Genomic DNA, 61,903 nt, shown 5'->3' on the forward strand with positions numbered 1-61,903 from the left:
GTGGCACTTCCCACTTATGATAAAAAGTTGTATATCAGTAGTCACGTAATCAATAACTACCAAAATCGATAGACGTATTGTTTCTTTTAAATGGCAATACTCATATAAAACTCAAATTTACGTGTTTGGTGCCACAATAACAACGTGCTTCAAAATTCATCGTAAATTTTTACATGTTTTTTTTTAATTAACCAAATATATATTTTATTAATAACTAAAAGTTATTGAAAGTGGTTCAATGAAATATTATTTGAGCTCAAGATTAAACAGCCAACGAATTTTGGAAAAGGGGAGTGGCACTACCCATTTATGATAAAAAGTTTGATCTTAGTAACCGCTTTACCAATTTGTACCAAACTCGATAGACGTATTGATTTCTATAAAAATTTAATACTCGTTTGAAAGCGAAATGCCTAAGCTTTAAAATAAATTTGGTAAACTTTAGAGAAATGCAATAACGAAAAGTATATATTTATAAATTACTAAATTAATTAATTCTTTTATTTGAAATAAAAAATTAACTTGTACATAGATATCTTATTTTTCAATAAAGTAACAAAATTGATTAGTAAATCTGTTTTTCATTGTTGTGATAAGAAATGAGAAACTTATTTAATCTTAACATAGTCATCGTCACTGGAACATATATCTAACAAAGCAACCATTTCTGAGCTATACGCATCTGTAAGATATTTTTGTGTTCTTACATACCTCATAGATGATATGACTGGATCAGAAGAGATAGCTAACATGTTGAAAAAGTCTTCATTTTGTCTAACTCGTGATACTTTGCAGGTGTTCATACATCTATATCTTTTGAAGTCCTTGTTCTTAGATTCTTGAGCTTCTTCAGACAATTCTCCTAATGATGAGCACTGGTACTCTTTTAAATCTTTTCCATGTGCTAAAATTTTATGTACCGTTGGTATAGCTTTTGATGCAGCATCTCTGTAGTTTTAGATGCATATTTTCCAAATTTGGGTTCATTAACTGGTTCATGGTAGTTTAAAATATTTAAAATTACTCCCAATCTTTTCACAATATCTCTATCAACCCCTGTAATGCGAGCAGACACTTCATCGTTTTCAAAAAATCTTCTTGAGGAGTTACCATCATTTGTATTTCCGTATCCGTACTTTGTACAGTCAACTCTAAGGCCAATCTCTTTATAGAATGCATCCTGAATTATCTTTTTTCTCCTTACATGTTGTATTGTCGTCGAAAATGTCTCCTTGTTACGGTAGTGTATAAGCCAGCTTCAGAACAAATTCTATACGTCTTATCCTAGCATGCAAAGGAGATATTCCATACTCATAATTTAGTTCGTCAGTTATAGAATCATCAAGATTTTCAAAGTCCTTTGGCTCTTCTTACAAATTGGACATTTCATTGTAGATGTCGTATTTGTTATTAAGTTCAAAACTTTTCCATCGACCATTGTTATAAGAAAATCATGCTTTATTGTAATAACATTCCCCTCTTCAATTTCAATTATTGTTGGTTCTAATTTGACAATTTGATTTTTTATATCACTCACTGTAGCTTTTATGAGTTCCGAAGACTCCTTCTCGTATTTAAATAATATCGGGCGGCACAATATAGTTGATGACGGACGTGAATTTTTCCAATAATCTGAAGCTTCATCTTTTAGTTGTAATGGAACAATAGAAGCCATATAAATATTACTATCTGTAATTGGGTCGTCGTCTACATTTATTCTTTGTTTATTTGCGCTTTGTCCCGATTATCCATCACAGCCCCACTTAGTTATCAAGGCTAGCTCCTTTGGCAGTGATTTCCACTTTTCTTCAGTAAAACTTTGAAGGAGTCATGTAGACGTATGATCCATTAGGTTTTGTAGCTCAATTTCAGCTGATACTTCGGTTATTTTGGGACTTAGAGGAACTGCTTCTTTCTTGGCTTGAGTAATTTTTTTGTATCCAGGTAAAATATCGGCATTACGTTGCAGTAATGACTTACGCAATATAATGTATTTTTTCTTCGTTAAACCGAGATCTATAAAGAGCGCCAAAGCTTCTTCGGGAGTGTATTTCCTAGGTAGCGCATTTGGTGGTGTGGGAATGCTGTTTTTGATCCTCATCAGTCGCACTGGACTTGCTACCGCAACTGCTTCTGTTATATGAAACTTCACGTTTTCTTGGTCTTTTTTATATTTAATAGCCAGTGCTTCTGAAAGGTGAGTCGTGGTCATAGCTTTTGTGGTATCAAACAGCTTCATTTTCCTTGCGTAGGCAGAACACTCTTCTATGGGTTTTGTTGGTATCCCTCTAGTTGGATATGTTGACGTGCTAGGCGTTTCTTCGTCCAAAAGAGTTTTGTCAGCAAGCCACTTTTCATGCTTACTTAGAAATTTTGAATTGTTACGATAGACGTCCTTCCATTTTCTTTCTATCATAATGTATTGTAAACCAATTTTTTCTTCCAGGCCTTCATTTTCTTTAATGCTTGTTTCACTCGCTAATTCTCTCATAATAGCCTCAACGAAGTCCCGTCTTGACTTTGTAGATTTAAACACCGCAAATAGTTTCGAGTTTTCTAGATACATATTAGAATTGGCTTCGAGTGTATCTGACTAAATATTAAACTGTGAACTATATTTAAAAATACTATTCACTTTATTTAAGTAAACAGAATACTTAGTTCCTTTATCTCCAAAAGACGAATGATAATGGGCATTGTATGATGGATAGCTTTATATACCTACTCAAATTATTAAAATTAATTTCAGGTATACAATTCGTAACTAAAAAAACGTATGATGTTAACAAGTTCCAATACCAAAAAGGACCTTACGGCCGTACTGAATTATATATACCTGCTCAGGCGCGTATTTATGCCCAAGGTTGTTCAACTTTATTTGATGTAAAAAGTGAAGTTGCAGCTGGATGCAGGTAGACTTTATGAATTTAGGTAACCAAATATTTCACAAATAACTACTGTTAATTTGACGGAGCACATATTTTAACATTTTTTTATTTTTTCCATCAAAATTTTAAAGAGGGCCGCCAACTTTTACCAAAAAAAAAACATTTTTTTTTTTTGTTTCAATCCTAAATTAAATTATCTTTAATAGATTTACAAGAAAACGACAATCGGCCGCCCTATTTACTCAAAAAACCATTTTAAACACAACGAAAAAGAAGAAAAATTTCAAATTTTTCCCAATGTTGAAAATTGGTCAACTATGAGCGGCTCTACCTGGTAAACTATAATTTTCTGTGAAAAAAAAGTTGTATATTCTTGGTTCCAGGAAAATTCTCTATTAGAAACATGTATTAGATTTAGCGAACGCTTTCATGATTTTTTTGATTTTTGCCATGCTTTAACGGCAGAGGCGCCACTGTGCGTCGGTGATACTTTTACACTTTTCAAGCAGCCGATGTGACTAAGCTGAAGAAACTGAAGTCATATCTTTGTTGGTCGGTAGATTTCCCTTCGCCTTCTTTAGTGTTTGTTCAGTCCAAAAGACATATTTCCTTGGTTTCTGATGTGGTGTTATAGATCCCTCTTCCGCATACACATCACGAAGATTTCTCATAGTATTTATTAAACAGTCACTGGTTCTTCTGATCTGCATAACAGCCATAAGATTCAGAAGGCCTTGCTGCTGGAAGGAGAATCAATATGGGTACGGTAATATCCTAGGCATGCGGCACGGTGTGGAGTGAGTGGCCTATTAATACCCCAGCAGTTTGATGGGCTTAGAATATGCCCCATGCACTCATGCAGGTATGCCTGACGAGTAAAATACTTAAATGATTCAAGGGGTGTAACACATCCCTTTCGCGAGGTTGGGCTATTTTTTTTTTTTTTTACCGGTTCAAATAATTTTGAAGAATGTAAGCAAAATAACTTTAAAACTGAGGGTGTTGTTGAGAAGTACATATATCAAAATGTCAGCTTCTTTTGAAGTACCTTTATCACAAATGGGGATGTTATTTAGAACGCTCGAAGCCTTAGAAAGCTTGCTAATATTTTCATCTTGCATAGTTTAATCGATTTTAATGGAAATGGTTAAGTATTTTGTTATTTTGTTTATTGCTAAGTTAAGATTGCCTCCAGCTTAATGTGGTGTATATGTAAAACCTATTTCCAACATAGCTTAACCGGCGCTATTTCTCCCATAGACAATGAATAACAGAGTAGCAAAATAAATAAGAGCAAATAATAATTTATATAGAGAAGAGAGCGCAGCAGGCAAACGATCTCGTTGGGTGAAGTTGGGTTGTGGGAGAGATCGCTTTTCAAACACAATGCGATCTTGCCGACGGCAGCAGCAATCAGTGCCGCTGCCAGCGCATATTATTGTTGCGTTAGCTGCTGCCTCTATTTATTTGGTATACGAAAGTTCTATCGCCGGTGTCGTTTAAGTTCTGCTATTATTTCCATTTTTAAAGCGGTACTTGCAGTTGGAAAATTTATTCGTGTAACACATGTTGAGCGGTGCTGAAGGCTGTGTTCCATCAGAGAACTACGCTTGTAAATAACAAAAAAAATATATTGATATAAAAGTATTAATATAACAAAAATTGTGTTTGTTTTCTAAACAAAACGTTATAAAGCTTTTTGTTATTGTTTTGAAAGTGGTGACCTTTAAGAAATATTTATCTTAATGTGCTGTGAACGCAGATTTTATAAATAAGATTGTTATATTTTTATAAATATTTTTTAACCTTAAAAAAAATAATTTAATTTTAACGCAAAAACTTGTTTTGATTTTATACGCGCGAAAGTGGTATTTTTTTTGTAAATGCGTTTCATAACATTTGGATTTACAACAAAAAAGTAAACTGTGCTAGACAAAGTTACGTGTTTACTGTAATTTTTGTTTTTGTTTTTGTGCGTATAATTTGCTGTTGTGTTAACGACTATACAAAGCAACGATGGTTAGCAGCGTTTTAAAAATTACAGAAAAAGCGGTAAGAAATAACTTAAATAGCATGTTATACAAATATCGTTACTTTAATGTGAAAATGTGCTAAGTCACTTTTTACAAATTTTGTAGGAGATGAAAAAAATTAATAATTTTTTAAATAACCTTTTTTTTCAAAACTGTGAATGAGAATACTTTAGATGCAATACTTTTGAGTGTGGAAGCTTTGAAAAGATAAATAAAAATCATGTATGCTAACCCAGCAGCTATTTTATGACTTAGCACAATTTCCGCACTCAAAACAAATTTTTTCTCCTGACTTAGCACTTTTTATTCAATATGTCTGCCCATCATTCTTCCCCTTTAATGATTGAAATATAACACTGAAACTATATATTTCACAAAAAATACTATTTATTTCTCAAACTATTTCTAACGGTTCTGATCTGTACTATTTTGCCGGATTGTGCGCAGACAATAATTTATTTTTAAATTCAAACAAATGCTGTGTTGTGTCTTATTCCATAAAGACAACTGCCGCATAATTTATCTACAAACTAAATGCTAAATTTTTTTTACCTTTTTATTCTTAAATTTCGGAGAGCTCTTTTTCGTTTAAGTATTCATGGAAATGTTTCAAATAAACCGTTGATTTAGAATATTCGAAAGACGGTCGTTTGATACTGCCTGACGAGGTCCGAGTATTAAAAATAAGTATATATGTACATAATATTCCAAATATAAAACCACTCACAAATTCTTAAATGCAGACGACTGTTCCGAACATACGGAATGAATAAGTTAACATGCTCAATGAGTAAATTTAGTTATGGCATCTCCATTATTTACTAATGACATTTATACGTGAATCGCTTTACTATTCGAGTTTTTGACGTTGATCTTGGTTATTCACACGTTTACGGAAGTGTACGATTCCTTGGTGTCTGTACTTTTCGTAAAACTACCTATATCAGCCACACTAGTAAATCATGGCATAATTAATAAATTCACCATAAAATTTAAAAAATATTCTTAGAAATTATGCAGTTCAGTACTTATCGGGTATTTGTAAAATGATTGCTTCCTATTTCCAAAAATCACAAAGAAACAAAACATTTAACTTATGTCAATTCGATTTGGGAGCAAAATGGCTGCAATTGTCAAAAATTTGTCAGCGGAGCAAACACCTTGTGATTGAATCATGGAGGTTGATTTTTAAATTTTATGTCATTTTTCGCTGCTACCCTAAGTTGAAAATCAAAATATTTGAGAGCTAAAGTTAATGATCGTCAGTAACTTCTACGCATATCAGGGGCGTAGCCAGAAAATTGCCTTAGGGAAGGGGGGGGAGAGGACGTTCAAAAAAAACTTTTTTTTTTTCAGTTAAATAAATAAAAAAAAAAAATGTTATCTTTAGCTTTAACATTAAAGTACGTGTATTTAGAATATGATATGAAAAAATTACATTAAAAACTCAAGCGCATGCGTCGGCTTTTCTTTGCCATTTCATCTAAAACTTCATCAACGGTAAGAATTTGATCACGGCGGATGCTTAGTGATGCACAGCCATTCACTCGATTTTCACTCATCGTGTTTCTCAAATAGTTTTTAATCAGCCTAAGAGTTGAAAAAGGTCTCTCGTTTGTTGCCGTTGTTACTGAAAGCGTACACAAGATTTTCAACAACATGTGAGCATTAGGAAAAGCCACAGAGTCGCATTCCTGTAATATTAATCATAGATAAATTGATAAAAAAAAACGAAGTACCTCCTCCAGGCATAAGTAGAATTCATGCTTTTTGAGCCTATGCATGAGATCTAACATATACATATATAAAATCCAAAGAAAGAAACTGATCGAATAGAAAAAAAATTAATTCAAAAAAGTTATATCTACACGGAAAAAACACTAATGTGTTTCTTACATTTTAAAATGTGAAAAACATATTATTTTTTCATTTATCAAATAATTTAATTTTTACACTTTAGAAATGTGTTTTTGATATGAATAAAATGTAGTTATTACATTATAATAATGCGTTTTCCACATGGAAAATAATGTCAAATTTGCAATATATTTCAGAATAGGAAATGTGTACTTCGAAAAATGCTGTAAATTTAACATTATTTAAATGTGGAGAATAAAATCAAAGCACGAGAATTAGAATCGTTTAGTTCGGCACACAAACAGAACCGTAACAATGTTTATATGTATGTTTATATGTAGCTTGTCGCCGTGACGTAAGGGCAAAAGAATCATGCAAATATTCAGATGCATGGAGTTTTCATATTTACCTTTTCATTCCGATGAATGTAATCGCGGTTTAGGCAAACGAGCAAACGCCTGAATTGATTATATTCACGTATGCAATAAGTTGGTTGATTTTAAATCAATGTCGATTATGTTCGTTTAAGCAAGTTGGATCATTGAACACTATCATGTTGCCGAATGTAATCGAACGTTGTTGTGTTCGATTTTTGCTGTTCTCTGATATGTATGTAGATGGTCGTTAGGTAAATTTACAAGGAAACGTCTTTATGAAATTATAGTAAAAGTTAACATGTACATTTGTATATTTAATAAATTGCAGAATTATTATGAAACAGAATATGATTAAAATATAAGTGTTCACTTCGTACATACATATGCTTGCATATTAAAAATATAATATCACCAACAAAGTAAATACGTAGCAGAATTATAAAGAAATTTATTAACATAGACATAAAAACATCAAATATTTGAATTGTAACGACCTAAAAAATCAAATTATCCTGTGGCAAGGGGGCGAAGGCGGGTTTAAACCCACAAAACCCCCCGTCGATACGCCCCTGACGCACATTAATGTGCATGCTAGGCACGTGACGAAGCCTCGTGCATCCATGGCCAGCTAGTAAAATATAAAGAAAAAAATCAACACCGCTGTTTAGCCATTCAAAATTCCCACTTTAGTTTGTTAAACTTTCGTGGGCTACACAACTGCATAGCAAATACCATACGGGAGATATTCTATAGAAGGCATTTTCATAAATGTTGCATACATTTTGTTCACGCTTACTTTAAAAATATTTTATTACAAAATTAAGATAATTACATAGTTACACATATTTGTGCCTATTAATACATATCTTTATCGTTTTAACTTAGTTTTTTAAATTTAAAAAAAATCACGTATATTCAAGCACTTGCCATACGACCAGCTCTGTAAAAATAGAGCAAGCAAAAACGCACGCAATAAAAGTTGCATTGTGTAAATGATAAAACCAATAGTGGAACTCAAGTTTTCTTACATACTTTTTGTAAAACAGTACATTACCGATTGTAGTGTACTTTAAAAAACAAGATTAACACAAATTTTATAAAACTAAATTTAAATAATTGGAACAAAAAAACCAAGAATGATTTAACAAAGACATAGTCTAGATAGATGGAAATTGACTGATGCTAAAATCCATTCCATTTTATCTGTAAGTTCAACGCTTTAAAACTATGTTCATTCGAGACCTAAGAATATAAACTAGCTGGTTTATTATTAATCTTTCATGAGTCATTTCACACGCGCGAGTAAACTTAAAAATAGATGAATAAAAAAGTTTTAGAATTTGAAATGAAATGTCATATACTCAGCTGTAAATCTCGGCAAATTGCGCAATACAACAAAATTTAGAACTTTTTCTTGCATTGGAGCAACCACAGGTCTTCTCACAGACTTCGCACAAATCTTTTTCGCTGAATATAGCTATAAGTCAGTAAGTCTATGTTGTTGTTTATTTTCACTTAAAGTCGTTAAAGTTACAACTTTCTTATCTTAGAAAATATTTATTTTTGTACGAGGTTTATCATTTTATACTAACGCTATACATAAGTCCTTCCATAGTTTTTCTATCCCCAAAGTAAAAACGCCCATTTAATCTTTTGCAAAATGTTACATAAACACGTAGTCACTTTATCCTCATAGCCACATGCGTCCGGAAAAAATCTGAAAAAAGGCGGAATCTCCAAATGTTAGTATTTGATAAACACCAACATTCTTTAGAAACCAAATTTTAAACTCTTCAGAATTCTGCCGAAAGATACCGTATTCCAATAAAAAATAAATTAGACAAGCAGGACTACAACTTTGCTCAATCAAATTTATTCATTTGTGAGATACTACGTTTCACAAAAATACTATGGTTACCTTGTTGTGAAGTTGCTGTAGTACAGTGTTATTCTAGTAAACACTATTTCGGGACCAATTTGGAATAATTTCAGTATTATATAGGTATAATTTTTGATTATTTCGCGACTATTTCGAAACGATTTTTGGGCTGTTATCATTTTAGTACCATTATCGGAATGGAGATTTTAAGTCCGAGACCAACTCCCGTAAAAATGAAAACGGCGATAAAGTAACAGGTGTCTAGAGAGTGTGTAGATTATGGAGGGTAAACTTCTCGGTATAATGAATCCGATCCCGCAATCGATGATAATTGCCTGCGGGGTTATTCAAATACGTGTGGATTGTCTGATTGGATCTTGTCAGTGCAGCTAAAGGCCTGGTAAATCTACTATCAATCAGATTTTGACTATACGCCACTATTTGCAGCCATAATTTTGAAATAGTGAAATACTTCATTTATTTCTGAACCAGCAGACTAAATAGGCAATTGAATAGTAAAGTCCTCTCTCAGCAAACGAAAATCATGCTCTACAAATCACTTATAGTACCCATCTTAATATATGGCGCGCAGAAGCATTGACCATGAAAACATCAGATGAGGCGGCTGTGGGAGTGGTCGAGAGAAAATTTCTTCGTAAGAGTTACGGACCAGTACGTATTGGTGACGGTGAGTACGGAAGAAGATTTCAACATAGTCCAGCGAATTAAAATACAACGGCTTCGCTGGCTAGGCAATGTTATGCGTATGAAAGATGCTGCTCCGACCAAGAGTTAAACACTCCGCTCAAGATCAGGTGGTAAATGATTTAAATTCCCTTGGTGTTACCAATTGATGCCAGTTAGCTCAACGAAGAAGCGAGTTGTTGTCCGGCCGAAACCGTTAAGTGGTTAAGCGCCAATTAAGTAAATAATTAGTATTTCGGGACAAATTTGGAATAATTTGAGTATCCCTTCAGGAATAATTTGGTTATCATTGCGAGGCAACTTCTGAATCATTGCAAGACTATTTTGGAACCAATTTGGAACAATCATAGGATCTTTTGAAAATTATTTACGGTATCATTTCGGGACAGCTTCGAAATGGTCACGAAATTATCCAGAAACTTGCTAACACAATCACGAAGTGATTCTGTAACAGCCCTAAAATTGTTTGCCCACATAAAATAGTGTAAGTATATAAACTGTTTGACTTCCTAACTAGGAAAACGGATAAAACTATACAACTATTCTTTATTCTATAATATTCCACATTGCGTCATAGACTCAAGTTTATGGAGCATTTTGATGTAGAGGTTGGAACTATTTGAAGTGATTTTTTTTATCAGCAATGCAATTTAAATGTATAAGTTTGTTAGAGTTTAAAAGAAAAATAAAGATTTACTTTGCTTGCTCCTCTCTGAGACTGATAAAAAATGGCGCATGTACTTATGTATGCACGCTCGAAGTTATACTTCCTTGTCATCATTACAAAATAGTTTTTAATTGCATGCAAATAATTTATTACAATTAAATAATAAGAAGACTTTCAAAATGTTGTCAACAAGTCACTTCAAAGTTGAAAAATTAAGTAAAAAAATATTTATTTTCTCATATTATGTGTAGCATAAATTCTACAGTTAATCGAATGTTACTTTTAAATTATGTCTACCGCCATAGCATCTCCCAGTACTGACTGAATCGGAACTTCAGTTATCAGTGGCTTATGATAAAAAGGGCTACCTTTATACCAAATTTCAGGCTAATCGAAGAGTGAATAGAGTTTGATCGAATAGATCGGTCCCTAGTCCACTTTCCGGAAAAAAACTTAACAAGAACACTCTCCGGATTCGCACAATTATTACGACTTATTACAGTCGACCAAACCCTGTTCTCCTTTCCGAAAAGAAAGAGTACCCCTATACTAAATTTGTAGCCAATCGCACTATTCACTGTTTAATTTAGAAAAGGTTCGCACCTGGTTCACTTCCTGTAAGGAAAAGTTTCTCAAATAATGATCTAGTCACGGAAGTACCCACCCCTATTCTAAATTTTAGGCAGATCGCACCACATACTATTTTATTAAGAATATGTCGGTCCCTAGTCCACTTCCTGGAATGAAAAATTTCTTAAATATTATCTTTTTCAAAGAGGTACCCCTATGAGCCAATTCACGTTCTGTGAATTGATACAATTGGAATCATACATTTGAACAAAATTTTGCACTATAAAATATTTCATGTAGAAAAGGCCCTATTCGCTAACTGTGAGTTTTAAAGTGTCTAAAAGAAATTGTGTAAACTTTGAAATCCTGCTCCTGTAAAGCAAAACTGTTAACAAAAAAACTGACTGATAAAAACTTCGTTAGTTTTTTGGCAGCCAGTGTACACTATTGTGACATTCAAAACTGTTGCAGAATGTCTTTTCTGTTTTCATGGCGTTTGATGAATATTTCCTCACTGACATAAGACTTTTACATTCAGCGCTCATTCAGCAAGAAAATGTGCATAATAATTTACAGAATTGCCTGAAAATTTAAAGTGTAAATTATGTGTGCAAATAAGTTTTCAATGAGTGTAAACTTTTCAGTTTTTCACAGGTAGGGAATTGACCCCCTGGTACACTTTCCGGAATGAAATATTATCTTAGTCAAACAGGTACCTCCGAACCGAATTTCAAGCTATTCGCGCCATAAATAAGATTTTTTTTAAATAGGTCGGTCCCTGATCATTTTCCAGAATGAAAAGTTTTTCAAATACTATCCTTGTCAAATAGGTACCCCTATACCGGGTTTCAAGCGAGTCGCAACATAGATAAGACTATTTGAAATATGTCGGCTTTGGCCCACTTGTAGGACCAAATTATGAATCTAAAGCATCCTCAAACAAAATTTTAACAAAATTGGTCCAGTCGCTTATGAGGAGTTCAGTAGCAAACAACACGTACAAAAAAATAAACATATAAGATTAATACACGGTTTTTCAGTGCGAGTTTAAACTCCAGGTATAGTTGACTAGAGTTTATCCACTTCGGCCACTTAAGCTCAGATGAGCAGCAAGATTTTATGTTATCGAACAAAGTGGCAAGGTTAGACTCGATTCAACTTTAACTGGAGTTAAAACTCGCACTGAAAAGCCCTGAGAACCCGGCATAAATCTTAGCGCACAAAATTAGTATATACATAAGTGCATAGTTAACATCATACATACAAATATACCAATAATAGAGGCGCTCTTTCTATTTTGCTGGTAGCCTCTTTTCGATTACATACATATGTACATCCATATATATTAGAACACCCACAGAATGTATGGGATTTGCAAAAGTATCAAATTATTTCACTCCCCACGCATTTTCTGAAAGAATGGGGATAAAAAATAAGATCTGTAAAAAAATCTGGCCATCTGTTGTGAAAAAATTCCATGGAAATTTTATCTAAAGGCTAAAAATGCACTAAAAAATTGTATATGTTTTTATTGGCTAATATCTCGTAAACCAGTAATTTTAGGAGAAATAATGACATAAGGACTTTTATTTAGATTGGAGTCGGGAGTAAATTGCCCATATAAATGTTGTACCTGCGAGTGTCCTTTCAAGGACTTTTAATAAGTCAAATAAAATACATGCAAAATAATGGATTAGATAAGCTATACACCGTTTGGTAGGATATTAACCACAGTTTCATTTTAACATTGTCTTTGAATTTTATTAACATTTTTGCAAGGGTGGGATGGCGTAAAACTAAGAAAAAACGGTTTATAAATTTCTAAAAATATACAGAATGAGATAATTCAGTGGTAAAGCATAAAGACATATACAATTTTTTTGTACACTTTTAGCCTTTAGGTCAAATTTCCATGGAATTTTTTCACTACAGATGGCCAGATTCTTTTACAGATCTTATTTTTTATCCCCTTCTTTCAGAAAATGTATGGGGATCGAAGAAAATTAGCACTTTATTTCTGTGGGTGTTCTAAAATATATGTATATGATATCCCACTCAAAGCAAGTTTGGGCTTACAATTCACAGCGAACATACACACGAACTGCATTTTCAACCTGCGACTTTTGTGTCACATTAAAATATAAATAAAACAAGTAAGGACGGGACTGTTTTCGGCTGTGCCGAAGACTTCATACCTTTCATGAATGGGGCTGAACAATAATCTTATCCCATTCGTAATCTCCGAATAATCAGATGTATAAGATAAGAAATATATAGTGAACAGATCTACATACCTAAACGATTTCTAAGATAAATATAAAATAAAAAATAGGTAGGTACTTTGTGTGAGGATGCAAAGTTTCAGGTTTTTTGTGGTCTGCGTGTAAAAACTATGGCTACGAATTACGTATTTCAACAATATGTGACGTAAACGTAACTATTTGATGAAATTTTATGAATTTTGAAGCTTCTAGCCGTAAAAAAGGGGCAAAATAATATATGTACCACCGATCTCTATGATTTTTTCAGACAACAATATATGCTATATACGTAAGCGTTTGGTGAACTTTGAAGCTTCTAGCTGTTAAAATGGGGAAGAAATTGCGCAAAGTTTCTTATCTGAACAATCGGTTGTATGAGATTGTATATACCACCGGACCCTATGATTTTTTCAGAAAAAAATATATGCTATAAACGTAAACATTTGGTGAAATTTGAACATATCTAAACGATTTTTAAGATAAATATAAAATAAAAAATAGGTAGGTACTTTGTGTGAGGATGCAAAGTTTCAGGTTTTTTGTGGTCTGCGTGTAAAAGCTATGACTACGAATCACGTATTTCAAAAATATATGACATAAACGTAACTATTTGATGAAATTTGATGAATTTTGAAGCTACTATCCGTAAAAAAGGGGCAAAAATGAGAGTTTATATGAAGTATATAATGTATATACCACCGATCTCTATGATTTTTTCAGACAAAAATATATGCTACATACGTAAGCATTTGGTGAAATTTGAAGCTTCTAGCTGTTAAAATGGTGAAGAAATTGCGCAAAGTTTCTTATCTGAACAATCGGTTGTATGAGATATATACTATGTTTACCACCGATCTCAATGATTTTTTCAGACATCAATATATGCTATACACGTAAGCATTTGGTGAAAATGAAGCTTCTAGCTGTTAAAATGCGGCCGAAATCGCAAAAAAAAATATATATATACTATATATATATACTATATATACCATCATATATATATTATATATATCACCGATCTCTATGATTTTTTGACACAACAATATATACTATATACGTAAGCAATCGGTGAAATTTGAAGCTTATAGCTGTTAAAATGGGGTAGAAATTGCGAAAAGTTTCTTATCTGAACAATCGGTTGTGTGAGATATATACTATATATACAACCGATCTCTATGATTTTTTCAGACAACAATATATGCCATATACGTAAGCAATCGGTGAAATTTGAAGCTTCTAGCTGTTAAAATGGGGCTAAAATTGCGAATATATATATATATATATATACTATATATACCACCATATATATACTATATATACCACCGATCTGTATGATTTTTTCAGACAATATATTCTATATACGTAAGCATTCGTTGAAATTTGAAGCCTCTAGCTCTTAAAATAGGGCAGTAATTACGAAAAGTTTCTTATCTGAACAATCGGTTGTGGGGGATATATACTATATATACGACCGATCTCATCAATTTTTTCAGGCAACAATATGTGCAATATACGAAATTATATGGTGAAGTTTGAAGCTTCAGTCTGTTAAATTGAGTAAGATATTACAAAAATCCTCTTTTTCTGAAAAATCGGTTGTATGGAGAATATATGCTATAGTGGTCCGATCCGGCCGGTTCCGACAAATGTCTAATCGGACACCCAAATACATCCGCTCACCAAATTTTATCAAGATATCTCAAAAATTGAGGGACTAGTTTGCATACAAACAGACAGACGGACAGACGGACATGGCTAAATCAACTCAGCTCTTCAACCTGATTATTTCGGTATACTTAATGGTGGGTCTATCTATTTTCCTTTAAGGTCTTACAATTTTCGGTTTCGTGACGAAATTAATATACCATTTCATTTTCATGAAAGGTATAAAAATATCACTCTCATAAATTTTTGATAACGCTCTTAAAGAATTATAACTTCAAAAAGAAAGTAATTAGTATAATAAGGCATCAATTTGTCGTCATTAAATTATCAACGGAATACTATTTAAAAATCGTACAAATAAGCCACATGTCTCCCAGTAGAGAAATTATAGCTAATAAAAGGTGTTACAAATAATTCAGCGAATATAAATAATTAATCAATGTTCATATAATCAAAATTCTAAGCAGAACTGAGTATAACTATTAATATATTTGGGATTTTCATGCAAGCGTAACACTCACATGGCAAATTCGTTCACAGTTTATGACATTATTAGTACTAGTATTTTTTGTTTTATTTATTTGTTATTGTTGGCAAATAACGATAATAATTTATTTAATGTCATTATAGTACCAATTTTATGTAGGCAAACATATGTAGACCTACATTTTACAATTATTATCAATGGTAATATACGTAGCTGGTAATGTGATTACGAGCCACCTTATATAGGTGAAAATTCTAGTGCTGGCAATACCGAAAATAATTAGATTTGCATCTCATATAACGCACTAAAATAAATACAAATTTTAATATTACTTAGATATATCAGTTTAATTTTATATTTAATATGTCAGCAGCTGACCTCATTTCTGCGACTCCGGTGCTCTTTTACAGTTTCTTTGTTTATAAATTTAGCACTGAATATTGTCCGGAAATTAAATAACAAAATTTTAATTTATTTGCATTGTTTGTACACTTGAAGTCGTCGTCGATATCAATTTTGATTTAACGATAAAAATTATTTGCTATTTAATTATTCTATATGTTGCGGGTATGTGTTGTACTCACTTGATTTGACTATTGTGTCGTATTTCAATTAATTGTCATCACAAAATGCTATGATAGCAGCAACATCATAAACGGCAACAACAAGATTCATTTGCTATGTAGTAGATAGGGGAAGTAAACATTTTTTCACATTCATTTCCGGGCCAATGTCTGTGGCATCACGTTCACAATTCAAGAAAATTCTATGGTTATATAAAAAAAATTGAGAAGTTTAAGCTCCGATTAAGTTGTAGCTAATATATAACCGGCTGCGCATTTTGTGCACATCCTTGATAATACAGCGTGAGAGTAAAAATATATACACTTTTTGCAACCTCTACTCAGGCATACAAAAACTGTACTCAAAATTTACTTACTTACTCTCTCTGCCAACTGGCGCGAATTGGTCACACCTAGAGAGTTTAAATCGTTTTCGACCTGGTCCTTCTAGCGGAGTGGGGGCCGCCCTCTTCCTCTGCTTCCTGCTTCCAAACGCGGGTTCCGTTAGAAACACTTTCTTAGCCGAAGCGTCATCTTTCATTTGCTTAACATGGCGTATCCAGCGCAGCCGCTGCGTTTAATTCGCTGGACTATGTTGATGTCTGCGTAAAGCTCATCGTTAAATCTTCTTCGGTACTCGCCATCGCCAACGCGTAGAGGTTTACTCTCCAAAGTCTGGCAGTGGTGGCATAAAACCCCGTTTTCATGCATTGTGATATACAAGTTTTTTTTTATTAGACCACGTTTACATATTCACTAATCTGCAATAAATACTCACCCAGGAACTAGATTACTATCTGTGAAATTTTCTCCCTTCCAATTAGAGATAACACTCTGGAGGTAATAATTTTCCTATGACAAAAAAAAATTATAATCACTAAAACTTGTTCATAATTACCGATTATCAAAGGGAAAAATTCATATGGGAAATATAGTTATTTAATTAGCGCTTAGGAGTTAAGTACGAAAATGATGATAATCCCTTTATATGTAAAATAGGTCTTACGAGAAGAAGATATTTTGGTATATCTAATATATAAAATTCTTCTGTCACGATTTTAGAGGCTGAACTCCTCCGAAACGGCTGAACCGATTCTCATGAAATTTTGTGAGCATATTGGGTAGGTCTGAGAATCGGCCAACGTCTACCCTTTTTTTCGCTACGTGTCTAGGGTCTTGAGATCAAAACGTGGACCAGGGTACCCCTAGAATGTGTTTATACAATATGGATATCAAATGAAAGCTGTTGATGAGTGCTATATTACATGATAATTTTCATATCCCTGGATGACTAGGGTCTCGAGATGTAGGCCAAAACGTGGACCCGGATACCCCTAGAATGTGTTTATACAATATGGATGTCAAATGAAAGCTGTTGATGAGTGCTATAGTACACGATAATTTTCATACAACTGGGTGTCTAGGGTCTCGAGATATAGGCCAAAACGTGGACCCGGATACTCCTAGAATGTGTTCATACAATATGGATGTCAAATGAAAGCTGTTGATGAGTGCTATAGTACAGGATAATTTTCATACAACTGGGAGGCTAGGATCTCGAGATATAGCCCAAAACGTGGACCCGGGTACCCCTAGAATGTGTTTATACAATATGGATATCAAATGAAAGCGGTTGATGAGTGCTGTAGTACAGGATAATTTTCATACAACTGGGAGGCTAGGGTCTCGAGATATAACCCAAAACGTGGACCCGGGTACCCCTAGAATATGTTTATACAATATCGATATCAAATGTAAGCTGTTGATGAGTGCTATAGTACAGGTTAATTTTCATACAACTGGTAGGCTACGGTCTCGAGATATAGCCCAAAACGTGGACCCGGGTACCCCTAGAATGTGTTTGCACAATATGGATATCAAATGAAAGCTGTTGATGAGTGCTATAGTACAGGATAATTTTCATACAACTGGGAGGCTAGGGTCTCGAGATATAGCCCAAAACGCGGACCCGGGTACCCCTAGAATGTGTTATACAATATGGATATCAAATGAAACCTGTTGTTGAGTGCTATAGTACAGGATAATTTTCATACAACTGGGATGCTAGGGTGTCGAGATATAGCCCAAAACGTGGACCCGGGTACCCCTAGAATGTGTTTATATAATATGGATATCAAATGAAAGTTGTTGATTAGTGCTATAGTACGGGATAATTTTCATACAACTGGGAGGCTAGGGTCTCGAGATATACCCCAAAACGTGGACCCGGGTACCCCTAGAATGTGTTTGCACAATATGGATATCAAATGTAAGCTGTTGATGAGTGCTATAGTACAGGATAATTTTCATACAACTGGGAGGCTAGGGTCTCGAGATATAGCCCAAAAAGTGGACCCGGGTACCCCTAGAATGTGTTTTACAATACGGATATCAAATGAAAACTGTGTATGAGTGCTATAGTACAGGAACATTTTCATACAACTGGGATGCTAGGGTCTCGAGATATATCACAAAACGTGGACCCGGGTACCCCTAGAATGTGTTTATACAATATGGATATCAAATGAAAACTGTTGATGAGTGCTATAGTACAGGATACTTTTCATACAACTGGGAGCTAGGGTCTCGAGATATAGCCCAAAACGTGGACCTGGGTACCCCTAGAATGTGTTTATACAATATAGATATCAAATGAAAACTGTTGTGAGTGCTATAGTACAGGATAATTTTCATAAAACTGGGAGGCTAAGGTCTCGAGATATAACCCAAAGCATGGACCCGTATACACGTAGAATGTGTTTTTACATTATGGGTATCAAATTGAAGCTGTTTATGTGTGCTATAATAGAGAGTAAGTTTTACACCTCTGAGTGACTAGGGCCTCGAGATATAGGCCAAAACATGGACCGGGATACCCCTAAAATGTGTGTGTATTATGGATATCAAATGAAAGCTGTTGCTGAGAGCTCTAAAGTTCATTGTGATATTCGATTTAGTCGCATCAGCCTGGCAAAACTGATAAATATGCATGCGGAGCCGAAATAAAGACAAGAATTAATAATACCCACATACCTATTTACATACGTCCTATTCGATTTGCTGAAATTTCGTATATAAATTTGCCTATATTAGTATTTACGATGCTTTTTTACGGGAAGTATGCCAGAGACGGACTGGGACTGGGATTAGGAATAGGACTGGGACTGAGACTGAGACTCGGTGTGGAAATGGGACTGAGACTCGGAATGGGACTGGAACAAAATACATACCACCCTCTGGGACTGGCAATAAGGGATGAAGAAGAAGGAGAAAAACTTGAGAGAAGAGAGAAGGATACTGAGAAAGAGATAGAATGGGATGAAGATGGAGATGAAGCGAAAAAGACGGAGGGTGGAGTGAATAAAAAGATTGGGAAAAAGTGTAGAGGAGTAGGGCAGACTTTGAAGGAAAAAGCTTATTAAAATATATGCAGATAATCCAAATTTAGGGCAGAACAACGTCTGCCGGGTCTGCTAGTATGTATATATATTTCCCAGCCAGCATTTTTTGAAATTTTTGATCAAAAAATATTTAAATATCATACCCCAAGATGATTACAAACGTTCAAATTTAAAAGCATTTTCTGTTCGAAAATTAACGTATCGTTGGTATAATAATGTACCATAAATGTGATTATTCTTGAATAATCATTTATGATTCCTATTTCGAAACGCTTTTTATTCATATTTGATATCATTGTAAAATTGAGCTTTAATAGTTGTAGAGCATAGATGTTAAGTAATGATTAAAAAATAAATAAATGCAAGGCGCGATAACCTCCGAAGAGATCTAAGGCCGAGCTTCTCTTCCAATTTGCGTCGTGCTCCTCTTGATTTTTCCCTACAAATTGGCCGGACGGGATCTGCATGTTTAATACCGACTCCGAACGGCATCTGCAAGGCAGATGAGTTTTCACTGAGAGCTTTTCATGGCAGAAATACAATCGGAGCGCTTGCCAGACACTGCCGAGGGGCGACCCCGCTTAGAAAAATTTTCTTCTAATTGAAAAATCTTATTTCTAAAATTTTGATGTTGCTTTGCCCGGGAGTTGAACCCAGGGCATACGGTGTGATAGGCGGAGCACGCTACCATCACACCACGGTGGCCGCCATGATTAGCTAATGCTAATAATGATTGCTAATTAACCTTCATTTGCGAAATTCTCGAATTCATTAAACAATTAGAAAGGTTCACCTAATTCCCATTAGATAATTGAAATTTTTATTCTAATGGTAAATCTAATTGCAATTAGTTGCTATTAGCTATTAGCCTTTACAATTAGAAATCTAATTGACTTCTGCTAATGCAATTAGATATTCAAATAGCTTGAATTAGAATCAATTATTTTGATAAAAATAAATTTATTTCAAAGAATTATTGAAGTGAACGAATAATGATGTAAATAAATATAAATAATTGATTCTAATTGCATCAATTGCTAATTCTAATTGAAATTTAACATGTATGTTTTAGAGTAATATTTGACTGCTTTTCACAGTCATTTTCTGATCATATTCGTGAATATATTTCAATCGTTTTGGTTGAGATTTTTGAATCATTTTTGAATGCCATTATAATGCATTTATTCTTTATATCTCATTCAAAATAGGATACTACCTAATAATCTCATTTCACCAGGGGAAGAAAGCATGCGAAAGTGAGCTATTCGAACCACAGCTAACTCGCAAACAAACTTGACCGATATACACCTGCGACTACAACATACAATATCAGCATTATCGTCAGCATCTTAAAATACGGATACGATACGGGATGTTGAAGCCGTATCCAGGTATGTCAAGATAGTTTCACTTACCTGGGGTTCAAATAGCTCACAACCTATATATTGTCCAATCATTATGTATTTTTTTCTGGGAAGCTGAAGGGGAGAAATGGTTGGGGAAATCCTCGTTCACGAGCTGCATTACATTATTTTTGTCTTGAAGAATATCTTTTGCATAAATAATAAAATTTTATATATTTTTTCTTAGCTTCATGATTGAAAAAAATATGTGTATGTGAAAAAATAAGATTTTTAATGATAAGTAAAATTTCAACAAGTATAAAACTCATTATTCAGTCAACAAATATATTCATAAAAGATTCAGAAAGCTGAATGAAAAATGATTATAAATTTTTGATCACCTAAACTAAACACATTTGATTCAAATATGATTCCAAAATGTGATTGAAAAATTATATTTAGTTTTTGATCATCAAAGGTAAGCATATTTGATTATTCTTTTTGTTGGTTTTTATGAAATATTAAAATTTAGTCATTAAAGGACTTCAAAAATGATTCCAAAAGGTGATCGAAAATGATTTTTAGTTTTTCATCAGCGAAAGTATTCACATTTGATTATTTCTTTTGTTCAGTTGTATGATAACTCATTATTTAGTCAGAAAGAGTAATCAAATTGTATTGATATGTAGGGAAATTCAAAATTGAATCACCTAAATGCTGAGTGGGTATGCTTTAAGGGCGTGTTCCTGAAATGTCTAGAACCTTTCAACCTTACCTGGTTGGTTAATGCGTTCGCGAATGCAAAGGGAAGGCGAATAAGGCTTTGAGAACATCTACCACAGTAGGCAGTGGAAAAGATATTTTATTCTCAATCCCAACCTTCACATTTGAGAAACTAGTCGTGTAAATGAATTTTGTATCCCTGAAGACCGTTACCGTAGAGAAAACCTGTGTTCTATTTTGATTGACCTCCAGCCGGCAAATGGAAAATCAATATATTTATTGTCATCCCAGTGCACGGGGAAAAGTGTCAATAAATATGACACTGTGACACCATTGCCATAAAAAAAAGCCCAATATTCACCTCGTTTCTTCGAAAGATGTCGCAGCACTGCGAAAATCCATAAGAAGCAGAATAGAAGTAATAGAATAACAATAATAAAGACAAAAAGTTCTTGTTAAGGCCTTGAACTCGATTCGAATCTTCAATCTGAAAAACAATGTATTTAATATAAAAAGTGGTCAGACAGTTCATAAAACAACTACTGTATTTCGCAGCTATTCTTAAACGAGCGTTTCGCTGTCATCGCAGCAGAGCCAGGAGAGGATGCTGATGACGTATAATCAAAGTTTAAAGTATATATTTTGCCCTAAAGTACATATATTTTAAAATATACTAGAAAAAGCATACAAAACTGAATTACTGCAAAAATGCCCGAAATAGTTCCGATACGATCCTTAAAACAATTCCAAAATTACTTAATACTTCCGAAATTATGCCGAAAATAGTTTCAAAACTATCCGAGATAGTCAAAACAATTTGTTCCTAAAACATTCTCGAAATTATACCAAAACAACCACGAAATAGTAACCAATATAATCCGGAAATTATCTGTAGAGAGCCTTGAAATCGTTCCGAAGCTTCAGAGAAAGTCCCGAAGTGAGCGGGAGATAGTCACGAAATGATGCCGAAATACGGAGGGCGTATTGACCAAATTCGAACTTTTTTAAATTTTAAGAAGGGTTAAGGCGTAGGCAGTGGTGTGGTGGTTGCGGAATCTGTCTACCATACCGAAGGTCCTGGTTTTGCTTCCCGGGCAAAACTACATCCAAAATTTATAAAAATGTTTCTCAGTTAGAAAAAAATTTTCTAAGCGCGGTCTGCCCTTGGTAGTATTTTGATAAACACTCCGAGGGAAAATTCATCTGCTTGCAGATGTCGTTCAGAGTCGGCATAAAATATTTAGGTGCCAATTTGTAGGAAAAATTAGAAAAAAAGCATGATGGATATTGAATGATAAGCTCGGCCAAAATCTCTTCGGAGGTATATCACGCCTTGTATGTATTTATTTTTATTAACTTCAAAAAATTATACCGAAAATAATTTCAAAACACGATAGGTGATTGTCTCAAAATGATTCTGAAATAGTTTCAAAGCGATCGCGAAACTCCCTCAAAAAATTTCGAAATTATACCAAAATATCCCGAAAAAAGTCACCGAAATGATCTGCAGAGAGTCTCGAAATTAGCCCGATGACTCAGAGAAATTCCCGAAGCGGTCAGGAGATTGTCGATGAAACGATGCCAAAATAATTCCTTCCTGGACCAAATGCGGGTGTTTTTTAAATTTTAAGGAGAGTCACTGTCGATTTTTCCGAAATTTTTAAACCGCGATACCTATGTCATTGGTCAAGGTCAATATGCTTAACGTTATTATGACCAAAAATAACTGCTCCCAGTGACGTGAGACTTCATTTCTTTCCAGGCTGTTGTCTACCTACATATGTATGTGTCGAAGTTCGCTTAGCCGTTTTGGGGTGGTTGAGGAATAAATACGATTAAAAAAATAAATAAAAATTGGCCGTTCCCAGAAGCGTGATACTCCTTCTTTTTTACACAAACTAATCAGCTTCGCTATCCTGGCGCCTTTAAGTCACAAAGCCGATCATTTGGATATCTAGGCATAAAATATTTCTGATTTATAAGATTAATAAAAAATATAAATTTTCTTTGACTTTACAATAACGCCAAAGAGTATTAGCAGTAAAAACAAGTAAGCAAGGTTAAGTTCGGGTGTAACCGAACATTACATACTCAGTTGGGAGCTATGGTGAAAACATAAGGGAAAATAACCATGTAGGGAAATGAACCGAGGGTAACCCTGGAATGTGACATGTTTATCAAATGAAAGGTATTAAAGAGTATTTTATGAGGGAGTGGGCCATAGTTCTATAGGTGGACGCCATTTAGGGATATCGCTATAAAGGTGGATCAGGGTTGACTCTAGAATTTGTTTGTACGATATTAACATCAAATGAAAGGTATTAATGAGGCTTTTAATAGGGAGTGGTGGTAGTTGTACATGTGAAGGCGTTTTCCAGATATCGACCAAAATGTGGACCAGGGTGACCCAGAACATCATCTGTTGGATACCGATAATTTATTTATATATATAATACCACGCACAGTATTCTTGCCAAGATTTCAAGGGTTTTTTTATTTCGCCCTCAGAATTTTTTCATTTTATTCTACTTAATATGGTAGGTGTCACACCCATTTTACAAAGTTTTTTTCTAAAGTTATATTTTGCGTCAATAAACCAATCCAATTACCATGTTTCATCCCTTTTTTCGTATTTGGTATAGAATTATGGCATTTTTTCATTTTTCGTAATTTTCGATATCGAAAATGTGGGCTTGGTCATAGTCGGATTTCGGCCATTTTGTATACCAATACAAAGTGAGTTCAGGTAAGTACGTGAACTGAGTTTAGTAAAGATATATGTATCGGTTTTTGCACAAGTTATCGTGTGAACGGCCGAGCGGAAGGACAGACGGTCGACTGTGTATAAAAACTGTGCGTGGCTTCAGCCGATTTCGCCCTTTTTCACAGAAATAAGTTACCTTCCCAGAATCTAAGCCCCTACCAAATTTCACAAGGATAGGTAAATGTTTGTTCGACTTATGGCATTAAAAGTATCCTAGACAAATTAAATGAAAAAGGTCGGAGCCACGCACATTTTCAAATTTTCTTTGATTTTTGCATTTTGTTGCACCATATCATTACTGGAGTTGAATGTTGATATAATTTACTTATATACTGTAAATATATTAAATTTTTTGTTAAAATTTGACTTAAAAAATTTTTTTTTTTAAAAGTGGGCGTGGTCGTTCTCCGATTTTGCAAATTTTTATTAAGCATACATATAGTAATAGGAGTAACGTTCCTGCCAAATTTTATCATGATATCTTCAACAACTGCCAAATTACAGCTTGCAAAATTTTAAATTACCTTCTTTTAAAAGTGGGCGGTGCCACGCCCATTGTCCAAAATTTTACTAATTTTCTATTCTGCGTCATAAGTTCAACTCACCTACCAAATTTCATCGCTTTATTTTTTCGATCCTGATGATTTTGATATATGGAAGTCTATATCTATCTCGATTCCTTTATACCTGTACAACCAACCGTTATCCAATCAAAGTTAATATACTCTGTGAGCTCTGCTCTACTGAGTATAAAGCGAAGCAAAACATAAAAATGAGAAATAAATAACAAAACAAAGTATAAATCAAGAAAAAGTATCACTAATGTGGTTTTTATTGATTTTCTCATTTTTAATGTCGAGAGCGAGCTTTGATGTAGTCAATCATGCGCAGTGGCGATTTAGTCATTGCTGGGCTGTAAAGTGTATAAGTGATCGGTTCGCTTTCAGCGCATATCACATTTTCAAATATATTAAAAAAATACATTTATATGTTATCACATACATAATATTGCACACTTGGATCTAAAACAAATTTTATGATAATCGCGAAAACTGGTTGCTTAATGGAATTTTTAGATTGCGCCAAATATTTTCATGATCAATGAACTAAGAAAGCCGATGATATGCATAAATTCGAAATTCTGGTTTTTTGAGTTAGATGTCGTTAGATCTAGGTGTGTGATATAATTCATGAAACCAGTTTAAAATTGATATAATTAAAAAAACAAACTTAGTATATATTTTATAGTTAAAATTTGTATCGATTTTTTTCTGAAATAAAAGTTCGCTTAGTGATTAATTTATTGCATACTTACTTATAACGTAGACAAATATAAACATCGTTATACATATTAATTAGTAAATTGACAAGTCTTGCGCTTAACAAAAAAATGTCTAATGCCATAGAGAGTATTAGTACAGCTGAGTGTGATGAGATTGCTGAGCACGGGCAGTCAACTCAAAAAAGCACATCTTTCAAACGGGTAAGTTATTCGAGCGTGCGAAGTAAAGCTGCCGCTAAGCTTAAGCTTCCATTACTCATACCTAGCATAGACTTGATTTGGTTTGACTTAGCAAGTTAGCCCTAATTATACTTCACTTAGCACATAAGGCATCGTTTACTCTAAATCTATACACGCTGCACCACAGGTTAAATTTAAGAGGGGACCTAAAAGCATGAACCCAGTTCACTAGTGAATCGATGTCAGATTATGCAATTCAAACTTGACACTACTGGTTGTTTATTTAAAGGGTGTGCGAATATTTCAAATTTCGAATTATTCGAGGGCAATCGAAAAGAATTATTCAATTCGAGATTCGATCCGGATACTGAAATTATTCGAATTGGTCGAATTATTCGACTAGTTATAATTATTCGAATAGTTCATATTAATTTAAAAAGAATCGACACATGATGTGTAGCCCTCTTAAATACATAATTTATTCAAAACAATCCGTTGCGCCTTGATAACAGGTTAGGAAAAACCATTTCCCACTGATATACCGAAAATCTCCACATACAAAACCCCACATGTCGTTAAAACCCTCCAAAAATGTGTTTAACCTAAATTTAAACAAGTAAGGAAGGTTAAGTTCGGGTGTAACCGAACATTACATACTCAGTTGAGAGCTATGGTGACAACATAAGGGAAAATAACCATGTAGGAAAATGAACCGAGGGAAACCCTGGAATGTGTTTGTATGACATGTGTATCAAATGAAAGGCATTAAAGAGTATTTTATGAGGGAGTGGGCCATAGTTCTATAGGTGGACGCCATTTAGGGATATAGCCATAAAGGTGGATCAGGGTTGACTCTAGAATGCGTTTGTACGATATGGGTATCAAATTAAAAAAATGAAAGGTGTTAATGAGTATTTTAAAAGGTAGTAATCCTTAGTTCCATAGGTGGACGCCGTTTCGAAATATCGCCATAAAGGTGGACCAGGGGTGACCCTAGAATTTGTTTGTACAATATGGGTATCAAAAGAAAGGTGTTAATGAGTATTTTAAAAGGGAGTGATGATTAGTCCCACAGGTGGACGCCGTTTCGAGATATCGCCATAAAGGTGGACTAGGTGTGACCCTAGAATTTGTTTGTACGATATGGGTATCAAATTATATTAATGAGGGTTTTAAAAGGGAGTAGTGGTAGTTGTATAGGTGATCGCCTTTTTGAGATATCGCCATAAAGGTGGACCACGGGTGACTCTAGAATGCGTTTGTACGATATGAGTATCAAATGAAAGGTGTTAATGAGTATTTTAAAAGGGAGTAATCCTTAGTTCCATAGGTGGACGCCGTTTCGAGATATCGCCACAAAGGTGGACCAGGGGTGACCCTAGAATTTGCTTGTGCATCAAACGAATGGTGTTAATGAGTATTTTAAAAGGGAGTGGGCCTTAGTTCTATAGGTGGATGCCGTTTCGAAATATCGCCATAAAGGTGGAACAGGGTTGACTCTAGAATGTGTTTGTACGATATGGGTATCAAATTAAAGGTATTAATGAGGGTTTTAAAAGGGAGTGGTGGTTGTTGTATAGGTGGTCGCCTTTTCGAGATATCGCCATAAAGGTGGACCAGGGGTGACTCTAGAATGCGTTTGTAGGATATGGGTATCAAATGAAAGGTGTTAATGAGTATTTTAAAAGCGAGTAATCCTTAGTTCCATAGGTGGACGCCGTTTCGAGATATCGCCATAAAGGTGGACCAGGGGTGACCCTAGAATTTGTTTGCACAATATGGGTATCAAAAGAAAGGTGTTAATGAATATTTTAAAAGGGAGTAATCCTTAGTTCCATAGGTGGACGCCGTTTCGAGATATCGCCATAAAGGTGGACCAAGGGTGACCCTAGAATTTGTTTGTATAATATGGGCATCAAACGAAAGGTGTTAATGAGTATTTTAAAAGTGAGTGGGCCTTAGTTCTATAGGTGAACGCCGTTTTGAAATATCGCCATAAAGGTGGACCAGGGGTGACTCTAGAATGTGTTTGTATGATATGGGTATCAAATTAAAGGTATTAATTAGGGTTTTAAAAGGGAGTGGTGGTTGTTGTATAGGTGGTCGCCTTTTCGAGATATCGCCATAAAGGTGGACCAGGGGTGACCCTAGAATTTGTTTGTACAATATGGGTATCAAAAGAAACGTGTTAATGAGTATTTTAAAAGGGAGTAATCCTTAGTTCCATAGGTGGACGCCGTTTCGAGATACCGCCATAAAGGTGGACCAGGGGTGACTCTACAATTCTTTTGTGCAATATGGGTATCAAAAGAAAGGTGTTAATGAGTATTTTAAAGGGGAGGGGACCTTAGTTCTATAGGTGAACGCCTTTTCGAGGTATCGCAATAAAGGTGGACCAGGGGTGACTCCAGAATGTGTTTGTACGATATGGGTATCAAATTAAAGGTATTAATGAGAGTTTTAAAAGGGAGTGGTGTGAAGGCGTTTTCCAGATATCGACCAAAATGTGGACCAGGGTGACCCAGAACATCATCTGTTGGATACCGCTACTTTATTTATATATGTAATACCTGCCAAGATTTTAAGGGTTTTTTATTTGGCCTGCAGAACTTTTTCATTTTCTTCTACTTAATATGGTAGGTGTCACAACCATTTTATAAAGTTTTTTCTAAAGTTATATTTCGCGTCAATAAAACAATCCAATTACCTTACCATGTTTCATCCTTTTTTTCGTATATGGTATAGAATTATGGCATTTTTTCATTTTTCGTAATTTTCGATATCGAAAAAGTGGCCGTGGTCATAGTCGGATTTCGTTCATTTTTCATACCAAGATAAAGTGAGTTCAAGTAAGCACGTGAACTAAGTTCAGTAAAAATATGTCGATTTTTGATCAAGTTATCGTGTTAAAGGCCATGCGGAAGGACAGACGGACGACTGTGTATAAAAACTGGGCGTGGCATTACCCGATTTCGTCCATTTTCACAGAAAACAGTTAACGTCATAAAATCTATGCCCCTACCAAATTTCAAGAGGATTGGTTAATTTTTGTTCGACTTATGGCGTTAAAAGTATCCTAGACAAATTAAATGAAAAAGGGCGGAGCCACGCCCATTTTGAAATTTTCTGTTATTTTTGTATTTTGTTGCACCATATCATTACTGGAGTTGAATGTTGACATAATTTACTTATATACTGTAAAGATATTAAATTTTTTGTTAAAATTTTACTTTAAAAAAAAATTTTTTTTAAAAGTGGGCGTGGTCCTTCTCCGATTTTGCTAATTTTTACTAAGCGTAAATATAGTAATAGGAGTAACATTTCTGCCAAATTTCATCATGATATCTTCAACGATTGCCAAATTACAGCTTGCAAAAGTTTTAAATTACCTTCTTTTAAAAGTGGGCGGTGCCACGCCCATTGTCCAAAATTTTACTAATTTTCTATTCTGCGTCATAAGTTCAACTCACCTACCAAGTTTCGTAGCTTTAGCTGTCTTTTGTAATGAATTATCGCACTTTTTCGGTTTTTCGAAATTTTCGATATCGAAAAAGTGGGCGTGGTTATAGTCCGATATCGTTAATTTTAAATAGCGATCTGAGATGAGTCCTCAGGAACCTACATACCAAATTTCATCAAGATACCTCAAAATTTACTCAAGTTATCGTGTTAACGGACGGACGGACGGACATGGCTCAATCAAATTTTTTTTCGATCCTGATTATTTTGATATATGGAAGTATATATCTATCTCGATTCCTTTATATATGTACAACCAACCGTTATCCAATCAAACTTAATATACTCTGTGAGCTCTGCTCAACTGAGTATAAAAAAGAGTTTCACTGCTAAGCTAACCACTTATAGAACGGAACTAAAGTCTGTTCTAGCTTTTGGTCATACAAATTATTTAATCATGCAAAAATTAATGATCAAAATCCCTTTTTAATTGCGTTTTATTTTGGAAAATTTTACGTTGCTGATATTGGGCGGCATATCATTTTGCTGAGACTAACAAGGCTTGCTGGGCAAATCATTTATTTCGTTAAGGTTTGTGAAAAGATGTCCTCAGTTCTCAGCAGTGTGTTTCTTACTAGTAATCAAAGAGTCGGCAAAATACCACAAAGCTGCAAACTAGAGTGCTTGCAGAGGAAATGTTTGCCTTTTTTAGATATTGTGGGTCAACCGCAATATGTTGGACAATATTAAAACTAACATCATGACAGCTGTACAAGAAGTCCAAATGTGTTCATTATACCTTTCATGAAAATGAAATGGTATATTAATTTCGTCACGAAACCGAAAATTGTAAGTCCTTAAAGGAAAATAGATAGACCCACCATTAAGTATACCGAAATAATCAGGTTGAAGAGCTGAGTTGATTTAGCCATGTCCGTCTGTCCGTCTGTCCGTCTGACTGTTTGTATGCAAACTAGTCCCTCAATTTTTGAGATATCTTGATAAAATTTGGTGAGCGGGTGTATTTGGGTGTCCGATTAGACATTTGTCGGAACCGACCGGATCGGACCACTATAGCATATATCCTCCATACAACCGATTTTTCAGAAAAAGAGGATTTTTGTAATATCTTACCCAATTTAACAGATTGTAGCTTCAAACTTCACCATATACTTTCGTATATTGCACGTATTGTTGCCTGAAAAAATTGATGAGATCGGTCGTATATATTGTATATATCCCATACAACCGATTGTTCAGATAAGGAACTTTTCGTAATTACTGCCCTATTTTAAGAGCTAGAGGCTTCAAGTTTCAACAAATGCTTACGTATATAGCATATATTGTTGTCTGAAAAATCATAAAGATCGGTGGTATATATAGTTTATATATGGTGGTATATATAGTATATATATATATAGTATATATATATATATATATTTTCGCAAATTTTAGCCCCATTTTAACAGCTAGAAGCTTCAAATTTCACCGATTGCTTACGTATATAGCATATATTGTTGACTGAAAAATCATAAAGATCGGTGGTATATATAGTTTATATATGGTGGTATATATAGTATTGTTACGAATATTAGCGAAACTGAGGAGTGCTGCCATCTCCAGGCCGATGCTAAGCAGTGACGTGAATTCACATCAATAATTCAATTATTATGTATCTACATAAACGAATCAATAATTGCGTCTACACATATGTACACATTCCGACGAGCAACATTTACATACAAGGCAGCGAGAGATGAGATGTCACACACCGATGAATTTACTTATACGCTTATGTGTGTGCGGGAGACTGTAAACTACAAACACATGCATATATCTTATCTGAGTTGTCACAAGAGAGAGCAATAATTTGTGCACGTAGTTGTGGCTGGCGATTTTGTAGCCGAAACAACTAGTAACTTCTGGAAATCGAAAAGCCTAGAAGTATGCAGCGTAAACTATAAAAGCGGTGCAGGCGAGTAAGAAGTAATTCAGTTTGATTTGAATTGTCAAGCAGTTACGAGTAAGACGATATCTAGCGAGCAATCGCATTTTGAAAGTCAGTTTCCTTTAAGATATCAGTTTGGTTATTAAGCTATTCGTTGCACAGTTTGAGTGTTATTGTGAAGTATTTTAATAAAGGCCATCTTTTTTTTTTTCCATTATCCAATATTGGAGTTATTTATTCAACAGTTTAGCGATACGAACCTAGCAAAAGGCAAATAAGAAGATTTGCAGCAAATTCGTTACAATTGGTGTCAGAAGTCGGATTGTTGAAAAAATTTCAGAGGACAACAAGGACATGGCAATGTTCGGTGAATTGAAGATCCAGCAACTGAAAAAGGAGTTGGAGAACCGTGGATTAAATACAACCGGCAATAAGATCGAACTTCAAGCACGGCTACGAGAGGTAATGGAGTCGCAAGGAATTGATGTGGACGAGTTTGTCTTTTATCCTGATGGGGACGAAACAACAACAAAAATTGAAGAGAAAAACGAAACATCGCAGACAGTTACGAGCACAGACTTGAACATGATATTGGCTGCAATATCTGCACAAACATCGACAGTAGCATCAATGTCGTCGCAATTGGCATCCCAACTGGAAGCGCAAGAGACACGAATAACATCGAAGATGGAAGAACAGAAGACGTATATGATATCCCAACTGGAATCGCAGGAAACTCGTATAACATCACAATTGGAAGAGCAGAAGACATATATGGCATCCCAGCTGGAATCACATGAGACACGTATTTCAGAAATGTCGACACAGATTACATCAAAGATGGAAACACAACTGAAAGAACAAGAGGCGCGTATATCATCAAAACTCGAAGCGCGTATGGACGAGAAAATAACACAGTTTGAAGAAAAATTCGAGGCAGAGGTGGATGCGTTGAGAGGTCGTATACAGGAATTGCAACTTAATCGGCCGGCTGCTTCAGCGAGTAATCCAAAGGTAAAGACACCATCCTTTGACGGTTCTGTTCCTTTTCAGGTCTTTAAGCTACAGTTTGAGAAGACCGCAGCAGTGAACCAATGGAATGCTGAAGATAAAGTTGCAGCTCTGTTCGTGGCACTGAAAGGTCCTGCTGCCGAAATCTTACAGACTATTCCAGAGTACGAACGGAACAGTTATGACGCATTGATGGCTGCTGTAGAACGGCGATACGGAAGCGAACACAGGAAACAGATGTTTCAAATAGAATTGCAAAACCGCTACCAAAAAGCTAACGAGACTTTGCAGGAGTTTGCTTCGGACATTGAAAGATTGGCTCATCTTGCAAATGCGGATGCACCCGTGGAATACACGGAAAGAGTGAAGATTCAGAGCTTTATAAATGGCATAAGGGACGTCAAAACGAAGCGAGCCACATATGCGAATCCCAAACTAACATTTGCTGAAACGGTATCGCATGCTCTGATACAGGAAACAGCGTCGTTTCTGTGTAAGCCAGTTTTCAAAGCACGCCGTGTGGAAGTAGAAAGGCCAGAGTGGGTAGAAACAATTTTGGAAGCACTGAAGGGATCTCAACAGAAGAATGCCGGAGTTATTAAATGTTTCAAGTGCGGCAACCCAGGTCACATTGCACGTCATTGCGATCTTGGTCCTAATAGTTCCAACAATGTGGGTGGCCATAAACGCAACGCTGGAGGAGATGAGCAAGAGCGAGTAAGAGGTAGAGAGCTAGATCCAGCTATTGAATGCCCTGTGATATCTGCGTCGCAAATTGGTAGAAAATCGAGCAGTCTTACCGTCAGAGGGAATGTGGATGGCAAAGAACGAGTACTGACTGTAGATACGGGCGCATCTCATTCCTTGATCCGATCTGACTTGGTCAACAGGAGAGTAAAGCCGTTACCTGGAGCAAAGTTGCGTACGGTCACTGGTGAGTATAACCAAGTTCAGGGAGAAGTGATATGTGAAGTATTGATTGGGAAGGTCATGGTTCTACACAAATTTGTTGTGGCGGAGATTGTTGATGAAGTTATATTGGGAGTGGATTTCTTGGTTGACCATGACATCAAGATCGATATGCAGAGAAGGGTGATGCGTTATGAGAACCAAGATGTGCCACTTAACTTTAATTTGGAAAAAGGGTTCAGCAGTAATCGGGTACTGGTGGAGAAGGCTCGACGAAGGCCACGAAATTCAAAGGTAAAAGTTGATGGAACAAATGGGCCAAACAAATCAAAACCGAAGGTACCTGTGAGAGAAACACTGGCATTGAAAAGCCCTAACGGACGTACTAAAACCAAGAAAGAATGCAATGGTGGTTTCAAGCCAAGGCACACTACTGTTGTGAAGCGTCGGAACGATACTGATTATGCAAAGGAAATCCGTATATCGCAAGCTCTGCGAAGTAATTATTCATTGGCCAAGAAACAGATTGCGAGGGAACGATCCAGAATAATGAGTAGTAAGATGGAACACAGGTACGACAGGGAAAATAATTCGGAAGGTTTCCGGAATGGAGATTTGGTACTGTTAAACAACCCTCACCGGCGGAAAGGTGTTCCAGCCCAATTTCGGTGCAGTTGGGAAGGCCCGTACAAAGTTGTGAAGAAGATCAGTGATACCATATACCGCATACAAACCACTGGGAAACCACGGATTAGAAGGGTGGTACATTTGGAGATGCTAGCGGCGTTTAGATTGGGAGATTTGTCTGATCGGGACGATGAGACTTAGGTGGAGGGCAGTGTTACGAATATTAGCGAAACTGAGGAGTGCTGCCATCTCCAGGCCGATGCTAAGCAGTGACGTGAATTCACATCAATAATTCAATTATTATGTATCTACATAAACGAATCAATAATTGCGTCTACACATATGTACACATTCCGACGAGCAACATTTACATACAAGGCAGCGAGAGATGAGATGTCACACACCGATGAATTTACTTATACGCTTATGTGTGTGCGGGAGACTGTAAACTACAAACACATGCATATATCTTATCTGAGTTGTCACAAGAGAGAGCATTAATTTGTGCACGTAGTTGTGGCTGGCGATTTTGTAGCCGAAACAACTAGTAACTTCTGGAAATCGAAAAGCCTAGAAGTATGCAGCGTAAACTATAAAAGCGGTGCAGGCGAGTAAGAAGTAATTCAGTTTGATTTGAATTGTCAAGCAGTTACGAGTAAGACGATATCTAGCGAGCAATAGCATTTTGAAAGTCAGTTTCCTTTAAGATATCAGTTTGGTTATTAAGCTATTCGTTGCACAGTTTGAGTGTTATTGTGAAGTATTTTAATAAAGGCCATCTTTTTTTTTCCATTATCCAATATTGGAGTTATTTATTCAACAGTTTAGCGATACGAACCTAGCATAAGGCAAATAAGAAGATTTGCAGCAAATTCGTTACAGTATATATATATATAGTATATATATATATATATTTTCGAAAATTTTAGCCCCATTTTAACAGCTAGAAGCTTCAAATTTCACCGATTGCTTACGTATATAGCATATATTGTTGTCTGAAAAAATCATAGAGATCGGTGGTATAAATATTATATACTTCATATAAACTGTCTTTTTTGCCCCTTTTTTACGGCTAGAAGCTTCAAAATTCATCAAATTTCATCAAATAGTTACGTTTACGTCATATATTTTTGAAACACGTGATTCGTAGTCATAGTTTTTACATGCAGACCACAAAAAACGTGAAGCTTTGCATCCTCACACAGATTACCTACCTATTTTTTATTTTATATTATCTTAAAAATCGTTTAGATATGATCAAATTTCACCAAATGCTTACGTGTATAGCATATACTGTTGTCTGAGAAAATCATAGATACCGGTGGTATATATAGTATATATCTCATACAACCGATTGATCAGATAAGAAACTTTGCGCAATTTCTACCCCTTTTTAACAGCTATACGCTTCAAATTTCACCATATTGTTACGAATATTAGCAAAACTAAGGAGTGCTGCCAGCTCTAAGCCGATCTAAGCAGTGACGTGAATGCACATCAATAATTCAATCATTATGTATCTACATAAACGAATCAATAATTGCGTCTACACATATGTACACATTCCGACGAGCAACATTTACATACAAGGCAGCGAGAGATGAGATGTCACACACCGATGAATTTACTTATACGCTTATGTGTGTGCGGGAGACTGTAAACTACAAACACATGCATATACCTTATCTGAGTTGTCACAAGGGAGAGCAATAATTTGTGCACGTAGTTGTGGCTGGCGATTTTGTAGCCGAAACAACTAGTAACTTCTGGAAATCGAAGAGCCTAGAAGTATGCAGCGTAAACTATAAAAGCGATGCAGGTGAGTAAGAAGTAATTCAGTTTGATTTGAATTGTCAAGCAGTTACGAGTAAGACGATATCTAGCGAGCAATAGCACTATTATTTTGAAAGTCAGTTTCCTTTAAGATATCAGTTTGGTTATTAAGCTATTCGTTGCACAGTTTGAGTGTTATTGTGAAGTATTTTAATAAAGGCCATCTTTTTTTTCCATTATCCAATATTGGAGTTATTTATTCAACAGTTTAGCGATACGAACCTAGCAAAAGGCAAATAAGAAGATTTGCAGCAAATTCGTTACAATTGGTGTCAGAAGTCGGATTGTTGAATAAATTCCAGAGGACAACAAGGACATGGCAAAGTTCGGTGAATTGAAGATCCAGCAACTGAAAAAGGAGTTGGAGAACCGTGGATTAAATACAACCGGCAATAAGATCGAACTTCAAGCACGGCTACGAGAGGTAATGGAGTCGCAAGGAATTGATGTGGACGAGTTTGTCTTTTATCCTGATGGGGACGAAACAACAACAAAAATTGAAGAGAAAAACGAAACATCGCAGACAGTTACGAGCACAGACTTGAACATGATATTGGCTGCAATATCTGCACAAACATCGACAGTAGCATCAATGTCGTCGCAATTGGCATCCCAACTGGAAGCGCAAGAGACACGAATAACATCGAAGATGGAAGAACAGAAGACGTATATGATATCCCAACTGGAATCGCAGGAAACTCGTATAACATCACAATTGGAAGAGCAGAAGACATATATGGCATCCCAGCTGGAATCACATGAGACACGTATTTCAGAAATGTCGACACAGATTACATCAAAGATGGAAACACAACTGAAAGAACAAGAGGCGCGTATATCATCAAAACTCGAAGCGCGTATGGACGAGAAAATAACGCAGTTTGAAGAAAAATTCGAGGCAGAGGTGGATGCGTTGAGAGGTCGTATACAGGAATTGCAACTTAATCGGCCGGCTGCTTCAGCGAGTAATCCAAAGGTAAAGACACCATCCTTTGACGGTTCTGTTCCTTTTCAGGTCTTTAAGCTGCAGTTTGAGAAGACCGCAGCAGTGAACCAATGGATTGCTGAAGATAAAGTTGCAGCTCTGTTCGTGGCACTGAAAGGTCCTGCTGCCGAAATCTTACAGACTATTCCAGAGTACGAACGGAACAGTTATGACGCATTGATGGCTGCTGTAGAACGGCGATACGGAAGCGAACACAGGAAACAGATATTTCAAATAGAATTGCAAAACCGCTACCAAAAAGCTAACGAGACTTTGCAGGAGTTTGCTTCGGACATTGAAAGATTGGCTCATCTTGCAAACGCGGATGCACCCGTGGAATACACGGAAAGAGTGAAGATTCAGAGCTTTATAAATGGCATAAGGGACGTCGAAACGAAGCGAGCCACATACGCGAACCCAAAGCAAACATTTTCTGAAACGGTATCCCATGCATTGACTCAGGAAACGGCGTCATTATTGAGTAAACCAGCATACAAAGCTCATCGTGTGGAAGTAGAAAGGCCAGAGTGGGTAGATACAATTTTGGAAGCTCTGAAGGGATCACAACAGAAAAATGCCGGAGTTATGAAATGTTTCAAGTGCGGTAACCCAGGTCACATTGCACGTCATTGCAGTAGCAATTCCAATAGTTCCAACAATGTGGGTGGCCGTAAACGCAGAGCTGAAGGAGACGAGCAAATCTCCAAATCCACTCAATCGTTAAACTAAAGCGAGTCAGCCGCAAGGGGCGACAGCTGGCTCCCTCAATTGAATGCCCCATAATCTCTACCTCGCAAATTGGAAGAAGGTCAAGCAATCTTACTGTCGGAGGACATGTGGATGGAAAGGAACGTTTACTGACTGTAGATACGGGTGCATCCCATTCCATCATTCGATCAGATTTAGTCAACAAGGAGATAAGACCATTGCTTGGAGCAAGATTACGTACAGCCACGGGAGAGGACACCCAGGTAATTGGAGAAGTAGAATGTGAAGTAGCAATTGGGAACGTCTCGGTACTTCACAATTTTATAGTGGCAGGTATTGTTGATGAAATCATAATTGGAGTGGACTTCTTAATCAACCAAGGCATCAAGATCGATATGCAAAGCAAGATGATGCGATATAAGAACATGGATGTGCCACTTAATTTCGGCTACGAGAGAGGCTACAGCAGTAAACGAGTGCTGGTGGAAGAGAGTCAGCGAATACCACCAAAATCCGAAGCAGTCATCTGGGCAAAGGTTGATGGAGATTGTGGGACAAACAAATTGTGGGTTGTCGAAGCAGCAAACAAATCAGCACTAAACATACTTGTAGGAAAAACCCTGGCTATGACAAAACAAGATGGACGTATTCCGGTAAGAGTACTCAATGAGTTCAAGTCACCACTCAAACTGACTAAAGGAGCTATTTTGGGAAGATGCCAAGAGGCTGAAGTAGTTATTAACTGTGAACAGCTCCAGGAACACGTTTCAGCTAGTAATACTGATCTTTCAAATGACATCACGGCATGGACACAGGGGCTAGAGGAAGCATTTAAGAGTAAGGCAAAACAACTGCTCCTAAAGTACGCGAACATATTTGACCAGGATGATTCTAAACCAGGCCGCACCAACGTTGTGAAGCATCAAATTGACACTGGAGATGCGAGGCCGATCCGTCAAGCTCCACGTAGTTTTCCACTGGCGAAGCGGGAAGTTGTGAGTCAAATCATTCAAGAAATGAGCGACAGCGGCGTCATCGAACCATCAGCTGGTCCATGGAGCTCACCGGTAGTACTTGTAAAAAAGAAGGATGGGCAAATGAGGTTTTGCGTGGACTACCGGAAGTTGAATGACGTAACGAAAAAGGATAGCTACCCATTGCCAAGAATTGATGACACTCTGGACTCGCTATCTGGTACGAAATGGTTTTCCACGCTGGACTTGAAAAGCGGCTACTGGCAAGTGGAGGTGAAGGAGGAAGATAAAGAGAAAACAGCCTTCAGTGTCGGTGATGGTCTTTGGCAATTTACAGTGATGCCTTTTGGACTTTGTAATGCACCAGCTACTTTTGAGAGACTCATGGACCAGGTACTGAAAGGACTACATTGGAAAACATGCTTGGTGTACCTGGACGACATCATCGTATTGGGCAAGAACTTTGATGAACATCTTAAGAACTTAGAGGAAGTTTTCCAGAGAATAGCTGGCGCTGGTCTGAAGTTGAGTCCCAAAAAGTGTGCGCTGTTTAAAAAGGAAGTCAATTATTTGGGTCACAAGGTAACGACAGAGGGCATCTGCACTGCGAACGAAAAAATAGATGCTGTACAGGATTGGCCAAGACCACAGAACCTACATGAATTGAGAAGTTTTCTTGGGCTGTGCACATATTACCGCCGATTTGTACCAAATTTTGCCAGCGTAGCCCATAGTCTCCACGAGCTAACAAGAAAAAACAAAGCTTTTGAATGGAAGAAGGAGCAAGAAGTGGCTTTCCAAACATTGAAGGAGCGTTTGTGCACTGCCCCAATGTTAGCATATCCGATTCCAGGAGCAACATTTATTCTAGATACAGATGCAAGTGGATATGCTATAGGAGGCATTTTATCACAACTGGTCGATGGACAGGAGAAGGTAGTTGCATATTACAGCCGTTCGATTGGAAAACCAGAGAGGAACTACTGTGTTACGCGGAGAGAGCTGTTGGCATTGGTAGAGTGCATTAAACATTTTCACAAATACCTCTACGGCCAGCGATTCCGTGTCAGGACAGATCACGCAGCGTTGAAATGGCTTCTGCAGTTCCGTAATCCGGAAGGACAATTGGCACGGTGGATCGAGCGACTACAAAGCTATGACTTTTCCATTGAGCATCGAAAAGGTAGTACCCATGGAAATGCTGATGCAATGTCACGAAGACCATGTAGTTTAGAATGCAAGCACTGTTCAAAGGCCGAGGCTAGAGAAGACATTATAGATGTCCGGCTAATGACTATAACGTGTACGGATGAATGGGACAAGGAACAACTAAGAAAGTGTCAGCTAGAAGATACAGATCTGTCACATGTTATGCAAGGGCTCGAACGAAACGAAAGACCAAGCAGAGAGGATATGTCAGCAGAGAGTCCCATTGCGAAGTCATATTGGGCACAGTGGAACAGTTTGGAATTGATATCCGGTTGCTTGCATCGAGTATGGGAGAGTGAGGATGGTCAATGCAAGAAGAAACTGATAGTTGTTCCCAGAAAGAGGATTCCTGACGTGCTCAGCGAGTTGCACAATGGTCCAAGTGGAGGCCATCTTGGAATCACGAAGACACTCGAGAAAATTAAGCAGAGATTCTATTGGGTTGGTTGCCGTCAGTCGGTCACCGAGTGGATTGCCAATTGCGAGGTATGCAACAGAGCGAAAGGGCCCAAAACCCGAAGTCGTGGCCAGATGAAGCAGTATATTTCAGGTGCACCATTTGAAAGGATCGCCATGGATGTCGCAGGTCCATTTCCTACTAGCAACCGCGGAAACAAATACGTACTGGTGGTTATGGATTATTTCAGTAAATGGCCAGAGGTATACCCAATCTCAAACCAGGAAGCAGAAACAGTAGCAGAAGTGGTTAAAAACGAATGGGTTGCAAGGTATGGTGTACCAATGGAGTTACATTCTGACCAAGGCAGGAATTTTGAATCAGCTGTGTTCCAAGAACTGCGCAAGAAGTTGGGCATTCGAAAAACACGGACAACTGCATTGCATCCTCAGTCCGATGGTATGGTGGAACGTTTCAATAGAACATTGGAGGAGCATTTAAGGAAAGTAGTCGACAAGTACCATAAGGACTGGGATACACACATATCATTATTCTTGATGGCCTACCGATCGGCAGTACATGACACAACGGGCCAAACTCCTGCAAAGGTAATTTTTGGCAATGACCTTCGACTGCCAGCTGATTTGAAGTATGGGATAGATGCCGATGCGGAGAGGAATGTCAAGAAATCCACTGATGTCTTAGAAGAAGAGCTGAGAGAGATACACGATCTGGTAAGGCAACGAGCAAAGATTATGAGTGACAAGATGAAAGCGAGGTACGATAAAGCAATTAATTCGGAAGGGTTTCAGGAAGGAGATTTGGTGCTGCTATACAACCCACAACGAAAAAAAGGTTTGTCCCCGAAATTGCAGTGTAACTGGGAAGGCCCATACAAAGTTGTAAAACGGATCAACGATGTAGTGTACCGCATACAAACCACTACCAAACCACGAACCAAAATGAAAGTGGTTCATTTGGAGAGATTAGCAGCGTTTAGATCGAGAGATTTGTCTGATCGGGACGATCAGACTTAGGTGGAGGGCAGTGTTACGAATATTAGCAAAACTAAGGAGTGCTGCCAGCTCTAAGCCGATCTAAGCAGTGACGTGAATGCACATCAATAACTCAATCATTATGTATCTACATAAACGAATCAATAATTGCGTCTACACATATGTACACATTCCGACGAGCAACATTTACATACAAGGCAGCGAGAGATGAGATGTCACACACCGATGAATTTACTTATACGCTTATGTGTGTGCGGGAGACTGTAAACTACAAACACATGCATATACCTTATCTGAGTTGTCACAAGGGAGAGCAATAATTTGTGCACGTAGTTGTGGCTGGCGATTTTGTAGCCGAAACAACTAGTAACTTCTGGAAATCGAAGAGCCTAGAAGTATGCAGCGTAAACTATAAAAGCGATGCAGGCGAGTAAGAAGTAATTCAGTTTGATTTGAATTGTCAAGCAGTTACGAGTAAGACGATATCTAGCGAGCAATAGCACTATTATTTTGAAAGTCAGTTTCCTTTAAGATATCAGTTTGGTTATTAAGCTATTCGTTGCACAGTTTGAGTGTTATTGTGAAGTATTTTAATAAAGGCCATCTTTTTTTTTCCATTATCCAATATTGGAGTTATTTATTCAACAGTTTAGCGATACGAACCTAGCAAAAGGCAAATAAGAAGATTTGCAGCAAATTCGTTACAATATGCTTACGTATATAGCATATATTGTCTGAAAAAATCATAGAGATCGGTGGTATATATATTATATACCCCATATAAACTCTAATTTTTGCCCCCTTTTTACGGCTAGAAGCTTCAAAATTCATCAAATTTCATCAAATAGTTACGTTTACGTCATATATTGTTGAAATACGAGATTCGTAGTCATAGTTTTTACACGCAGACCACAAAGAACTTGAAACTTTGCATCCTCACACAAAGTACCTACCTGTTTTTATACCTTTCATGAAAATGAAATGGTATATTAATTTCGTCACAAAACCCAAAATTGTAAGTCCTTAAAGGAAAATAGATAGACCCACCATTAAGTATACCGAAATAATCAGGTTGAAGAGCTGAGTTGATTTAGCCATGTCCGTCTGTCCGTCTGTCTGTTTTTATGCAAACTAGTCCCTCAATTTTTGAGATATCTTGATAAAATTTGGTGAGCGGGTGTATTTGGGTGTCCGATTAGACATTTGTCGGAACCGACCGGATCGGACCACTATAGCATATATCCTCCATACAACCGATTTTTCAGAAAAAGAGGATTTTTGTAATATCTTACCCAATTTAACAGATTGAAGCTTCAAACTTCACCATATACTTTCGTATATTGCACATATTGTTGCCTGAAAAAATTTATGAGATTGGTCGTATATATAGTATATATCCCCCACAACCGATTGTTCAGATAAAGAACTTTTCGTAATTACTGCCCTATTTTAAGAGCTAGAGGCTTCAAATTTCAACAAATGCTTACGTATTTAGCATATATTGTTGTCTGAAAAAATCATAAAGATCGGTGGTATATATAGTATATATATGTTGGTATATATAGTATATATATATATATATTCGCAAATTTTAGCCCCATTTTAACAGCTAGAAGCTTCAAATTTCACCGAATATTTACGTATATAGCATATATTGTTGTCTGAAAAAATCATAGAGATCGGTTGTATATATAGTATATATCTCATACAACGGATTGTTCAGATAAGAAACTTTTCGCAATTTCTACCCCATTTTAACAGCTATAAGCTTCAAATTTCACCGATTGCTTACGTATATAGCATATATTGTTGTCTGAAAAAATCATAGAGATCGGTTGTATATATAGTATATATCTCATACAACCGATTGTTCAGATAAGAAACTTTTCGCAATTTCTACCCCATTTTAACAGTTATAAGCTTCAAATTTCACCGATTGCTTACGTATATAGTATGTATTGTTGTGTTCAAAAATCGAAGAGATCGGTGATATATATAATATATATATGATGGTATATATAGTATATATATATAGTATATATATATTTTTTTACGATTTCTTCCCCATTTTAACAGCTAGAAGCTTCAAATTTCACCAAATGCTTACGTGTATAGCATATATTGTTGTCTGAAAAAATCATTGAGATCGGTGTTATATATAGTATATATCTCATACAACGGGTTGTTCAGTTAAGAAACTTTGCGCAATCTCTGCCCCTTTTTAACAGCTAGACGCTTCAAATTTCACTATATGCTTACGTATATAGCATATATTGTTGTCTGAAAAAATCATAGAGATCGGTGGTATATTATATTATATACCCCATATAAACTCTAATTTTTGCCCCCTTTTTACGGCTAGAAGCTTCAAAATTCATCAAATTTCAACAAATAGTTACGTTTACGTCATATATTGTTGAAATACGTGATTCGTAGTCATAGTTTTTACTCGCAGACCACAAAAAACCTGAAACTTTGCATCCTCACACAAAGTACCTACCTGTTTTTTATTTTATATTTATCTTAAAAATCGTTAAGGTATGTATGTAGATCTGTTCACTATATATTTCTTATCTTATACATCCGATTATTCGGAGATTACGAACGGGATAAGATTATTGTTCAGCCCCATTCATGAAAGGTATGAAGTCTTTGGCACAGCCGAAGACAGCCCCGTTCTTACTTGTTTTTGATTTGTAAATCAAAGATTTCAGGTTTTTAGAAAAAAATGTTCAAAAATTAACGGCGAGTATTAAGAAAAGTGCCCCTATTTTCCCGAGCTGAAATAAAATATAAGCCATTATTAAACTTGCTCTGATATACATATGTAGGAATAAAGTACATTTTATTTAAGATTAGCTTATGCCCGTGGGTTTTACCCCACGTTTCTATAAAAATATGCAAGCTACGCGTAACTGGCCATGGGTAAAACATGAGTTGGTAAGATTGACTTCTGCTACAGCTAATAACTGTTGTTGTATGATATAATCATATTTGTAACAGGATTCCCCTCGCGTAGGTGAGGTTGACAATTGAGTTGCAGAAGCTCTGAAGCTATAAAGGTTTGTATTGCGCTCATCAATCCCTTAATTCGTATCTAATGCACGTCCTTGAGCTTCATTGATAAGGATAAAGTTGAAAAGACAAATCTATCGGTATCAATGGTATCCTTGGTTTTAAGTTTTTTTGTTTTCGAAACTTTCCGATAAAATGAATTGCTTTAATGACATCCGTAAAAGTTTTGTGATGAAAAGCCATTTTTTAAGGATCAATCGATGAAGAGAAATTTCTGATGGCTCAAAAGAGCTAAAAAACTCAATCGGATATGCACAGCTTGGGACTCTTCCACGACTGTGTTAATAGAGTGATAAGTTGTCTTGGTTCTAGTGATATTAACATCCTCATTTTAAGGTGCCTAAAATGCCTTTTCTCAAAACCATTTAAAGTTTGTAAAGATAGATTCAATATTTGGAAGAAACATTAGCTATTAAAGCTTCAGGTGATGCCATAATTTCTCAAAAACTTGCAGGAAAAGAAATCAAAACTGTTAGTAAAAAATAGGAATTTATGGCAAAATTAATCTCAAGAAGTTGTTTAGGAAAAGCTACTGCTGAAGTGTTTCCGCCAAAATTTTTGTACTTAAGGCCGTCTATAGGCGAAAAAGCACGCATTTACTTCAACTGCGGCTGTTCCAGCAAGTAACAGGAAAGCACCGCCTTTGGGTTGATCATTACACCTTAAAACTACATCAATTAATATCAAATTAAACAGAAATGTTTTTTTTCCGATTCCTGCATGCGTATCCAAAAATACCAACCCCAAACATAACATAAAATAATACTAAAGGAATAACAGCCAATAACCTAATTTTTTAAGGCAGCCATAGTTCTGAAAGTCCCATTTGTCTTGTTTTTTTTTTCAATTCCATATATTACTGGTGCTATTAGGACTTAACGTCATATAGCTCCATACCAATTTTTATTATTCCATTTCTATGGGAGGTGCCACACCTCTTCTTACTCACCTCTTATTTTCTTAGTGGTTTTAGGGATTGGTCCAATTTAACTCTTTACTGGATTTCAATGTTCTTGCATGAATACTTCCCGAGTTATGCTATTTCAAACATTCAATTTGTATGGTAGGTGCCACACGCTTTTTTATATTGCAGTTATTTTTAGCCTACGACCATCATTGGAAGATTTCTAGTGGGTGATTCAAACTTAGTTGTGATCGGCCGATCGGTTTAGGACACAACCCGATTTACACCTACATCCAAACATTCATAAGTTTAACTTTGTATATAAATAGATAGAAAATGCGGATAGACTGTAGTTAACAAAAAATTTTAACGGCGAAAGATTACTAACCATCCAAAACGAATAACAGCCAAACAACTCTGTAGTCAAAATTTAGCTGTTATAATAACCTAAGTTTGTATGGCAGCCATAGTTCTGAAAAGTCCCATTTGTAGGGAAGGTGCCACGCATTTACTGGAGGTGTTAGGACTTAACCTCATATAGCTCCTTACCAATTTTCATTATCCTAACATTACTATATCCAGGGATATGCAGAATGAAAAATTCCATTTATATGAGAGGTTCCACGCCCCTTTTATGCATCGATATTATTTTTAGCCTATGACCATCCTTGGATTGTTTCTAGTGTGTTGTGCAAATTTGGTTGTGATCGGTCGATCCGTTTAGGACGCAACTCGATCTATACCTACATACATACATAATTTGAATTTTATATATATAGATATATAAATGACCTGGTTGTGGTGTTATTTTCAAAAAAATATAAATAAATCTGAGCTTAAATGTGCCTACAGATTTAAGGTGAACGATGTTTTACGATCTGCATTGTACTAAATTTTTCCCAAAATTAAAATGAAACGCGAATAAACGTATTTGTTCTCAGATAAATGCCTACATGTTCAAAAAAACATCAAAATAAAGTTTAAAAGCATAAATGGCAACCAAAAATGTCGACGCCACCTAGAACTTACTTAGCAAATCAAAAATCAACAAACTTCTAAGTCAAGTCAAGTTTTTTCTATGTGCTGCGTAATCAATTACATGCAAAGCTCATTAAACAGAAGCCTAAGTGACAGTTTTTAAGTCTAATAAAGTCTTTGCTAAGTATGAGTAACGGGCGGTTTAAGCCCGAGTTAAAGTTGACATAGTCATAACGCCATAGTCATAACCATATTTTTACTTATCCATATGAAACTGGCATCAGTTATTGGTGCCTTACCCTAAAAATCGTGAAAATTTCATAAAAATGAAGAAAACGCAAAAAATTACAAACATATACCATAAAAATAATTCTTTTAGTCAAAGCGTATCCAAAACAATAAATAAAATCTACAAAAAGTTAATAAATTCTCCAACTCAAATATTTTCAGGTTATGGATATGGCCAAAAACCAAAAACCAATTGGTTGGCTATTGTATGGTTATGGCTTTAGCGTTATGGTATGGCACCATTAATCGATTACATTGATTTCCATAAGGTTGGTTCGATCAGCTGTTTTATCTGATTATGGTTAAGTCACCATTAACTGGCCCTTTAGTCTTATACAACATAGACTTGACTTGTGAATTGTTACTTACTTCTTTGCCTAGTAAACCTTACATGTAACCAATCATCTAAAACTCTAAAATACTTAGCTTGGTTTTTATGTAAGTTCAGTAGCGCGTACATTTTGGAATGCCATTTGCACTTTCTTAATTAATTGTGGTCTTTTAAGCACATACAAATTAGTTTTGTTTAAATTTTGGTGCAAAGTAAGTATGATGATCAACGCTAAGTTGCCATATTTAGCGAAGCATAGTTCACTATACACTAGGGCGGGTCGATTTGTGGGAAGACAAAAAAAACGCCCATTGCTCTGTGAAAATCATATTCTAGGGATCAAAATAAGAAACTTTGCCGAAGGAACCATACCTCTAAAACGAATTCTGATGTCCCCCTCCAGGGGTTCCACGGGGTGTGCGACTTGCATCGGTGGGTCGGGCATCCAAAGTTATTGGGGGTCGGTCATACATTTGGGCTCGATTGGAGCACTCTAAATGGGTCAAACTGGGATTTTTCAAAATTTGCCCCTACCCAAAAGTTCGCCCCAAATTGAGGGGGGGGGGGTGGGTCGGGGGCATCAGAATTCGTTTCAGAGGTATGGTTCCTTCGGCAAAGTTTCTTATTTTGATCCCTAGAATACGATTTTCACAGAGCAATGAGCGATTTTTAAATCGACCCGCCCTACTATACACTATGTAAGACTAAATGCAGCTTAAGGATATGACGAATATAAAATTTTAAACCGTAGGGAATGCGAGCGCTTATTTTAAGCAAACAGCTTTATAAACAAAAGTTATGAAAATTTAAGTTATAAATTTAACAAGTACAAATTCCTGGGGTTTCAGTAAAATACGAACACGGGATTTTGGAATATTAGGGGAATACTCTCAGTCTACTACCCATAGACATGGTTAAAATAATTTCCCAATTTTCTAGACTGAACACACAGAAATAGTGCATTTACACAAGCACCTCTCCTTCGATTTGAATATGCATTTAGCGCAGAAGACGGAATCTCTACCGATTTGCGTCATGCTCTTTTTAATTTTTCCTACAAATTGGCGGGAGAGAACGTACATGTTTTATGCCGACTCCGAACGGCATCTGAAAGATAAATTTCCACTGAGAGGCTTTTCATGGCAGAGATACACTCAGAGTGGTTGCCAAATCCCTGCCAAGGGGAGACCCCGCTTAGAAAAACTTTCTTCTAATTGAAAAAACTTCTTTATAAATGTTTGATGTTGCTTTGTCTGGGAGCTGAACCCAGGAGCGTAGGTACAGCGGCTGCCGCGTTTTTTTGTTAAGCTTTCAATAAAGTCGTTTAACCAAATTCCGGGTGCAACACCCAACACCAAATGATTGACCATAAATTCGATAAAGTTGAATTTGTGCTAAATTAAGAAAATATTTAAATTTGGTTTCAGGTTTAAGTTCTCAAATATTGTATATGTATCTAAATGTACACAGATTTAAAATACATATAAAATATTTTTAACTAATGAATAAAAATTCCAAATTGAGACGATATTTATTTATTGCTTTAACTTCAATCCAATGTCGCACATCACTTTGAAGCAGCAATTCCGTAAGCGTGTATAGATGTTGTACATACATACAAATGTGCATATTTACTCAAGTATGAACAATTCATAGCCAAATTTAATGAACACCCACTCTCAATGCTATTTTTTTACAAACTTGCACCGAGCACACACATAAATTCAAATATTTGTGCAATAGCTAAAAAAACAATCATGGCTTGAGAGAAAAATACTAATCGGTTTATTGTAATTTTTGTTTCATTTTTAGTTGATACTCACCTTGGCCAAGAAACTGAATGTACCAATACAAACATATTGACACCATACATAATCACAGAAGCGAACACAAAAATAGCAGTAAAAATTTTCAAATTTCTTCAATTTACCTCTTTTTGTTTTATTTTCGATTTCAAAATGTTTTCGTAAAAATTCCGATTGTATTTCTGCCATGAAAAGCTCTCAGTGAAAACTCATCTGCCTTGCAGATGCCGTTCGGAGTCGGCATAAAACATGTAGGTCCCGTCCGGCCAATTTGTAGGGAAAACCAAGAGGAGCACGACGCAAATTGGAAGAGATGCTCGGCCTTAGATCTCTTCAGAGGTTATCGCGCCTTACATTTATTTTTTATTTTTTTTATGCAGTTTTAGTGTTTTAGACTTCTCCATACAAAGTTTTTTTTAATGGACGCATATCTTTATTTGTTGTTCTTCGGCCTTCAATATTTAAATTATTCAATTTTTCGAGCTCAAGGCCACGCATAAATAAAAAACCAAATATTTTATATGTTTCAATAAATATATTTGTTTAATGATTGATCGATATTTCGACCTCAATCTGAGATCATCCTCAGGAACTCTTGGCTGTGCCTGATCGACTCGATCGATCGATTGATGTCGAAATATCGATCAATCATTAACCAAATATATTTATTGAAACATATAAAATATTTGGTTTTTTATTTATATATGCGTAGCCTTGAGCTCGAAAAATTTAATAATGGAATAAAATCAAAAAAGCCCTTCTGAGAAAAATTGTCAAAATCAATATCAACGCGAATTTTGAGATACCTATAACTTGTAAACCCGGGTCTGCCGTTTACTGTGTCGATCCAAAAAAAAAATTCAGGCTGCCAGATTACTGCAACGTGTTTTAGGCGGAAATTATAGCCGCGAAGAAAGCGGCAGAAATTCTGGAGAAAGCGTGCTTAAGTTGCAGTCGCATCAATAAATATATTGAGAGTCACACTGCGCTTAAGGCAATAATCTCACACAATATTTCATCAAGAAGTGTGCTGGAATGTAAAGAAGCATACCTCTGTAATGGGTTCTCGGCCATAAAGGAATAGAAGGTAATGGCCTATGAGTTGGCAAAGCACGGTGCAGCACTCCATCCGTTTTAGAGAATTCAAGAGGAGACAGGAGTTGCATATGATCCATCAAGCTGGAAAGAAGTGCGTAGCTGAAAAATGTCTAGGATCATGTCCATAGTCTATGATATTAGACTCACAAAGTGGCTCATATCTCTGAAGAGAGAATAGTTAAGACTCTTAATGGACATACTAACTGGACACTGCCATCTGGCGTCACATGCTTATCAGTAAAAGCCTTGTCAGTAAAATCAGATTTAGGAAGTGCGAGTTACAGGAAGAAACGCTTGAGCACGTTCTGTGTTCATGTCCTGCACTCGCCAGGTCAAAGCTCTAGCTCTGGGGGCGGCAGGGTGTTCAGGTCTCGAGGCAGCAAATAAGCTTGGTCCTAGGAGGGTTCTAGTACCTGATTGGGTAAGGACCCAATTGGTCGTCAAACAAATTCTGCTAACGCTCTGGACACATTCGGCCTAAGTTTTCGTAAAATTTTATCGTTTTCTTTTTCGCAAGCGTTTTGAAAATTGATTGGGTCATGAAACAAGAAAACAAGTTAATTTCATACTGACGTATTTTACATATCTTTTGTTAGTTGTCAGTGATACAATTTCTAAAATTCTGAATTCACTGCCACTTTAACCAAGTTATATTTTAGAAATTTTAAACTTTTTATGGGGTACTTTTATGCAACTATCAATATTAAAAGGTCAAATAATTACAGAAGGAGTAAGCCGATTTAAATACGACTAAAATAACGCATCCAAAAAGTAAAGAAATATTGTATACTCCTTTAAAGAGAGGAGGTCTTTTTCAATTCTGACCTCTTAAGTGGAAAACCACCCTGCAAACCATTGCGAAGCTGTTTCTTTTTCTAACATTTCGGGCATTGCTATTACATATACTTTTTGCTCTGGGTACAACATATACATACTCCTTCTATCTCCTTATTAAGAGGACGGATATTTGCGGAGTACTTTTGAATCCCGTGTCGATATATTACGTTTTCGATAATGCAACAGGTTCGGCGCATTCTCAGGCTTCACCTGACTTGAGATTCTTGCACAACTCCTTTGTTTCGATACACATCTTCCCAAAGGCTATTCTGCATCTATTACCGTCATAATCAGGAACTGCTTTGTTGATCTGTTCATATTTTTCTGGACATTTCGCTTTTTTAAGAATCTCAGAGTATCTGTGTCACCACACTTAAGCTTATCAATCATCTCGTACAAGCAGCACACTTTTCTGCGGCAAGGTCACCGTTACTTTGCAAGGCGGCCCTGTGGTAAGAGGGCCCAGTTTAAATACAGCACCGTTGACGCGTGCAAGCGCCTAAGCCACTCAGCTACAAAACCTTTACATCAGTGAGACGCTGCCTGTCCTGGCAATTGCTTAAGAAATAGTTGGAAGAATCTGAATTATGATTGCTGTGGAGTCAATTTGGTAGCAACCGAACACCTTGGAACAGCTTGTTTAACGTCAAAATAAAGCACTGAGTTGAAAGAAAGATATAATTAGAATTGCAAAAAAAAATATCGTTTGGAACCTTTTTTTAGGGAATTGGTAGCCCTGTTTCAATATGGAATGCCAAAGCCAGGGTTGGACCTGTAAAATGTTTACATTGTTTACAGCAATTGTTTACATGTAAACAATGTAATTGTTTACCAGCTAATTGTTTACGTAAACAATTCATTTTTGTAAACAATTGTAATCAATTCATTTTTTTGCTTTTTTTTAAGAGTCAGAAACAATCTACTACTAATTAAGCATTTTCACCATTTTTCAAACAGTTTTCCAAGCTTGGAAAAAAATAATAAAAAATACGCTTTAATATTTAGTATTTTAATATTTTTTATTCATTTTCACTGCCCGATTCTTCATTGTTTTGGTCAATTTTCATTTTATAATAAATTAAAAAGTAACATTTTGGACCTTTCAAATCGATCTGTTTGACTTGACAGTTTACAATATAAGTTGAAATGACATAAGCTGGTAAATGTACAATGAAAGCGTAAACAATCCAAAAAATGTTGTAAACGCGCAACCCTGGCCAAAACACAGTTTATGTCAAATGGGGGAGAAGAAGAAGTAGAACTACCCTCTACATTTGTATCATGATTGGGTCAAAACAATTCAGAAAACTTAAAGTAAAAGTTCGAAATTTTCGTAAGATTGTTTCGAATTTTTCGAAGATGTCTTCGATGGTCAAAAAAAAGTTCGGAGGACTCAAAATATGTACAAAGTTCGAAATTTTCGTACAATTTTTTTGAAGTTTCCAAGTTATAATATAATTATTAAAAGACGCAAACAATTCAATTGGCGAAATTTCAAAAAAAAACTCGGTTTCATGTTCGTAGTTGTATATTTATTTGTTCTCAAAGTAAAATCAAAATGATACTCGTTAACATTTTAGTAAAACATTTGCATTCCTCTTCTAGCCGACGGAGTATCCCAAATCGGTGGCTTTTATAATCAGTAATGAGTTTTGTGAACGCTTCAATTATTATGGATTACGAAGTAAGTCTTACTCATTATTAATTAATAATTTATAAATTGTTCATTGTTTTTCTCTCTACCTACTTTTAGCTATACTCGTACTCTATCTCACCACAAAACTGCACTATGATAAAGATACAGCAACGGTACTCTTTCATATATTCTCCATGTTGGTGTATTTGTTTCCTTTGGTTGGTGCCATAATTGCTGACAGTTGGTTGGGTAAATTTCGCACGATACTTTATCTATCGGTAGTCTATGCTTTGGGTGGCGTAATTGTTTCATTGGGAGCAGTACCGGTGCTGCAATTGCCTGTGAAGTGAGTAGTAAAGCCATAAACTCCAAAAAGGTGCTTTCAGACTACGCCGTGTAAACGTTGTTTACCTCGTTTGTTAGTTGTGTAAATGAAAAACTGAAAATTGAGGTGAAATCTCGAATGACTCACACTCCATATAGGCTACATCTTTTCAAACAGTACTTTCGAAAAAATGAATCTAATTTCAGAAAATGTCAATTCGATTTTATAAAGTATCATTCGGACTTTTTAATAGCCAAATTTTATTTCAAAGGTGTCAAATGTACTTAAAAATAATCAGATCTACTTTAAAAAATAACAAACTTTAGAGAGAATCAAAAGTTCTGCTACTTCACGGCCACACTATGTTTTTTTATATTTTGTTTAATATAATAATGTTAACAATGATAATATAAATTTGAAATTGTCGAAATTACATTTGACTCTCTGAAAACATTTGACTCCCTCTTAAGAGCATTTGACCTATCTAAAGTACATTTCATGCTTTCTTAAATCAATAGATTGTTTCTAAAGTCCATATTTTTTATTCTAAAATTAAACTGGCTCTTTCTAAAAAAGAATTGGCGCTTTCTTAAAAAAAATATGCTTTCAAAAATCAAGACACTGCAAAAAAAAATTTGGTAAAATCAACCGAACTACGGGGCAATTTAGCCAAAATTTTTGTAAATGGATGGATAACATCGCAAATTACTGTTGAATCAACTCCGTACAATTTGTTAATTTTGAATTGAGTGTTTTAACAGTCAAATCAACAAAAAAAGATAATCAAATGTTAGCAACAGGCACTGTTAAAAAAAAGATAAATACAATATTTGCGAGGCTAAGAAATTTTGTTTCTTTCCGTGCCAATGAAGCGTGATCCAGATACGGATAGAAATTTAACATGCAAATGCAACAACAACGCTGTGATGCTGATATGTATATGGAACAATTTCGGATCAACAGGTTGCTTCTTTTGATGGTGTTTTTTTTTTGTGGAAAATTTTTGACAGCATACTCTCTGTACTTGGTAGCACTTACAGACATATGCACTACCCTTCAAAAAACGCGAGTACTCCATAAATAGTGTAAGGAATACTCCTTTAGGAGTATAGGAGTGTTCCAAAACTAATCTGTATTCATACAAAAAATGTGCTCCAATTAACATTGCGATGTCCTAGGAGAGGAGTAGGTGATCCCACTCTCGCTTTGTTTGAGAGTATTCCATAGAGTACATACGTGAGAGTACTTTTCAAAGTACTTTCACTGTAGTACTCCATGGAGCACCCACAGAGGATCAAATGTTAAAGTACTAAAGAGGAATTGTATCGGAAATAATTATCGGAGTGAATTTAATTTAAAATGAAAGTAAATGAAGAGGTGCAATGCAACTTTTATATTTTATACTACGAATATTCTTATGATATTTAGCATTTGCGTGAATAAACTAATATTTCTCCATACTATAGTATGTATGCATAAGACCAATGCGCGGTTGCATTTTATCAGAGTTGCCATAGTAAAATTGTATTATCAGTTATTTGTCATTGTGAATGATAACTAAGTGTGATATCTTCTGCATAGACGTCAAAATTCCAAAGTGATTGGATCACTTGATTTGTATTTGACTATCGCTGTCTCATTCTATATCTCTTTGTATCACCCGCTGAAGTTAGGCGCCGCCATATTGAACACCCTGTCAAGACGCTAAAAAGTAGTCATATTGAACATCCTTACAGGCATTTGAAAGATAAGATATCACACTTAATTATCATTCACAATGTTATTTGTATGCAATATTTTACTTTTGGCAACTCTGTTCGATCGTCATCGTGTCGTGATCACGGTCGTTAAACAACGAGCAATGATCGGCTGATGGTGGTCCGCAAATGCATTGCAAAGGAGTATTGTTAGATTAGGAAAATGGAACACGTAATCCAACAATTTTTGCAGGGTAGGGTATCCGATATTTAACATATTTTTTCCATTCGAAAACCCATAAATTTTAACTTTAAGTCTGAAAACAAATTACTAAGACCATAAAATAATTACATTATATTAATTTTAAATCATAATAGAAAAACTATACATTTTTTATTTGAAAACACAAGAACCACAATATAAAATGCAATTGCTTTTTGCACAAAGCTCCCGGCAGAAGTAAAATTTTTAATGTCAGCCTTGGGATGATAGTTGGTTATCATCGAAAAAAACGCTTCTTTTGGTACCTCTCCCGATAGTTTCGGACGTGTTTGACCTGCCGGCCCCTTCGTTAAGCGTTAGTACTTTAGCTTTTTTGTTTAACTTAAAAATCCCATAAAATTTTATATGGTAAATATGTCGCACTTTTGCCATGGCATGGTTTAAAGAAGTAATAATACTCGTTATTAGCTTAATAATTTCTTTTAAATTTTGAGGTAAAATTATATGGAATGTTTCGGGAAAAAAGGATAAAAGTAAGTTAAGTGCAGCCAACTCTTATAGTACTGATCCTAATCGTTCCAATGAGATTTGGTCGTGATCCGGAGCTCGATGACTCAATGGAACTCTATTATTAATGTCACCCTAAAGATATTAGGGGGACTTATGAAAGAATATAAACTTATAAGGTGTAAAATTATATCCATTTACACACGCTGTTATATGAACGCACCTAGTAATATTCTTGATAAACTTAATTGCAAAGAAAATTTTTTGATTGTTATACAAATTAAAAAATGCCTAGATTGAGTGAAAAATCATAACTTAAACGTCTTTACTAAGATATACTTGTAAATGACTTGCTGATGTTGGAGATTTCTGATGAAAATGCCTGCTGTAATGTCTGCAAGGTTGCATTCCTTTGAGTTTACCGCGTTTACACAATGAAATGTGCGCGTAAATTTACACAAATTGTGTAAATGATTTTTCATACAAAATTTGACAGCTAGTTTACGCACTAGATAAATTTATACGTTTACACACTTTATAAGGCATTTATAAGGTTAAATGAGTCCCCCTATTGAAGAAAACTGTTAAAATAACAGATCCCGTCAGTATTAGAATAACAATTACTGTTGATGTGCAGAGATTTCTGTGGCACGATAGTCATTAGACAAAGTAGTTGGCGCCGTGAGCTTAAGTTACTCTTCGGAAATAGCTAATGCATTTGCATATTATTGACAGTTGTTCGCTGTTAAAATGACCAATGATATAAGTGCTTCTAACAAAAAAATCAATGATATTGATTGAGAATGTGTTAGTTTTAAATAATATTGGTGATTTGAGACCAAAAGTTTTTCTTCTGTTGAAATAACTAGAAGAATTATTTTCTTGACATAAAAGCGCAGCTTAATGAACCTTATTGCAATCAATTTTACTCAATGTCGGTTACTTCAAGAACAACAAACCTGATTTGTTGTTTTTACTAGTTTCATTTCTTTCGGTGTATGATATTTTCTAAAGTGTTGCTGGAAAAGTTGAAGCTTGGAGTTTCGCCTTTAAACCTAACGTTTTGAAATCAATTTTACTTATATTATTTTTTTCTTATTTTTTAGAGAAATCACTATACTCGGCCTAACGCTTATTGCTCTGGGTACCGGTGGCATCAAGCCGTGCGTTTCCGCTTTTGGTGGAGATCAATTTCGCATGCCAGAACAAGCTAAACAATTGGCAACATTCTTTTCGCTTTTCTACTTTGCCATCAATGCTGGATCAACCATATCCACCACCATTACGCCCATACTACGTGAGGATGTGCACTGTTTTGGTGATAAAAATTGTTTCTCATTAGCCTTCGGTGTACCTGCTGTGCTTATGTTGATGTCGGTCGTCATATTTGTTGCTGGCCGTAAATTATATGTAATCAAACCACCTGCTGGTAATATGATCTTCGGCGTCTCGAAGTGTATCTCCGATGCTATTGGTGGTTGGAGACGTGAACGTAAAACCAATCCACGCAAACATTGGTTGGACTATGCAGAGCCGACATCGGGAGAACAAATGGTAGCCGATACAAAGATATTGTTGAAGATTCTGATGCTATATTTGCCTTTCCCCGTTTTTTGGGCACTTTTCGATCAACAAGGTTCACGTTGGACATTTCAAGCAACGCGCATGAATGGTGAAACTTACGGTTATGTAATTAAACCCGATCAGATGCAGGTCGTTAATCCGCTACTCATTCTTGGCATGATTCCATTATTTACTTATGTGCTCTATCCCATCTTGGCAAAACTTGGTATTAAGCGTCCACTGCAGAAACTTACGCTTGGCGGTTTGCTAGCCGCTGTTGCTTTTCTACTCTCCGCATATCTTGAAGTGAAATTAAATGAAGTCGATCCAATGCCATTATCGTCCACTGATGCTCATTTGCGCATTTATAATGGTATGCCATGTGCCTACAGTTTCACTACAGATTTACCAAATCCACCAAATAGTGTTGACTCATTAGGCTTGTGGGAGAATAAGGCGTTGTCTGCGGCAAAGTCAATGTCCTATAACTATAATGCTACCTCGAACGACAATAATTGCAAGAATATCTCAGGCACATTTAATTTGCAACCTGGCAAGGAGACGGGTTACTTTATTTATTCGGATGGCATACAAGAGTTTATGGATTCAGGTGCTAAGCCAAAACTTGGCAATGCAATGGTGCGCGTATTATTGAATGTTCCCGCTAATGAGACTGGTTTTACGTTGACCGACGCAGTGGAAACTGCGGTGCCGTTGAAAGTACGCACTGCCACGCAGGTTGTGAGCGTAGTTCATGGCGCGAACGAACTACGTGTGGCGAATAGAAAGATTGCGATGATCGATACAAAAGGTGGAGGCGTATATGCATTGTTGGTTCAGGGCAATAGCAATGCCGGTTATGTAAGTATTGAAAAGAATAAGTCAATTTTACTATTTAGTTCAACGAACTAAAAATAATATAATTTACACATAAATACACCCAAGTTCGTGAATACGCAAAAGCGTATTACTCTAAAAATTTTATAACATCTTCATTGCGAATGTGGCAAGAGCTGTGCATAGCGCTCGGATGTTCTTCTCGTAACGCACCAGCCTCAAAGCACTTACACCTGATTTAAGGAAAGGCTGGGCAAACTCGCATGAAATGGTCAACCGGAAGGATGGTGAGATTGGGTTGTCATGTATCCTGATAACAATTTTGTAACTCTACCATTCCATCTGTTACCAGTCCAACCATCCCATTCAACCAATTACGCTAGATTCCTGAACACATCTCAGAAATTGGTAGGATTACGACCAAGCCTCTTAACATCCATGTTGTCGAACGTGAATTCGGTTGGCAAGAAGACTGCTGAAAAAAGGTAGCAGCTCCAAGCAAGTCTGCCACGGCGTGGATTATCGCCACTTTTCTAGTATGACGGTTAAGTGAAGAAGCCCTTTTATGTAAATGATTTCTTCTCAGGGAAGGCTCATACTGAGCCTTAAGGGTACTTCTATGGCCCGCCTGGTAAACCTGCGCCTTTCATTCCTTTCAGCATTCCAAACCTAGTCCCCGCAAAAGTACAAGCATCCGTGGACCAAGACGCTGACTGTCCGACACTGTCCAGTAACTTCTACGAGCCTCGCGTTCTCACCTTACCTACTGTATCAGTTATCGACTACTGCCTCTCAACTGCTGCCGACCGCCGGTCACTCCTCGTACGGAATGCTCATGTTTCTTTAAACACTTCTGTTTGTAGTCGATTGGTGGTACATTTAAAGGGATGTGTGAGCTCGAACTAGGGTTCCAGGGGACTGAACACTAAATAATCTCCTCAGTTAATGCAATGGTAGCGTGGAATAATGTTTAATTAAAAATACACGGGTATCTATTATCGCACCATTTGTTCATCTTCATCCTGCAGGTAATTTTAATAGCCCTCTTACGTACGATTATGGAAAGAACAGGGCATATTTTATTGAATCTTCATATACATATATATAGTGGTACCCAAAGTATGGGGGCCGTTGGCTTGTGAAGGCCCTATGTCAGGTAACATAAACATGAAAATATTTCTGGAAAGAATTTTCAAAATAAGGTCACCACTCGCTACCGCTCCTCCTGGCCCTCACACTGGATGTCAGCGCAGTGTTTATAGGACAGCGACTTAGAACACATACCTTAGTCGACGTCACCTTCCTAGAAGCTGTAGGTTTAGTTACGAGGCTAGGACTGCCAACTTTAAGAAATGCTAAGCCGGAGACTTGGGCTTTGGTAATGATCAAGTGCTAAAACCTAAATAACCGTTTCAGATGCACATTTATATTTTCGGATATAAACAATGGTTTCAATATTCATAAGGCTAAGTCGTCTTTCAAACCCCTTCTTATAAGAGTTGCAGAAAAAGGAAATTTATTTCTAACAATGTATAATTTTTAAATTTATATGTAGCAATGTCAGAGAAGCCTTACAAAATATATTGAAAATCCAACGAAGTGCATAACTTGTTTTTGTTGTTGCAGTAACGATAAAGACACTCCCCGAAGGTTTTTGGGACTGTTATGGTTCATGGTCGTTTGCCGGATATACGTAGATCCGGTACGTTCTGGTGACAAGCGCCATTGTGGTACTAGCTCGAACATCTCGCGAACGATTGATATGACCACATGAAGCCTTCTAGGCTTCCATGACAAGCTTGGGGTCACCAGAGCATCGCCTGCTAAATATGTATATGAGACATTTATATTTGTAACAGTACTCCCCTCGCTTGGGTGAGGTTGGCAATTGGGTTGCGGAAGCTCTGAAGCTATAAATCTTTGTATTGCGCATCACTTGTTCATTTTGTAAAATGGTTCTCTTGGACACTCTGGTTACGTGTATATGCAAAGGTTTATTAAAAAAAATCTACAGTCAATTCTGCTTCCAACAAGATACGAATTTCACAAATTAATTAAGAATTTATTGTTGTATTCTACGATTTCATATGAAACCAAGATAAAAAATGTATAAACTTTGCCCTTCCTGTGTATCTCTAACATTTATACGTTCGTATGAGTTAATCGGGGATTGCCCTTATTGCTTTAAATGTATGGAAACATTTATTTCAAGCAATTTTTAATTTTATAATTTATTTAATAATTTGGGAAAAATTTAAACAACGTGACATCAGGACGGACAAAGCGACAGCTGTTTCGATTATAACTTGTAAATCTCTTCAAAGCCTTTTCTCCCGGGAGTGGGAGTCGAAACCGCACTCCTACGATAGTTGAAATTCAGCTACGTCATACCTTAGTTGTTGTAAAGTTTTTTACAATTGCCTTCTTTTGCATATATTCTTCTACACATTACATACTTCGTATGCAGATTATGTGTTGAAGTTATGCATGTTTGTAAGCGGTTTCAGAGAAACTTGGTATTGTTGCTATTTTTGTTCTATTCATAGAACAACAACGAATTAACCAAATGTTGTCTATCTAACATTTATATTTATTTCTTCCTTACCCTCTAGACCGCTAAATCGTATGTTGTTACATCACCTAATAGCATTCATATAACGTGGCAGCTACCACAAATCATTGTTATTACCGCAGCTGAAATCATGTTCTCTGTCACAGGATTGGAATTTTCTTACACCCAAGCGCCATCGAGTATGACATCAGTGTTGCAAGCTTGCTGGTTACTCACCGTCTCAATTGGCAATATGCTGGTGGTTGTTATAGCAGAATTGAAATTTTTCGAATCGCAGGTTTGTTTCCTAAGTCTTTTGTTATATGCAACTTGCGTAATGATATTAATCATATACATTTTCAAATTTTATAGGCTGCTGAATTTGCATTATTTGCCGGTCTTATGGTTGTTGATATATTCATTTTTATTTTACTCGCTATTCCATACAAATATGTGGAACATGGTGGGGATACTGATGTGAATCAAATTGTTGTTACACCCAAACAAAGAGAAGCTGAACGTGAAACATATTTTGGCAAAAGAGAAAATGGTCATCACAATCAGGCTTATGATAGAGAACATTAAAATTTTGTTTGATAGACTGTTTTTACCTTATATTAATTTTTAAATATTTTCAAGTTTTATTTGTAAATTGGTTTGGCCATTTTTATAGCCACACAAACCCACACCCACATGCTTTTATAAAAACCAAAATCCTCATAGTTAGTTAGTTTCTATCGGCTTAGTGGCAAGAATTCCAATCAGCAGTAGTAACGCTGTAATGTACTTAATTAAGTAGCTTGTGGCTCATTTAATTTCAGTTTGTATATATTTATATGTAATTGAATGTATTTTAAATGTTGCATTATTTTTGTACATTTTGTATCATTCATTTTGTGATCGCCATTTTATTGTCGACTATTTTATAAATTAGTATTTAAATATAATTATTGTTGCAAGTATTAGATAATAAATAATTTGTTTATTATATATGCTTGTATTAACTCTATAAAATAGCTCGAATCTATAAATAGCTAAATCTTTACAGAGAAAATGGGCCATATGCATGAAATTAGTAAACGCCTTTATCGGCAGCAATCACCTGAAATTTTAATTAAATTTTTAAGTGCTTACTATATGGCCTAATAAGTGCGCATACGATTCAGGTCTTTTTAAGCATTTATGTACATAATTTTATTAAATTATTGATAATAAATAAGGTAATATATACAAATTTATCTTTTTATTCGAAAACAGAAAAAAATCAAAATAGCTGTTGTCTTTTTCGTCCAACTTTAGTGTGCTGTTCAAATTGTTCGGAAAAGAGGCAGCAAATATATTCATTATACACGATTCAATCACTGGAGCATGGTGGAATCACCAGGTGAAGTAAATAAAAAAAAACAGAAGATGTACGCTATTTGAAACGGTAGTGATGTATTTTCAACGATCGGAAGAGGGTACAATTTTTATCCGCTTTGAAAAAATAGGAGTAACAAAATAAATACCTTGCTACGAACGGCATTACAGAAACTATTTTTATTTCAGCATATCAATGCCACCTAACAAAACGGAATACGCAGGACCAGTACGAGCTTATATTAATTTTGGCATTGAATAAAATTTAAACAACTTAAACTATGATGAGCAGTAAAATTCAATAATGCGTCTAAAGTAAACTGACCTCAACTTCAACTGCAGTTGAAGCTTTCGTCGAAAAATTGGACATGAAAGTGAGAGGAGTTATCGATTATTTAGTTGAAACTGTAGTAACATTGCGCACTTAAATGGGTTCCTGATTTGATGAAAAGTTGTACAGTCACACGTTGAGTGCGTTTCCATCCCTAAAAATCCATTGTCATTTCCATCTGCTCTGTTGACTTGTCGTTGAGAGTCGGAAGTAAAACATATGCCCGTCTAATATATCATACAAGCTTGATCAGAAGATCTCCCAAAAGCTCTCGACAGTTGAACTATTTATTTATTTATTTATTAATGATGGATTACTAATGTTAACAAGTTATTATTACTAAATTATGTTAGGGGATATAATAGCTTCGCGGCAGTCGGCCTAGAATCAGAAGATGGTGATCTGATCGAGCCGGATTCATATATTCTAAATTACAATCCATAACTGTAACATTCCTCTCATCTTAGTGGTCTAATTTTTAGGGCAAAGCAACAACAGTAAGTTAAAACTTGGTAACTATATATAGAAATCCATTGTTTTAGCGAAGTTTTTACATAAATAAGGTGTAATACGACAGTTTTGGTGTTCTTGGTGCAGGAATGACAAAAATATTTCTCGCCAATCCTTGTTCGATACGACGTGAATACTAGGGTGATCCACCCGCTTTATTCGAGTTTTAAGTCGGTTTTTCTTAATTTTTTTGGCCGGTTGTTTTTTTTTATTTTATCCTAAGATTTCGAATATCGAAAAACCCATTTGTTTTTTCTCCGGTTAACCGGTTTTTATGAAGAACTATAAAGGCCTTTGAATTTTGATTTTGCGCTGCAGACCTTTTTC

The 61,903-nt window shown here is 36.0% G+C and overlaps 1 protein-coding gene across 4 annotated transcripts; it reads left to right on the plus strand.

Moving 5' to 3' along the window:
* The first annotated feature begins 4,369 nt into the window (after positions 1 to 4,369).
* On the plus strand, positions 4,370 to 60,610 carry yin. Of its 4 annotated transcripts, none has more exons than XM_067784861.1 (7): positions 4,372 to 4,940; positions 20,562 to 20,744; positions 51,643 to 51,721; positions 51,791 to 52,019; positions 55,532 to 56,849; positions 59,438 to 59,674; positions 59,749 to 60,610. In XM_067784861.1, the coding sequence occupies exons 4-7, from the start codon at positions 51,868 to 51,870 to the stop codon at positions 59,959 to 59,961; spliced, it is 1,920 nt and encodes a 639-aa protein (XP_067640962.1). In that variant the 5' UTR covers positions 4,372 to 4,940; positions 20,562 to 20,744; positions 51,643 to 51,721; positions 51,791 to 51,867; the 3' UTR covers positions 59,962 to 60,610. The 4 variants fall into 4 exon arrangements, 3 of the variants coding, with proteins under 3 accessions (XP_067640961.1, XP_067640962.1, XP_067640960.1); XR_010953148.1 differs by lacking the exons at positions 4,372 to 4,940; positions 20,562 to 20,744 and adding exons at positions 25,120 to 25,357; positions 25,543 to 25,666 and having other exon boundaries at positions 59,544 to 59,674; positions 59,749 to 59,886; XM_067784859.1 differs by lacking the exons at positions 4,372 to 4,940; positions 20,562 to 20,744 and adding exons at positions 25,287 to 25,357; positions 25,543 to 25,666.
* Positions 60,611 to 61,903: the final 1,293 nt, after the last annotated feature.

The sequence above is a fragment of the Eurosta solidaginis genome, chromosome 4, assembly GCF_040869045.1.
Source record: "Eurosta solidaginis isolate ZX-2024a chromosome 4, ASM4086904v1, whole genome shotgun sequence".
Lineage (NCBI taxonomy): Eukaryota > Metazoa > Arthropoda > Insecta > Diptera > Tephritidae > Eurosta > Eurosta solidaginis.

Bases quoted from the DNA above. Each gene is read 5' to 3' on its own strand.
- yin (XM_067784859.1), top strand. From the start codon at position 25,302: ATGATATGCATAAATTCGAAATTCTGGTTTTTTGAGTTAGATGTCGTT. The intron at 25,358-25,542 runs GTGTGTGATATA...CATATTAATTAG, and splicing joins TTAGATGTCGTTAGATCTAG to TAAATTGACAAGTCTTGCGC. The intron at 59,675-59,748 runs GTTTGTTTCCTA...CAAATTTTATAG, and splicing joins TGAAATTTTTCGAATCGCAG to GCTGCTGAATTTGCATTATT.